The 72,089-nt window shown below is 31.9% G+C and overlaps 4 protein-coding genes across 4 annotated transcripts; 3 read left to right on the top strand and 1 right to left on the bottom strand.

Annotated features, from left to right (window-relative positions):
- Positions 1–26,136: 26,136 nt before the first annotated feature.
- LOC108723443 (probable serine/threonine-protein kinase fhkB) lies at positions 26,137–29,131 on the bottom strand. The gene is made up of 3 exons (XM_018449222.1): positions 29,096–29,131; positions 28,729–28,965; positions 26,137–26,268 (listed from the first exon to the last, which is right to left on the bottom strand). The coding sequence occupies exons 1-3, from the start codon at positions 29,129–29,131 to the stop codon at positions 26,137–26,139; spliced, it is 405 nt and encodes a 134-aa protein (XP_018304724.1).
- Positions 29,132–35,790: 6,659 nt separating this feature from the next.
- LOC108723445 (PI-actitoxin-Afv2a) lies at positions 35,791–36,401 on the top strand. The gene is made up of 2 exons (XM_018449224.1): positions 35,791–35,969; positions 36,187–36,401. The coding sequence occupies exons 1-2, from the start codon at positions 35,870–35,872 to the stop codon at positions 36,351–36,353; spliced, it is 267 nt and encodes an 88-aa protein (XP_018304726.1). The 5' UTR covers positions 35,791–35,869; the 3' UTR covers positions 36,354–36,401.
- Positions 36,402–43,592: 7,191 nt separating this feature from the next.
- Pop2 (CCR4-NOT transcription complex subunit Pop2) lies at positions 43,593–47,494 on the top strand. Its single transcript, XM_018449223.1, has 7 exons — positions 43,593–43,767; positions 44,176–44,261; positions 45,022–45,207; positions 45,309–45,468; positions 45,594–45,870; positions 45,954–46,094; positions 46,343–47,494. Exons 2-7 carry the CDS (start codon positions 44,246–44,248, stop codon positions 46,469–46,471), a joined length of 909 nt encoding a protein of 302 aa, XP_018304725.1. The 5' UTR covers positions 43,593–43,767; positions 44,176–44,245; the 3' UTR covers positions 46,472–47,494.
- On the top strand, positions 47,264–58,822 carry mesh (sushi domain containing 2 mesh). Its single transcript, XM_018449221.1, has 16 exons — positions 47,264–47,284; positions 47,831–48,239; positions 48,775–49,016; positions 49,433–49,620; positions 49,733–50,048; positions 50,338–50,506; positions 50,577–50,834; positions 51,330–51,526; positions 51,598–51,743; positions 51,820–52,101; positions 52,670–53,139; positions 53,650–53,924; positions 54,190–54,616; positions 54,969–55,151; positions 58,324–58,474; positions 58,551–58,822. The coding sequence occupies exons 1-16, from the start codon at positions 47,264–47,266 to the stop codon at positions 58,642–58,644; spliced, it is 3,828 nt and encodes a 1,275-aa protein (XP_018304723.1). The 3' UTR covers positions 58,645–58,822.
- Positions 58,823–72,089: the final 13,267 nt, after the last annotated feature.

Raw genomic sequence — 72,089 nt, 5'->3', positions numbered from 1 at the left:
GATATCCCTTTCGGAGGACGAAGTTGAATTAACCGCGATACACACCGGATGCTCGCTCGGGCGCGGTCTTCCCGTCTGTCGGTATTTAAGAGAGTCGTATTCGCGCACTGAACATTAATTCTCCGATATGGAGCTGAAAGAATGCCGTCGCACCTGAACTGAGGCAGAGTAGTTCGCTAACGGCGAAAGATAATGAAAAAAATGGAATGACTTCTTGTAGGAGAAAACGATGCCCTGCAGGATTCCGTTGCCTTTCACGACAAAGCAGTAAAGCGTCGACAATTCACAGACCTCTTGGTAAGAATGCACAAGGGATATCTTTCGTAATTACAGAAGAATAGATGAGAAGAAAAAGTTTAATAACAAAATTAAAAAGTTGTTTTCAAGTGTTCTAAAAATTCTAATGAAAGTGATGTTAGTAATTAAATCATTAATGACTAACTCGTCCTTCATCTTCCAGTTATTGATCAATAATGAGTGCACTCTTGTTTAGAGAGGTATCTATAATTGAAATCATCATACTACGAGTAAGTTGTTGAATTTAATCCTAAAATGCGGTCCATATTGACAGCATTGATACATAAATTTTATGTCCGAAGAAATAGGATATTCTTGATAAACACAAGATTTTTATACATGTTATACTCATTTAATGATAAAATATTTATAATCTAGACCATTATAAATACAAATAATTTAATTATTTGATAATTTAATAGGAAGAAAAGAATAAAAACACTATCAAATTCAATATTTAAGTAAGTACACAATAAAAAAATTTGTGTATTTGTGTTGGAAACGGTCCACATAATATAATTATGTTATTTAAAGATTTTTTGTGAAATTGATATTCAATGTTTCTTAGTGTCAAAATGACACAATTTATGAGTAAGTGAACGAGTAACATAATGTCTTTTAAAACGTAAATTCTAAGACAAATGAATAAAATACGTGTTAATTTAACATTTCATAAATGTTAATTTTCTGAAAAAAATATACTTTCACAGTTTTTTTATAAACTGTGTCGATATTATCCTTCTTTGTATTTATTCTCTTACATAATATTTGTGTTACCTTCTAACATATTGTGTAAAATTAACTCAAAAATTTGAGTGGACCGTTTGGGACATGCGATTTATGTTAAATTCAACACATTTTTTCCAACTGTGTATCAAAATAAAATAATAGGACCCTTAATATTAAACAGTAATAAGTATAGAGTTGATAAGAGCATATATTATAAAAGTCAAGCGTCAAAATTAATACGCAAATCTAAATACAAAATTTAATGCTATTAACTTTGTAATTTGGAAATTTTTTAATTGTATGTAGTGCAAATTTTATAACATTAAATTTCGTACTTATATTTGTGTATCAATTTTAGCGCTCAACTTTTATATATCCTTATCAATTCTACTTGTTATTGTGAAATGAGTGTATGGTTCAATGACACAAAATTGCTTAACAATTGAAATCACGTATCACGCTCTGTTATAATACCACCATGAAGTCCAAATTGACATATAACGAAATAAAGTTTTAAAAGTTTGTTTCTGCTTCGATATTAGATACTAGAGTGGTACTCAAATAGATTTTAGCATATATTAAATCCCTGCTGATCACTAAAAACACAACTCAGCACTCAATGACTTTACTCACTTGCACGTCAATCTTATGATAGCGTTCTAGGGTTAAGATTGATAAAGTTTTCCAGCTTAACCGGTTAAGTGGTATTGTAGCATATATGCACAAAAAGAATCCGTGCCAAAAGTGGTATTGTAGCATATATGCACATCTTGAATAACTTCTATATTATTCAACGAATTTGCTTGAAATTTGGTATACTATTGTTTTTTGGGCTTCTGAACTCGATTTTGGCGTCAAATTTGTAAAATTTGATGGCGAACACAACATGGTGACTAATACGTTGAATGAAAATGCCGATTTTTGTATATATAATCAGTCCGGCTCTTTATATACGAAATGAAATCAGCGACCCAAAAAATCCCCAGGGCCAAATTTTGGTATATTTTAGTTCACAATTGACGCCTACCACTTTTGGCACGGAATGTTTTAAAAAGCCTACCACTTAACCGGTTAAAGAATTTACGATTTTTCAGTGTTTATTCTTCACTTTTTGCCGTAGTTTATATATTTTCTGAGTTTTTAATTATGAATAAAATTCTGTATATTTTATACTGATTTATATAAAAAATAACCGGCTACAAGATTGTTTTTACATCAAAAACTCCATCTATTGAATAATTAATGTCTTAATTGCCCCATCAATAATTGATCAATTAAGATATAGGAAATGAATATATGTCAATCTTCTTAATTTTTTAGGAAATTTAAATAATCTTGTTTTAAAGCCGTTATACGTACGAAACTGTTTCCGGGTATTTGCGGCGTGTAAAGGGCATAGCGAAGCTAATTGTCAAAGAACTACGACGCGATTAGTGCTCGTCATTATAATTACCGCAAAACCATAACCGCGTCGTGAGTAACGCGTCGTAACGAAGATTTAGATTGCGTATAAGGGATGTGGAAGACGTTAATATATGTATATATGTTATGTTACAACGTCAGTGCAATAACATGCGCGGTAAACCCCGGGCTCGTGATATTACACGAATAGCGTTTATTCCGCATCCTCGCGAGAATGTGTTGTCTTTTGCACCACTTGTTACCCTGCGGTCGTTCATTATTTCTTCTCGGTGAACCCGCATTTGCAGTCCCGAAGTCGTACGTGAACATTCTTATTTTTCCTCGAACGCGCGAAGATGGGACGAGGTGAGAAAGATAAACATTGAAAGATATACTACTGTATGATTCTATTTCATCTATATTCACGTTTCACACGAAACGCAAAAGGCATCATGGCGAAATTGATTGTCGTTAGACAACATCTTTTAAAAATTCAAGATCTTGACTTCTTTTTAAATTATTTTAATTTTTTTATATAGCCTACATGAAATAGACAAATATTCACCTTTCAATCTTTTCTTTTAACTGTCGGTTAGTGTCTAAAAAATCATGCGAAATATTTTGTAGATCCGATTGATCCTCGACTGGCTTGTAATGTATGTTGCGGCTTATATGCTTCTTTACTGTGGAAATTATTTTTTACTGCTCATTATTAAATATTCACGTGTCCACGGTATGTATTAATACAAAATGTTGGAGAGTTTATACCATTACACAACAACACCTTGGCATTTGCGCACGCCTGCCGAAAAAACTGACATTATTACGTAATACACTTTCAAACGATATGATTACACGCGAGGAATCACTGAACGCGTGTAAAACACGATTGTTATCTTTATGTAAAATCTTTATCAAAAGTACAATTAAATTTCCTTAATCCCATCTCTTTATCCTAGTGTATTTAATTTAATTTATTTGTGTATTCAAAGAATTACCTACATTTAAGGTACGCAAAAATGAATAAATGCACAAATAGTAAAGCTGCTGATACTAAGCTATCAGAACGGTTGAAATCATAGCCTGATTGGCAAAGTATGACAGAAAAATATATAAAGCTAAAAAATGACTAAAACTTATTTATTGAATGTTAAAGGATATGGAATAAGACGATATAATACGCATAATTTATAAGATTACAAAAAATATTTGATGCAATTAACAATGGTTTGATAATACAGAATCCGTCGCATGGCGAAAGAAAAATAAGGAGTACCAAATATTTGTTTGTTAAAGAGAATTCTCATTAAATGGCCAAGAAAGCTCTTTTATGTATTTTGTGAATGGAATGAAACTTGTTTCACAGATTTGAGCACCAAAAGTCGATTACTTAGTGTCGTGACCTAATGGTAATAGTTTCCCCGATTGAAATGTTGTTGGCTTTGTAGTGTGAATCTACCGCGAATCGGCAAACAAGTCCAATTCACGATTAACGCCAACATTCCGCGGCAGACAGTAGGAAATTGCTCTAGATTCACGAAGTTGTACGCATATTTCGCTATTACAGAGATCCGCGCTATTACTTCTCCATGCTCCATTTCACCCTTATATTGCGTGTGAGCTTTCTTTGAGGGCTGTGGAAATTATTCGCACGGTAGATCAACGGAGAGGGAATATGGTACCACTCACGAAAGAAACAGACATGAAATCTGACTCGCAGCCGTGCTCCAAAACTTTCGCGTAATTTGTGCTAGTTCGACGCAAACGGCACCTATTCGCGCGAAACTTAAGGGAAAACTATGCGGCGGATGAAATGAAAAGGAGGAATACTGTCGAAGCGGGGCTAACAAGGAAAAGCGCGTGAGTAGAGAGACGACGAAAGCGTTAAAGAAGGTCGGCGTTTAGGAAGACGCGAGAAGGCTATGCGTATATAATGCGATAAATTATCTTAAGCTGGAGGGAGAAACGGAGATCACCTACACTTTCCATTTCTTACTATTAAAAGCAATTTTAACAAACTTTATATACGAAGTAAATCAAGGTCAGCACAAATAAACATATGTTTAACCTGAGAATGACATTAAAATTAATTATAAAATGTGTAAAAAATAATATGTTTTTAGAATATGACATTCCTAAAATTCTTTAGTAAAGCAAAGAACTTTTAAATGTCTAAGTTGCACTTAAAGTAATAAAACCTGAAACAATAAAATTATTTTTTGGAAGGGAAAACACAGGGAAATTTTAAGATAGAGCGAAGGAAGAAAGAAAAACTTTAGACGAGGAAAAGAGAAATTTGCAAGGAAGAGTATAAACCATTTGAGTGTAAACACTGATCTTAAATAAAGTAAGATTTCATTAACCAATCAGAAAGACACATTAGCGTCTTAAGGTATTATTTTCCACCTGTACATCTCTAGACAAAGATTTTTTTTATTCGAAATAAAAAAATTTATTTGATTTAAAGAAATTATGTTCAAATCAAAGAAATGACGTTCAAATCAAAGAAATTTTTTCTTTAACCATATAGCAAAAAAACATTTCTTTGAATTGAAGAAACTTTTTTCTGGGTGTAGAGTCACTTTCAGTTGATAAGTTCATTTAAAAAATTCTTTTTTTATTTCTCGAAGTTGGAACCACGAGCACTTTATGTTCCTCACACGAAAAATAACTTATGTGTAAAATAGGTTGACCGGGAGCAGAGGTCATTCGAAAGTACACACAATTATTTAAAAAATAGTTTATATAAAAGAGAGAGAGAGAGAGAGAGAGAGATTAATAAATAAAAATATTAAGAGGAGCGGCAAAATCCTTTTTGAATAAAAGCGCTTTATTATATGATTCGCGGCAACGTTGTGTTATGGTATAGTACTAATATAATACTATTAATGTAAGTGAGATTCAATTAAAACCAAAATTATGCAACTATAGATGCGTTCCATTTGGCGCTAGCACTTACGAGCATCATTTGTCCTTTTTTAACAATTGATGAATAACAAGGATGAAATAATACTTTAAAGATTTTCACGGGCATTTACATCAGAGATGCCAAAGAGTTTGCGGGTTATTGGCGTGATCCATTGCTAATGCCAGGACGAGAAGTACATTGATAAGGTATTAATACATACTATATACACACCATACTGCGCTTCTCGCCCTGATGAAGTGAACGGCAAAGTTCACGAAACGTTGACATAAGCAATGGATCACGACATGACGATAATCCCTAACCTTTTGGCACCTCTGAAGTCTGAAATTATTCCAAGGGCACTGTGAGTAGCAAATGGAACAGCTTATATAAAGAAAAACAAGAAGGCAATTTTTAATTAATTTATTTCCTATTAATATAAATAGAGCTAAGAGTAAAAGTAGAGCTGCATGATCTGGGAGTTAAGCAAATTTAAACTGTAGGGGAAAGTGTGGGGTAATTATGCGCACTTAAGGGGAATTCATTTGCTGTAATGTAATTTTTGAAGTTGAAATCAATATAAACACGGAAATACAAAGTATAAACATTTTTCTAATGATATGCATTCTTATATTGAACAATTTTTTATTTGATAATGTATTTGGCAAAAAGTAAAAAAAGCAAAAGCGAAAAAATTTTTCGTGCATGGGGTAATTGTGAGCACGGGTTGAATAATTGTGCGCGCAAAGCAAAAACAAGAAATTAATACAAAATTAATAAAATAAATATTCGATAATTCATGGAAAATATTTCATGGAATGTTGATAAGAAAATGAAAAAATTTATTATTATACCAATGTTAATACAAATCATAACAAATTAATTTTTTTAAAAAAGGGTAAAAAAAGGCGCCAAGTGTGCGTTCTCCTTTCAGAAAAAATCATTACATAAATTATTATACGCATTTGTATGTGCGTTCCTCGAAGAAAAAAAATGACTTCCTATTCGGTACCTATTTTCCAAACTATGAAAATGTATAATAATAATAATTTTTTTCAAAAAATATGTGAAATCTTTAAATTGCGCCAATTATAAACAGAAAATACATTTCATTGAAACACTAATGTTATATCACTACTTTTAAACAAAAATAAGAGCATCTAATAGAAATTAAAAAATTGTAATATAAAAAAACTTGGCGCTCTGCTAGACCAAGCCAAGTTTGCTAGTGGCGCCAAGTTCTTTTATATTAAAATTTTTTTATTTCTAGTTTTCTCTGCTGGACGCAGCCAATGTATATACACGGAAAAATCATTTTTACTAAAGAAATCTAAAAATATAGTTAAACAGATCTAAAAGTAATTAGCATTACGATATCTCCGTTCGTAGGTCACATAGAGGTAAAATGAACATTTATTATATACCTCAGATCCAAGCTGTCGATTGAGTCATATTCAGAAGTCGATCGGTCCAGCCTTTATTAAAATCGATAATCTCGGATGCTCGCAACTCGCTGATTCGCATAAAGACACGGGACAGTCTCGCGCTGCACGTCCACTTGGCGGGAGACACTACCGTGTCTTTTGATTAATGTAAACTTTGAAAAAATAATACAAAAATTGGAAAAATTAATTATTTAAACAAAAATCGCATACATAATTCTCAGAGTTATCAGCTCCATTCATTCTTCAGCATTGCATTCTTCATGGACCCAATCAGAACACAGGCAGCATTGAAATCGTCCAGTCGCCACAAACTAAAAGTAACATAATGTTAAATTTCGCACTTTAAAATGTAACTCCCAAGAAACACACAAAAGTCGATGAAAAATCAAAATGACATCAAAATGACTATTTTGATGCTTAAAGTCAATAAATAGTCAAATTTTGTATCAAAAAATCATCATTTTAACGTCAAAGTATGTCATTTTGATTTTCTCTTGGCTTGGTGTGTTCCTTGAGCTGTTATATAACACCATGTGTTATATTACATTTATATTGTGGAATACGAAATTACAACATTAATATCATGTTATTTTTAGTTTGTCGACTGGACAGAGTTCCATATCTTTCGAATTCTTCGTAAATAGTACACTTTTCATTGAGAGGAAACTTTGAATTGTCCATGCGCACAATTTCCTGCCGCGAATTGATTTAATAAGAAAAACGATTCAAAGACTTTTTAAATTTAATGAATAATAGCTTAAAAGATGCATAACGTACTTTAGTAAAGTATGCACGATTAAATAAACAAAATAAGTATACGGACTTACCATCATATTTTCTGGATGTCAAAATTTTTAATTTCACCTTTTCTCACTTTTACCGTTAACTATATTTTCAAATTATATAACTCATGGTTATATCCGAAAAAAATTGCGTCTAGCCTAGAAATGTCGCCGCGGTAGTGGCTCCATTTATCAAAAAAATGTTAAACCAAAATGCGCACAATTATCCTACTTTCTCCTACATATATCAATATTTATATTTTGTCAAAGAAACGTATCTCTGTTTTGACCTTCTGTAAGCAGTTTCTGCAAATGCTTCCGAATATCGTTTCTAAATCTTTAGTGATTAGTCGCTAATGTTCCGTACTAGAAAACAGTAATAATGGCAGAATATAAAATAGCACTCACTTTAGACTTGCCATTTTGTCAATGGATACGTAAACATTACACAAAAACAGTAGATCTTTATTGTGCAGAATGCAAGCATTGCATGCAATTTGTATTCTTGGAGTCGGTATATTATCACTTAATACTAGTACATCCAGACAAATTAACAAAAGAAGAAAAGCAAAAAATTAAATTTATACATTGGATATGGGATTATTTTAGCCCAAAAGATGATAATTTCGCCACCTGCAATGCATGTAAAGGTACTTATAAGTACATTGCAGATGAAAACTTCGTACGAATAAAAAAGCATTTAAAAAGAGATCACGGGTAAGTATATTCCTAATGTATTTAAAAATTAATTAAAGTACTAGAGAATGTGAAATAGAAAGTTTCTTACAATATAATCAACATCTAAAAAAAATGTAACTGATACAAGTATCTAATAATTCGCACAAAATATGTGTCAATACTATATGTTTGGTATTAAAAAGATAGAAATTAGTATAGCATCGATTTTGTCCATTTTAACTTTGTACAAGAATCAGAGCTATATAATATTTGAATTCACTTAACCGTTACACTAGGTCGCATCTATAAAAATCTAAATAATAAATAATAATTTAAACATAATAGTTTTAGGTTCCATAGAGGAGTAATATATATAATTGAAATTAATTTTTGTATCTCAGACTGTACTTTTTTTTAATCACATTATATTTGAATGTAGGATAAGCTGTCCAACTTTAGAGACAAGTTATTACAATATGACTGATGTGAGCAGCTGTGCCAGCATGAATACGTTTACAAGAAGAGATCAAGTACAATTAGCAGCTTCATTTAACTATGTGTAAGTTAAAAAAAACAGAAGAAATAGATGTTCTTAAAAAGTAATTATTTGGTTTACATTTATTACATTTATGACAATGTAAATGGATTATAATGTAAATGGATTTATTTTGCATATAGTATAATATATTATCTCTAAAAATAAATTGAAAGAAATTACAACAATACGTACAATGCCATAAATATTAATATTTAATTTAAGAATTAATATAAAAGATTTTTATTAATTACTATTTTAACCCGGGAAAAGATGTTTCACATATTGTATATAATTATATAAAATTATGTATAAAATATGTCCATACATATAACATTTTTTCCGGGCATTCATTAATAAGTTTTCCTATAATACACCAAGTAATATAACTACAACATTGTATGTTAATTATATTATCAATTTTTAAAATAACGTTATATACGTAAATACAGATTGACACCGAGCACTTCAAGATCAACGGACCATATTACGGATATGATTTTTCCTTATAGAGATGTGACAGAACAACCACTACTTAATTTTGATGCCTTTTCATCTAAATCTCATGAATTATACTTGTATGTAGTGTTCTTTATTTCTTTGCTTGTATCATTTAAAAAACGTATTTTTACATGTACGTATTTTTTGATTGAATCTAAACGTAGATTTATGTGATTTATTTTGCATAATGTAGTGTTTCAACAATATCTTTTAGAAAAATTATTTATTCATATAGAAAGCATAAATAAGTCACAAATATGAATATTTAATTTAAGTATTGATTTCATTTAATTCTTAATATATATAATTACAATAAATGTTAATTATTTTATCAGCATCTCAGTATCTAATCACATTATATATAAATACAGATCTGCACTGAACGCTTTAAAATCAACAGACCATGTGAATTATCTTCTTTATAGATCTGTGACGGAACAACAATTATTACTCAATTTTTCTGATATCACTCCATCTAGATCTCGTGAATTATACTTGTATGTAACGTTCTTTACTTTATATTTATAATGTTAAAAAAATTTGTTTTTACACACACACATTTATATATTTTACGATTTAATCTAAATCCAGTTTTACGTAATTTATTTTGCATCATATAATATTTCATCTTCCAACGATATTTTTTAGAAAAATTATTTATTCGTACACAAAGCATAAATAAACCACAAATATAAATAGTTGATTTATGTATTGATTTTAATTTATTATCAAGTAATATATGCCGTTATATAATTAGGTACTAATTATATTATTATATATATAGATTCTCATTTTTAAAATCATATTGTACATAAATACAGATCTGCACTGAGCACTTTAAAATCAATGGACCGTAATATGGATTATTCTCCTCATAGATGTGTGACAGAACAATAACCAGTTTTTGTGATCTATTCACTTAAATCTTATGAACCATGCTTGTATGTAGCGTTTTTTTACTCTTTTATTTGTAATGTTTACAGAATATCTTTTTATATTTATAATTTAGTCAAAGTTCCCTAGTTTTATGTGACTTATTTAGCCAATATAATATCTCATTTTCCAACAATGTCTTTTAAATTATTTATTCGTATACAAAGCATAAAATAAGTCAGAAGTATATGGTAAATATTCAATTTAAATATTGGCTGCATTTGATTATCATCTATATATTAATCATATAACTACATATAAGAAAGGCCCCTATTATGAGATACCGAGTTCATTTTGTTTAAATGCTAGAAGTCTATGGGCAGAATTTAAAAAAAAATAATAGGTCATTTTGAAAGGAATTTAATAAGCTTTAAAATAATGTTATATAAAATTTAATTCAAATTCTATTTTTTTTTAAATTGAAGAAATGTAAAAAGTGAGCAAATCGCAAAGTCAAAAAATTGTGCTCCTAATATGTGAAGCCACAAGAAATCGATAATAAAATGCAAAATACATCAATATTGCAATTAAAAAACTTTATGTAATGTTTCTAAAGTACAAACAGACAGCCAGTGTGCGCGCAAAATGAGTATGCGATGCATTATAGCCAGAACTCGTCTTCAGGTAGTTGGAACAAAGAATCGCAGAAACAGGCACTCGATGTTCATTGCGGTTATCCTTTTTTATTATTGTATAATAACATTTATACTTTAGCAATGATTTTCACTATGACATAGTAGCATAAGTTATTTCATATTAATACCCTAGGTATCTCATATTACGATTTCCACGCCTTATGATTTTTACGATCATCATTAAGTATCAGAATTAAACAATTCAACATATCCCGTATTTTTCTATTAGTACTTACTTTATCACTACATAAAGAATTTATTGTTAAACATTTACTTATTAAATAATAAACAAGGCTCATCTTAATGAAACTTGAAGACATCCAAATTCTAAAATCTTTCTTTACGATGATTACAGGCATGATCTAACAATGAATTTTCCACTAAATAATTTTCAATCCAAGAGCAATAAATTCATGGTGGAACCAATAGATAGCGTTTATTAGTTTAGCAGAAACGCCGCTATCTCATATTAGGCACCTATCTTATAGTAGGGAGCTTTTCTCTATATGTAGTTATATAATTAAATGCTAATTATTAAACTAGCTGTCTATTTTAAAAATCGTGATATATATAAATATAAATTCGTACCGAACAATTCAAGATCGATGGATCATGTTACGAATTCTGCTTCTCATAGATTTGTGACGGAACAACAATTATCTAATCATCGTAATGTCTACTTATTTAAGTCTTATAGATCATGCTTGCACGCGTAGTGTCCTTTTTTATATATAACGTAAAAAATATGTTTCTAGATTTACGTATTTTATGATTTAATCAAGATCTTCGTTATATGGTATATTCGACATAGTATATTTCATCTTCCAACAAAATCTTTTAGAAAAATTATTTAGTCATATACAAAGCATAAACAAGCAAATATAAATTTTCCACAAATATAAATTTTTAATTTTTTATTGATTTTATTTGAGCTTTATCAAGCAGTATATAGGGTAAGACCACTAGTTGTGGATCACTAAAAAAAAATTCATATTTTTATCCAAAATGGTACCGAAAAATTAATAAAATATTTAACCCTAAACTACATGAATGAGTCATTTAGACCCGGGTGAAAATTTTAGTCTGCCGCTATTTTTATATAGTTAATATTGCAAAGTTGAAGTGAGGGGGTAAAAAAACTTGGAAACCCTTTCTCTGTCGATCATCGTGATAATTGTTTCGTTGTTGTCTCGATGCTAATTTTGACACAATAAAAATTTAGCTTGGATGACTTGGACCCATCAAATGTAAATTCGACAGACTTTTGCCGAAAGCAATTCGTTTTTAGTAAATGTCTGTTTATTAGTACTGTATTCAAGTATGTGTTGTGTTCTTATAATTAAAACATACAGAGTTTGAGGAACTAACTGTTACTAACGTAAGATATAAAATAAGAAAAAACGTAAGATTGCGTAGAAATACGTAGGATTGTTCTCCTCACAGAGATATGGTAAAACAGCAACCGTTACCTAAAAGTTTGTTGTCTAGATTTTCATCTAAATCTTGCGAAATAGTTCTATACACAACATTTTTTTCCTTTTTATTTGTAATATATAATAAAAAAATGTGTGTTTTACATTTAAGTATTTTATGATTATATCAGAACATAATATTTATTTTGCACAGTAAAATGAGGAGCAGACAAAATGTGTTTTGTCCAAAATTTACAATTTTCAGAAAATGAAAAAGAAAGCACACAAGGAAACTACGCTTTACAGAAGATAATAATATGTCGAATCAATAGGATGTGAAAGGTTAAATAAAATTGCTAAACAGTTGTTAAAAATGTTAAACAAATAAATTTTGTTTGTCTCTAGTTAAAAGACATTCCGAATATCTCATAGTATAGCTTATAATATGAGCCTTTTTCAACACTAAACACTACACCGTCTCTAATTCAGAAAATGAAATTTTAAAAATCTGCTTCTAAAATATTCATTAATATTCAGCAAAAATAATTTTGATAGAGATTATTTATACAAAGCATAAAACCCAAAAATATAAATGTCCAATTTAAATATCGATTATATTTTAGTATTAAATAATGGGTGCCTTGCATTTAGTGACGCAAATTGATACAAGTATCGTTCTGTCTTTGTTACTCGTGGAATGCAAAGGAAAATAGAATGACATTTGTGTCAATTTATTTGTGTCATTTATGTCACTAAATGGAAGGTATCCAATGTAATTATATCATTGAATGTCACTGTCCTATTCTCTAATTGATTCTATATGTTAATACAGATTTGCGCTGAACACTTCAAAATCAAAAGATCATTTTATGGATTGCTCTTCCTATGGAGACGTCGCAGAATTTCAATCATTATGTGGCCTATCATTACCTATTAATCGTGATTTCTTTATTTCTGAATCTTGCGAGTAACTTTTGACTTTCTTATACATATATTACAAAATATATTACGATATTAATATAAAATATATTAATTATATTAATATAATTATTTTAAAATATATTAATTATATATATCGATAACATTACATATATTAAGAAATATTAATTAATATATTAATATATGACGTATGTATTATTTTTGTGTTATATTCCATTAATTATTGCATTGTCAATGTATGAACGAGCGATATTTCAAAAGGTTTAAACTTTCAGATTTGTAAATCTAATTTATGTGATTCGTGTAATGTTATACAAGATATTATCACAATTCGTTTTGGTGTGATTTTGCAAATATTTTCTGTGAATGAATTTTTTAAATTAGATGTTATGTTGGCATTTTCGAAAATTGATATGCGATAAGTAGATATTGACGTAAATATAACTTATGTACGAAAACGTTTACGGGTGTGCATCAAATATATTTAATGCTTTTTAATAAAAATACATTAAGACGTAGATATGATATTAAAATAGACAAAAAATCATATCAAAGAAAACAAATATATTAAATGAGCAATCGCAAAATTATATCGGCATCAATTATTAATGGAAATGACAATAAAGAATTGATAATAAAGTTATTTGATGATGTTTATATTAAACCTTATTATAATAAGCATTTAAACTGAATATCTTTCTCTCTGATTTTGTTGTATAGTGGGACACAGAAAGATTGCAACACTTTTTTTCGATGAATTTCGGAATGCTGTCGGAGCGATTGAATCCAGTTATGTTCAACCGTTTTACGAGCGAGGCTGAGTTTTGAAGCCCATTGAAAAAAAAAGTGTCGCAATGTTTTTGTGTCCTACTATACAACAAAATCAGAAAGAAAGATATTCAATTTAAATGTTTATTACAAGGTTTAACATAAAGATCAATCAGATACTTAACATATGTATAACAATTTTAATAAGTATTTACGTTATATAGTCCCATTTAATAAAACTTATCCGACGATTTAAATATTTTATGATTACCTGCATGTTCGAAAATAAAAAAGTAACATTCGTCCGTTATAACTTTTCTTCAAATTGTCTGTTAATAATTATGGTCTTATACTGGCATTATTATATGATACTGATAGTTTGTATTTAGTTTTGGATAACTAATATGAACTATAACTAATATACTATTAGAACTGTCATACAAGAAACCATAATTTTTAACACCTGCGAAACAATTTGAAGAAATCATCAATATAATGGCGCAATATTCGGACAATTTATTATTTGATATGTGTATGTATAATCTACAATATACTATAATTTTTATAACAAATTCTCCGTAAATAGATTTATTGCTCAAATTATTTTCAGTTTATAAATTCCTACAGACATTTTGCCAATTTTTTTTCTAAATATATTTTGCTAAAATATGTTGCAATCAAATTTCCAACAAGATGAGTCCACATTTGATGCAATATTGCAAGCCAAAAAACACACAAAGTATGGCAATTTTATAGCAACTTTGTGGCAACAGATGCAATAAAAAAGTATGATTATGACAATATTTCAGTAAAATTGGGACAATTGTTGCTCATTATCAGAAATACACATATTTCTGATTTCTGATAACATGCAAGAAAAAATTTAATTCAACAATATTTCTGCCATCACCAAAATGGCGGTAACAATTGCTAGCAAATAGATTTCACTATATAGTTTGCTTTTGCACGAAATATTACCTGGATTACAATTCAATTTATATAAAAATTTTTCATTTAACATTAATAGCATGCATGCAGCTCGACCAAAAAGAATTCGTACAAAAAATATTTGATCTTGTCAAACAAGTGGAAAATCTCATAGTTTGCCCATGGTTGGTACTGCCAAGTAGGAAATGCGAAACTATTGCGTTCCACCTACGAGTAACTGGATCTCTTGTTTCCGCCGAGTGGAGGAAGGCAGCGTTGGTCTGGCATAGGGAACGCAGGAATGTGCCCCCTACGCCAGGTCGTCATAAAACGCTTCTCAACACGCGCAAGCCCTTTATCGTGGTAGCAATACGTGGACAAAGCACAGTGATACCTTTACAGTCTCTCGAGCACGTACCACATATTGGAACTGTGAACGCCCGATATTTTCTTAATGCATATGCGTGTGCGTAAAGCAACTTCAGCTCTGTGAAGCAACTTACGTCCTTACGCGTAAGTATCGTCTCGTGATCAATCGGCATGCACACAACTCGCATACCGATTGCACCAAGACCTTTGCACTTAATGTGCCTTGTGTTACAATGTTATCCGCCATGATAATATCGTGGCACGATAATATCGAAGCGACGCTTTTTATCGTGAAGGTAATCTTCGATACTATGAAGCAATTCGTGCGCGAAGTACGATTATTTTCAATGACTATCGAGGCATTGACAACATCGGAAAATGAAACCGTTAGTACACACGATTGGATTATTTGTGTCCTGTGCATTTCTTTTCTTTGAAATACTATCGGATCACCTCTCTTTAGGTCCGTTGCACCAACGTTACTTTGATTTTAAGCAAAGCTTAAAACTCTAACTTTCTCTCTTTAAAGCTGAAAAAGAGGGAAAAATAAAGAGAGTTTTAAATCTCGTCTAAAGTCAAAGTAATGTTGATGCAACCGGGTCTTAGAGAAATTTAATACTCTATGTGCACCCTAAAAAATATAGGTATATGTTTAATACTATGCGGTGTTAATATAATTCTCATTATAGTGTTAGTGTGAACATTAACACACACATTCCAGCCAGAAATGATTGATCGATTAACATCGAATCGATGTAATTATTTCTGGCTGGAACAATGTGGATTTAAAATTTTTTGTTTTTATAGTTTTTATACCATGTTTTTATAATTTTTATACCATGCTTTGCCTATGCCTAGCAGACATGTGGGATTAAGATAACTATGATACTAGACTCGGATTTTCTAAGGCCGGAATAGATAAGACAGTTGCGGGTTGATCATTCAGAAGAGAAGATTGAACTTCTTCTCTTCTGAAGAAGGGCGGGACTCAATTAATCCGCAGCTGAGCATCGAAGAAATACATTGGATCGTGTTTAAATGTCGTTGGTGAATTTCCATTTGGAGACCAGTTCCCCCCAAGCTTATTATTACTATTATTATTATTATTATTATTATTATTACATCAACATCATCATAATATAAATTTAATATCTATGGTATTAAATCTACATCATGTTTGTATTTATATCAACATCAACACAGTGAAAATTATATAAATACTGCACGTGGTGTTAAATCCATATTCTTATTTTTTAAAATGGTTAAAATGGTATTTGTTAAAATGGTTCATGATTAATTACTTATTTTGAATATTAAAAGTATTAACAACAATGCTTGTAATATTCAAAATAAATAATTAATCACTAAACAATTTAATACTTACAGTATTAAATTTTTTTTTAAATTGGCTAATAACTAATGATCTCTATCCTTTTCCTTAAAAAAATTTGGCATCTCTACAGTGGACTAGTTTGATGCATTGCTAGTCTCTGTTCTTGCACATCCTTTGACGAAAGCAGCCGAAATTTATTTTAACTCATAAATGACGATCCATCGTATGCGCCCAGTATATTGATCGGAATATCATCGTGTGTATTAAGGGTTAATATCACGATTACCACCTTTCCGGTTTTCAGTTAGAGACTTCGGCTTTTATATTATAAATCACCGATTATCCGCTTAAAATTTTTTTTAATGCACGCGCGATTTTTCTTCGCGCGATTCTTAGAAATACATCTTCGATTAGGGGAAGGACCAAATCTAACGGTTTTTTAGAGGACGCACTACAAAACAGTAATTTTCAGTAGTATCAATCTTTGACGAGAGAATCCTACATTTCCAGTGGAATACTTGTCGAAAGGTGGCAACAGAGTGTCTACCAAACGTTCGTATTTCCCACCGAGCTAATCGCCGTAGTGTAACTTTAATAAGTTTGCGTATAATTTGACTGTAAGATGCCTCACACGATGCCGAAAATGTAAGTACGCTGCGGCGCCTAGATCGCTGCAACGTGTCGCCCTGGCGCTATCTCCATCCCTTAACAAAGAAAGGCTAATATTATGGAGATGAAACTGTATGTATGTGCATAAATTTGTCATAAATTCTCCGGGTGCGTCCTAAGATCTCTTGTCGAGATACAAAGCCCCGCGCGCGCACGCGAGCCGCGCCGCGCCGCACAGCGTAACGTTCGCCGATTATAAAGGATTATGAGAACTATGACTTGTTCGGTCACTGTGTCACCAGATACCAATGCGGAAATTTCCGCTCGAGAAATCGGTTCCATCTATTTTGCCACGTCGTCCTTACGTTCCGCACGACTCTTTCCACAAATGTTTTCAGCAGTACGCGACGAGAACTCGCAATCAGTAAATGGAAACGTTGTCGCTTCGACAGCGACACGACGCAACGTGATCAAAGTGAATGGCCGGAATCAATCGGAATTTGGCAGAGTGACAAATGTAGTCACGGCGATCGACGTCCGATCGAAACGTTCACCGATCTTCTACATATATACGTTTGCACCTGCTCGAAAACGAAGTTATCACTGCCGTCGTAACAATTCGTTCTAGTTTATGTAACGAGAAATACGAAAGCTCCCTCTTTCTCCTATTCTGTTATATGCATTCGTCATTCATTTACAACTTATAATTAGCAATTAAAATAATATACGTGTTAACGAGTGTGCATAGAAAATTCTTTAGATAAGACTCATTCTCTGCTTTGAAGGACTTAACTCGAGAGGTTGTTCATTAAAGTAAAAGCGATACGTTATATATGGATATATATGTGCGATAATACATTGATGTTAAAATTACAATGCACATACAGTAGACAGAAAAAATTAATATAAGCACTGAAAAAAGTCTGCTTGTATTAATTGGAAATCTGATAGATTCAACTAATATGGTAGTAGATTTCATAGCCATGGTTTTTTATTAAGTAAAATTTAATACACGGTCGGTATCGCAATTATTTCTTCGTATAAAATATTTTCTATATGTAATTTAAATATATCGATGTGTGATATATATATTTTCTAGAACAGATATTTTCTATCAGATAGCATACCTGCGAATTCACTGCAAAATTCAATATATCAAATGTGACGCTTTAACGATTACGATATTGCGCCGGACTAACGGCACAAATCATGCTTTCTGAAATAAAGATCGACATATATTCCGTTTTATAAATCATATACATTCGCAGAATATTATTGAATACTCGCACATTCGTTGCACCTGTATCTGTATCCGACCAGTTTTTTTTCTATTCGCGATGTATCTGGTAATCTTCGAACTTTTATAAGTTTCCTATTTTCTAGATAATAAAAAAATAGGATTTTCGGCGCAGTCATCTCGAGGCGTTGTCGTCCGTATTAATTTTGCACGGGTAATGCAAAAAAGAAGCAATGAATAAATTTGAATGAGCAAAACTTCGCTGCGTGAGAATATTAGAACGCACGCAGTACTTCTTTTGCATAATCATCTTTAACTACGGGGACCGTAACACAGAGCAGCGCGGCAGCTACACCGGCGTATTCCCGCAAATAGTGTTAATGTATAAAGTTGCCGCTTGAAAAAAGGGGTGAAGAAAAAAAAGCGCGTAATGCTTCACAAGCTGTGACATGGTCAAAAAGTTACGTTTAACTTGAGTTTCTAGCGAGACTCGTAAACACTGTTTGAAAAAAAAGAGCTTGCTCGCTCATTGCCGGCAGTTATACATTGCTCGGAAACTTTTTCTTGCATTCGATGATAATTCATGAGAAAGTTTAATCCTTTCGCTCGCAGCGTCCTCCAGTTGCGAGCGTACTTTTCCGTTGTCTGTAATATGCAAATTTCGGACTCGGTTATCGCATCACTTTACTCACATATTTCCAGATATAAATTACTTAGCGTCGATGATTTTTTGGTAGAAAAAGGAGAAACAAGGTAGGCAATGGTGACATTTTTTGCGATGACGGAACTAATTACACTTATTAATATTTCTCTTCGGTTGACTATAAAGCTCGATATAGCTTTGCGCTCTTCATTTGAAAGTAACGAACATAAGCCGGTATTCATAATCAGTTCTTATATTCAAAATCGTCTTAAGTTCAGCTTTGAGGCAATCGTCATGAACCAATCAGAGGGCCACATTAGCGTTTTAAGACTTTACTTAAGACGATCTTGAAATAAAAACCGACTACGAGAGAATACCGGCCACACTTTAAGAGACGCAGTCTTTCAAAATAACTTTCTTACGATTATTTGAGGCCGAGGAGAACGTGATATGCGAACGATTGTAATTTAAGCAACGTAAAACTGCTTAAGTGAGGCGCAGAAAGTGTTTGAGCCTCTCGAAACGAGAGACGACACATCTTTAGCGATGCGCTTTTATCGTGCAATATTTTGTTCTATCATGTTGTATGATGTCCCAATTAGCTCGGACCAGATTCGAACTTCGATTAACTCGCGCGGTAATTTATCAAAAAATCAAAATTATTCACACACGCATTACACGATAACGTTTAACGTGCTATGTCATTTAGTTAAACGCAAAATACTGGATATTTCTTATTGTAGAACAGTCTATGCATTTAATATATGATCAATGTTTTTTTGACAGGCTACTCCCGGAAAGCTTTTGGTTGCGAAAATGTACATTTTCCTGAATTCAAACGCTATATACTTGAATTTAATTTAATAATCGAATTACATATTTAATTATCCACTAAAATAAGAAAACTAATTGTAGTCTCTGGAAAAGATTCTTGCGGAATTCCAGAATTTTGCATAGTTTAAGAATCGTTCGTCCAGGATAATGAAAAGCTATAAGTAACCTGATGTAGTAATGTATTATTAAAATAGTTTCATGTCAAATATGCTTGATGACGGATAATACACTATTCATTAATATATGGATTAAATGAGTTTTGTGATAATTGCACTTTATATGCTCCAATTCCTTATCGCTAAGTTATATCCGTAGTATGTGAAGTATTTTAATTCTTGAGAATATAAAATGAGGATTATTATATGTGTATATTAATAATCATATCCACTTAATGGAAAGGAAAGGGAAGGAGAACGTAATCTTCTCCGAGATAGTTAATGTAATGTATCGATCGATGTACTCTCAGAATTAATTAATTATCAGAGAACTTTATAATTTGCGGCATTGTTAAAAAAGATATCTACTGGTAATAATTATCTATACATAAGGATTGCTGATCCATTAATAATTATTAAATATATAAAATTCTAATTTTTATATTTTTTATATGTATCTTCAGGAATATACATATAAGAAATAATAAATGAATTGAATGAAAACAATGAAATATTAATTTTATTTGATTAAATTTAAACATAATCTGAAAGTTATAAAAAGAAGAAAAACTGATTCCAAGATGATCTGAAGGATGATATAGCGATGAATGTTATCACCATTCGTCAGAGATCGTGGAAATAATGCTTTATTTAATCGAGATAAGCGCCGATATTTTCGTGTGCAAACCCGGTGTGTCACTCATCTACATAGTAATCATGTTATCGCATGTGTTCCAGGTGACTAACTCGCGCTATCTTGCAAAATAGCATGTGTCTAGCAAAATAAACGGCGGGCGTATAACGTGGGCAACGTTTTGTTAGTTGGTTGTTGCATTAAAGCGAGTAAAACGTGTATACTTTTAGAATTGAAGTTCAAGTGAATCTTTATTCAGGCTCGTATGAAACTGCGTTTTTATCTGCAAACAAGATTAGACGAGATAAAGTTGTGTGTCTCAGTCGTTCGTTCACCAACGAAAGTCTACCTGCACGATGTAATTGAAGGGTTTTTCACAAAAATCAAATAAGTTTAAAAAAATTAAATTTTTAAGAAACAAAAAGAACTTTTCATCTTCAAACCGTAGTTTTGTGTAATGTATAAATATAGTTATTTTTATCCGGATGTAATAGGTATAAGAACAAAGTTGTAGGCTATGATATTTTGAGAATCTATTTAAAAAATAAAAATAAATCAAATGCGAAGAATAAAAATAAATTTAAGAATAAAGATAAATAAATCCTCTGGACTTGTTTGACCTTGCAAAAATTTTATATTTACTACATATTTGTCCCATATTTTAAATCGATCTTTTTTTTATAACATTAATAGTAAAAAAATGAAGAAGGAAATATTATTTAAAATACAAGAAATATTTTTATTTTTTAAAAAATGTTACAAATTGCTCTTCCTTCTACAAAACCTCCTACACTTCCTTTGCAAATGTTAAACTCTTAAACTTTCATTTTTTGTTTGATTCTTGCCGGAAAAATTGGTCACGATGTAACATGTAAGTAATAGAGAACAATTTGACGTCATAATTTAGAATTTATTTTAAAAAAATAAACTTGTTTGGTTTTTATGGAAAATTCTTAAATATCAATCAGCCTTGACATTGGGCGATTATGCTTGTTATCAATCATAGCGTTCACGCACCGGATATTCTCGCGTCGCGATCAGAGCCCAGCATTCGAGGGTCTCCAAGGGACGGTGGCAATAATAGTAGCTGGGGCGATCTGGGCAATGACTCCGCATTGTTCTACGGCAGCAATAAATGTCAGCTGATCACGTTCGTCCGGACGCAACGGTTACGCTCTTCTTTCTTCTGCCCGCGTACCTTTTGCCGCCTCATTCGTCGGCTCAATCGTGACCGAGCACCATACAGTACGAGCTTTCGAACTTTAATGCGATCGATTTGTCGGACGGCTTGTGTCCAAAGGAGAAAGAGGAGCAGGAGGAGGAGAAGCAACTTGCGCCTCTCTCACCCACGTTGTAAAATATACAGTTTCTTTCCCCGTGAGAGTTAATTCGTGGACTGCGGAGAATCTGCGGAGTAACGTTTTTAAAGGCGATATTTTTTATTTGCCATCGACAATTCACTGTTGTTAAAAATAAACAGAGAAAGCTTCTGCATCATAAATCAGCAAACGCAACTACCTCGATCGCCGCCGACTTTTTCTCAGGACAAATGGAAATAAAAAAATCCGTAACCGAGAGAAAAAGTAACAGTTCCGTAATACCTTCCACGAAGTACGTATCGTGAAAGATCGTGTAATGACGAGAATTCACAGTACCAACGGATTTTAACTGAGTATCAAGATTCTCAGCGAATCAAGAGTCATTCGCAGAATCATCTGCACCAGAGAGTGATCACACGATAGCGGAGGAATATCTTTCGGCGATAACTATCCGTTCGCACGACGGTCTCACCAATCTCCTCACCCACTGACCTGATAATATTAATTAATCGTAAATCGATAGCACGTTCTCATGAGAAGTCCGGTTTTTAGGAGGCATGACGTGTCGCGGGCAATGAAGAGATTATAAGAAAAGCCGATGGTAACTGCAATAAGTAGGAACTGAAGAAGAGTAGACGATGACGAGGAGATAGAAAAGGAGAAGGCGGGGGATAGAATGAGTAAAGGAGGTTACTACGACGAGACATCCGAGATAGATCGCGGGAGTCACTACTCGGCCTTATTACATCGTAAATTCTCGCTTAGTGATGGATAACATTAACCCATCGGCAACGACAAATTACTTAACTCCGCCGGGGTCGGGCGGCGCAGCTTCGCCGCCGTTCACCCGGAACTGGTTCTTCTTCCGCGCCGCGATTCCCGCAACCTCGATCGATGCCGTGTTGTCGAGAGTGTTGTGTCTTTGAACGCCCGATATTTCCGATAACGCGGTAAAGGTTCGCGATAAAATTTCGGTACAATCGCGCAGTGTCACGAACATTTTTTATTCTGCCCGCATCTAATAGCGCAAGGAGAAAAAGAAATAACAATACAAGTCGGTAGGATTGTCTTGACTGCCTCGAGCAAGATGTATCCAACATGTATCCGGAACAAATGGCTCAAAAAAAGCGTAAAAGGCATCCGGTGAATTTGATTGATTAATGCGACTTTAAGATATCTTTAGTAGAGCTTTTCTTTCTAAACTTTTTCATTTAACAAATTATATACGATTCATGATATTAATATCAAGAAAGAAAGCCGCAAATATCTTAAGTGGTACAGCATGGTAATTAATGCACAAATGAAATAATAAATGATTAATTAATTAAATATAAATATAATTATTTAATCATGACATATTTCGACTCTTCTTGGAGTCTCTTCTTGGTCATCCTTAGTTTATAATTAATGATTGAAATTATAAGATGCTATTAACATCCTGTCAATGTAAACTCAGAAGTGGAAGATTCTTGTTAGAGAAATGTCGTCAAAAACGTATTATGGCTTCACATTTTTAATAATTATAAGAAAGTACATAGGATAATTATATGTAATTATAAGAAACTTAAAAATAACAAAATGTTATTTAACTTAAAACATTTAGTTATCATACTCCTTTGATATCTAATAGTGCAAGGCCTAAAATAATGTTAATGGACATATGTATGTTCCACTCCAGATCAATTTAAAGCAAAATTTCAGTCCGTAATATAAAATAATATGACTAGTCACGATAAACATAAATTAGTGAATAAATAATTAGTGAAGACTGAGCGATATATAAACAACTTTCTCGCATCACTTAAATAAAAAAAAGTTTCTTTCTCGTATTTATAGATAACACATCCAATTTAAAGCAATGTTGCTGATTCTTTTCTGTTTCATCTTCATGGCATCAGTACGTTAATGAAATATTATGTAATAATCAAGTATTGCCGTTTTAGAACATTGCGTTGTTCGGCGCACGGTAGTTATCGGTTTGTAACTAGAAGAGGCGCAATTCGCTTCACTGAAACTGCAGTACTTCGTGTTTACGTACGCGATGCGGTTCACGTAGAAGAGCACCGTAGCGTACGTAGGAGTACGTTACATCGATTTCCTCGGAGAGCCGCGACCCGCTGTAACCGGATAATTCATTAGCGATACAACCCGAGACGCCGTGAATTCACGCAACTATTAAACATTCCACGGATTTCCCAGAAGGAGAAGAGTTCCTGAATCATTTTCCCCTGCTGTCGTTGCGGCTGCATTGCCATTATTTGTTATACGCTAAAGCTTCCGGTTTCATTGGACATGATACGGTTTATTAAAACAGCATGGAAACATTTCATCATCACCAACAAAATAATTATCTCGAATCCCCAGATTAAGCGCGATAAAAATAAACGAGCGGAAATTCTTTTAACTTTAACCATCTTTCCGTACGTTACGTGACTTGAAAATAAAACAGAGTAAAACAACTTCAAACGACTCGAAAAAAAGAAACTTTAAATTTAGAAAATTATTTAGATCAATAAGCACTAAGAAAAGAAGAAGGAAGATATTCAAATGTTTGATATTCCTATAAAGAGAAAAATTCTTGACGTGTATATCGATGATTTAATAATATGTAGCGTCGACACGATAAAGAACGGGTATAGCTACCTGCACATATACGTATATAAGCGAGAAAATCACCTGCAAATCTAAGCGTTGAGCGTGCCATTTATCATAAACGTGATAGATCAGAAACATGTACAACCGGATATTACAAGCAAGTCCGATAAATAATATAAGAGTAAAAATTTATTGCTGAAAGAAAGTTGTAAACTGCGAACGAGTGGGAAGTAACATAAATAAATAGGGCTGCTATTAGCGATTTCTACGATAAGCCGACAAACGATGTAGATAATAAACCCACGAAATGCAAAAATTATTATTTTCTAAACCTGCGAAATAGTCAATTCTTAAATCACGAACACGTCTTTTAAATCGACTCTGATCCGGGCTTAGCTTACCGTCATTAAAATATTAAAGAAATTTCAAACCAGAGGTAACGTAAGATAGAAAACTTTTGAAAAATTTTACAACATTTATGGAGTTTCATATTAACGTTACATCAGTTTGTTTCAGAGAGTTAAAATTATGGCACATAGTTACGAAAACTTTATTAATTTAGAAAAGTGAGATAGGTATACATTATATATAGTAGGTCCGTTTTATATTAATTCCGTTGTAATGCAGCCAATATTCCATAAGCTCTCGATGGTTTGTACGTATGTACATATAAACAAGATTCGCATTAAATGAATGTCCTTTTTCCGGTTTCCGATAATTTGAAACAGCAATAGCAGTATAAGTAATATCAATTATCATGGAAATGGAATGGCAGAAGCGTGTTTACGGTTGATTTAATGTACAGATGAAAATGCTGAAATTACGGGATTATCGAGATCCCGAATCAACAAAACTTCACGTACCGTCATGTACAACATGATAAAATTTTTCTTTAATTTTTACCAAATGATAACTAATTACTCATCGATAACTTCATCGTGCGATCGACATTTCGCTCAGCGAGATGATAAAGTGGCAGAATTTATTACGGCAGAATAATCGATCATATTTGGAATAAACTTTTTAAACAGCTGCATTTAAATTTCTATTGCATCGATTTTAAGGAGTATTTTGTATCGATTTTAAGAAGTATGGAAGGAACGTTAATTTATTTATCTTGTTTGTTCCTTTAGGAAATCTATGTCAGAGCGACTTTCCTCTAGTAAAATCGTCAAGTTGTATCAATCACATATAATATTCTATCTCAAAAGTTAAGTAATTCCTGAGATTTCTAATTATTGTCTTTCCGAATGATCGAAATCAGTCTCGGACGGAAGTAGAAGTTAGCATACCTATGTACGGCGTATCTACGTACGTTCCTTAGATACCAGAAGAGGGAGTACTGTCGATAGACTCCTCGATCTCGTTAGGAGTGAATCTCCGAACGTAAATGGCTATTCGTTCATTTGCTCGAACAGATCGCCTCTGATAAGCGCACCAACTCACAGTCGTCGTCATATCTTGCAAGGCTTTGATAAGGATCTTTCGCCACAGCGTGCAGTTCAGTACAATGCAAACTTAATTAAATGGAACCTTGCTGTCGTCATCGTCTTCGTCGTCGTCGTCGACGTTGTCGTGGTCGTCGTCGTTGTCGTCGTCGTCGTCGTCGTCGCTGTCGTAATCGTAGCCCTCCTCATCGTCATTGTCAGCCTTGTTTCAGGTAACGGTAAGCTGGTAGACTTCGACAGAAAAGCACAGAGCGATACGATACCCAAGAACAGAGCGAACAATGGCAGGAATACCCGATCTAGATGTGTTTCCCCGTCATTGATATCGAGCGTCGCTGTGAAAGAGGTTTCACCTGAATTTATATCTGAAACGGATGCTGATTGTCTAGACTCTAGATGTTAGAAACGGCGACGCTTCTCGGGCGTGCAAAGTGCATTGAACGCGACAGCGTCGAATTCGAGATCCAGTTTCCCAAAGCTGCGCGATCCTGCCCACATGTAACGCGCCCCGTTTCCGTCGACGTTCAACGACGTCGTCGAAACTCGTAAGTCATTAAGAGATCGCATACGGATTCTCCGATTTCACGAACTTAATCGAGTCAGTTGTTCGCGACGCTGATGATCCGCGCATTCTGTTCGACGAAGCTCCATCAGCAGATATGTCTGTTAAATCCCTCGGTGACGTTAATAAGCATATTTCTATAAACGCATGATTGTAAAAAGATCGCGTTTATAAATGCGAATGTGTACGAGCCGATTATAAAGAATTCAATTACAAAATCTATAATATAATTATTATCAAACGAATGACGATCAATTATCGAGTTTTTGAACATTTAGCACTTCTTTAACGATCTAAGAATATGAGAAAAAAAAAGAAATGGATCTCACGTACCATGTCCACAAGAAAAATTTTACTGAAGTATCTAAAATGTTTAGGTATACGTAGATCTAAAAATAATTTTATTGGACAAGCTTCAAAAATATCAAAATAATTATATAAGAAACTCGAATATGATGAGCAATACTGTAAAAAGTTTTGGTATTTTAGCAATCAGGTTGAGCGTCTTACATAATTACGAAGATCGTTTGATAAGTTTGATAAATTTTTATGAGATAGTGACACAATCTGTTTGATAACGTGACGCCTGGAAAGTTTCACTCTTCAAACTCTTCCAGGCCAAATGCCAGTCATCAGAAATGATGCATTGTTCACGTTTGGTACTCGTTTGAAGCGAGCGGTTTAGCGGTTGTTATGGAAAAAATAAATGCAATTTACACAAATTGGGCTCAAATTTGGGAACAGGAAGAAGTCGCACGTTCTCCAAATCCGGAGAATAGGGTGGATGAGGAATCAATTCGAAGCCCAATTTGTGTAAACGTATAGAATTCGTTTTTTTTTATTTTTGTGACAACTGCTAAATCGTTCGCTTCAAGGTATTACCAAATGTGAACAATGCGTTGTTTCTGGCTAAAATTTGGCCTGAAGGAATTTGAAGAGCGGAAATTTTTAGCAGTCACCGTCGAATGGATTATAACACTATCTCATAGAAATTTACCAAACGACCCTCGTATTTTGATGGTCCAACAAAACGATTTTCAGATCTATATTTATACATATATAAGTTAAATTTTGATATTTGAGTAAAATTATTCTTTCTGTACTTTTACATGCATTATCATATATATTGACTCTTAGGTCGTTATCGAGATTGCGTTAAATAATCAACATTTGTCATGTATATTCGCGATTGAATGTGTGACAGGGTATATCGGAAGTAATGCAGTTCTCTACATTTGTCGTGAGATATTGTTTCGGACGTAATATTATCGATATGTTATTTGTGTAATATAGAGTAAGCATACTAATGATGCTGCACAAATTGGACGATATGTAGCGCTGGGGCACGTTTGATGAGCAACAAATTATGAAAATGCGCCATTCGTTTGCCATGCATTAAATTAATTAAGAGCTTTAATTAATTTTGATTTTCGCCATCGACAAGCTATACATTTTGCGGTCGAGAAAATGTATTTATTCAGTATTTGATGAAATTCTGCTGCAAACTATTGCATTTCCACAAAGCTACATGCTTTGTCGCAAACGCTCCGTCGTTGTGTCGTTCGCACGTAGCTTCACGCAACTGTAAATCTCACAAATGAGCTTTATTCGTTTGTAAAATTAAATTAAAATTTAACAGCCACTTCTCGAAAATGTAACGAGTACTTTTATTTATACAACCTTTTAATTAATATCTCAATTTTCTATATTGCAGTGTCGTCATAATTAAATCTCAGATTAAATTTTAAATCTTTCACTTGAAACTCCTCTACTGATTATGCTCATTGAATTTTACAATGAAATTTTCAATTACGTTAAATATCATATATATATATATAGAATATATTACACATACATATACACATATATATATACATAATTGAATTATGCTCCACCTCCGTATCGCACAAATCTTTGGAACAGCGCGTACATGGTAATTCCCTACGAGCGCCGTCGCACCTGGTCTCTCATCGAAGCAACCTCACTCGACTGGCATCGTTTGCCACCACGATTCGAGAGACACGAGTTGTACGGGATCCGTTAATTGCCGTTGACCAAACGTCACAAGCGACACACCGATCGAACGAACGGCTTACCTACCTGCCAAATTATGTCCGTTCCTCCCACGGGTTGTGAGCTTGCATGCAAATCACTCGTACGTCGTCTTGCCAGCATGAGCTCAGCACAATTCACCGTGCTCTGAATTGCTGCTGGTACTGCCGACGCTATCTGCTGCTGCTGCTGCTGTTGCTGCTGGTGCACCGTCCATGCAGGAGGAAGCTGTAAATCAGGTGCAAGCAACTTCGAAGACTTTGCAGCCGTGTGAAGCTCGATTATCTGCGAACAAGTTAAACGAGTAATTTTATACACATATATGCAATTAATTAAGAAAAATAATAAGACGATACTCTGCAACATGATAAAAAAGATACGAAAATGTATCATATTTTGTTATTCAAATCATTACAAAACTGTTGGTCTCGATTTTCGACGATATCTCCATGTAATGCGAAAAATTGTATTGTATACTATATACGGAAATTTAAAATAAGAGGTTCGCAAAAAGAGAGCTTAACAGAAAGGATTACAGTCAAGTTAAATGAATAGTTGTACCTCAGGAGAAATATTATCTTGGTAATCGACATTCAATTTCCTTTCCTTCCTGTGAAATAATCAGGTACGAAATGTCTCGAGTTACTTGCTTGAAGGGAAATTATATAGAATCCTAGATTTAAAGTGAAATATGAGAAATATATCTGAAATAATACCTTCAGTATTATTTCAGATATATTTCTCATATTTCACTTTAGCGCAATTAAATTTAGCTATCGATATCATGTTGCTATCATAGAATAACTATTCCGTAAGACATATTCAGTTCTCACAGCAGAGATTATATCGTATATGTTTCACAGGCACAGACTATCCAGACAGAGTCCGACTGAAAATTCGATTTCGGTTTCGGTTACGGCCAGTTTCGGCTAAAAATTGAAGTTTCGGTTAGATTTTGATTTTGGCCAATAAAATTGAAAGGGAGTTTCAGCGACGTAGCCAAAATTAAGTTGTAAGAAGCATTTATTACTTAAAAATTATTTCATGCGAATATTTATTTTCTACAGATCTTCTAAAGACTTGTTTAAATTTTTATTTAATTATTACTATTATAATGTTAGTAATAATAACCATAATATTTCTTTCAAATATAAAAATATCATACTATAAATTATGATTTCAAATATAATATTAACATAGTAAAATATCAAGATATAAATAAAGTAAATAAACTAAATATTTTTATTCGGTAAATGCAATCGCAATTATAGTGAATATAATTATTTTTTTAAATTTACTCACTGTTTATGTGGTAATTAATAATAAAATATTAAGAAAAAACTAAAGGTTTTTAAGCAGTGAGTGTAACTATTATTAATAGCACAGTTGACTGTATTTGGATGATTAAAACAACTATAAATATACATATAGTTGTCTTAAAAGTAACAATAAATTATATTTACATTAGGTAATTGCAACCACTTTTTTCCTATCAGTATACAGATTGTGATAATATTAGAAGTTGTAATATTAGGATTGTGACGATATATGTATAATTATTGTTTCAATGAAATGGTGATATTTATGGAGAAGAAGTATATGGTATATACACATACTCGTACATATGCGCGCCTTATACATATGGCCTTTTTAAGATTCCCATGGATTATTTCGATCGGACTCTATCAAATATATTGAATTATTTAGTTTCAATTTCCAGTCAACGAAAACCAGAAAATTATTTTCGGTTTGAATAATTTCTTTCCATTTTTAAAACAGATGGATAGTAATATTTTTAACTCTCGTGTGTAGTAAAATTGTAATAATATTCTCCATTTCTAAGATTACTTAGATGAAACTGACCCAGTTAATGAGATAATGGTCAACCTTATAAAGCCGAAGCTAAGAACGAATATATTTTTCAAGAGCTCTTCGAGTAGGGATCGTATTGAAACAGGTGGCGACCGGCTTGCCTTGAACGCCAGACGAAAAATTGCACCTGTTCTCCTGAGTTTCGTGATATTTTTATTCTTGCCGAAATCACGAACGGGATGAATTTAGCCTTAAGAGTTACTTTTAAGAGCATTTGGACATAATAATTTTTAGCCTTATCATATTCCTGCACCTGCGACTTTTTAAGCGACTTTAAAAGCAAATGAAAATTACATCGCGCCGCTAATTACGCATTGTCATAATTATGAATAATGAGAAAGCGATAATAATTATGATATTGCGATAAGCAATAGCAATTATGATTCCATTATGTAGAAAACCTACTACGAGAAGAGCAAAAAGTTAGTATCCGCATCGGCGTGCTCGTATGCTTCTTATTGAAGCTACGCTTCTATAATTACCATGATATCGCATCTTACCTAACGAGAGCTTTCCTCCGGAAAGCTCCAAAGATAATCTTCTTACTTGCCAAGGGGAGCCAGTATGGAGCCAGATAAGAGAATCCTGTATAGGTACCGTTGGATTAGATCGCCGCAGAAGCAATAAATCTTATTATTGTAGCAACCTGAGAGTATGTGACTTTCGTGCACACATGCTTGACTCTCAGATCAAGAATTAAGCTGACCGAGTATCGTTAATTCAATAAAAATATAGAGTCGACAGTTATCATCCATTTTCTTTCTTTATAAATATTTATAAATAAATATTCATGAATAATTAATAAATAAATAATCGAAGTAAAATATCAGTGATGTATAACACAATTGACGGCAGTATTTCTATGCGCTCTTCTCAGTAAGCGGATATGTCGTCGATATTAAGGGAGTTCTCGTATTTCCACTATTATGGAAACTGTTCGAAACTGTTCGAAAGTACGCGAAGTTAAAAATACATTTCCGAAATCGGATGATTCGTGTCCGAAGTTACGGTCCATTGTACGCAACCGGATATTTTCTCGGAGCTAACCGCGAGGCAATTCGCAATTAATATCTACCCGAACGACGTGCATTGTTTAGACAAGAGTAATGCTCGTCGCAATAGCCAGGTAAGGAAGTCTAGTTCCACCGATTCAGACAATGGCGCAGCGTGGGACCGCAACGGTACGAACTGTATAATATTATCGTAAAACACCCGTTACCGGTATACCACCGACATTCATTAAATCATGAAGGTATCGATTGCGAGGCACGAAGCGGTATTATCGCTATCATTCTATTTGTATTCGTTTCGTCGCCGAAGTTACGCGCATCGCGCTGTACATACAATTCGCGTGATTTTACGATGCAGGTTACACATTTTAACGATGATAATGCTCTCAACTTTGAGTCGTTTTATAACATTGCTATACATAAACATATATGTAATATCACACATGCTAATAGAGAATCAAGAATGGCTCCGTGTATTTTCGAGAACAAAACGTCACCAATATTGCTCCTTCATTTCACTAATCTCTGAGAAACTACAGTGTATAGCGAAAAGATACGTTATCATCTGCTAGATTGCAAAGTTGTGATTACTTCGTATTTTTAACACTAGGATGTTATCGATATTCAGTGATATAGTGTTGCTACTGATACTTAAATTTTAAGTTTGAGGAAATAGGACACTCATAATTAATAAGATTTCTATACATTTACAATGTCCCACTTAGATAACTCTAAATTATTTAGATAAAAATAAGGTAAATTATACATAAACGATAAACGTATCTTAAATAAGAGACATACTTTAAAATTGACTTTATTGGAGAAAGTTTTTAAAAGATAAGGAAAAATTTTGTTATAATGTACTTGATTCGCATAAATTTTAAAAAATTTGTTGTCTCTTTTTCATAAACGCTTTGATGTTTCCATAAGCGAAAAATATTACCTCAGTCGGGAGTCGAACCCGGATCTCTAACATTCCGTATAATATTTTTTGCAATAAGAATTAATCATTTATAGATTTTAATGTGTCATTCAGCATTAAGATCATTTTAATTGTAAGATGCTTAAGTGCATCGAATTGTTAAATTGCTAGTCAATTTAACTCGTGATATTATTTACTGCGGTAATTTAGTAGAGTTTGCGTTTCAAGACCGAAAAATCATTTCAATGCGCAGTTTAAAGGATTTATATACTACATACGTAGTATATAAATTCACACAGAATTATATAAGAGCACTTAAGATCCAGCTAGACCGTTGAAGGCATTTATTTCCTATTGTATGTTAGAACGATGCGAACAAATCTTTAGTTTTCAAATTATAAGAAGAAATAGTTAGAATATCACGGGCTGCGTACAAAAGATGGACAGAAGCTGCGCATCCTTAATACATATATAAATAAAAGGAGAATTGCCTATGTATCGCCCATACATCGAGCGTGAAGCCAATATCTGTGTGAGAGAGAAAGCTAGAAAATCCCAAATGTTCGCAATGCGAATGCACAGACCGTCGTCTGTGTGAGCTGTACAGTTGTTTTAAGATTTCTTACATATTGACAACAAAGTAGAACGAAGTGGTACAGAAGAAAATGAGCTAAGTGGCATATGCGCATTACAGTTAATTGGGACTTAATAGCTTTCTCTCTTTCACATACGTTGACTTCAGAACTCAATTCCTCTTCCGTTTATATATGTTCCAAGGACGCATCTTATTATCACGTTCGGACATTTATATGGGGGACACATACTGATCAGACGCGTTTGCAGCTGGATCAACAACTCTGAATTAATTTTTACATGATTAAAGTATAACTAACAGCGATTTTGTAACGAATGTTAAAATAAGGATTTTATTCTTTATTTCAATGTACCAATTTTTCCTTGAGTATGAAGTCATTATTATAATTTTCGGTTTTTTTTCCATAAAAAAAATATATATACGTTATATATTATAAATGTAGAAATAAAACGATTCCTGAACGGTCACAAAAAAGTAAAAGTTTCTTCTAGTGCGAAAAATTAACAAAAACCAAAGCGTAGTACAAAACTTTACGAGCGATCGCGAGAGCGATTCAACTCAGAACTGTAGTTCTATACTTTCGTAGTGTTTCTGCTTTATTAGGTAAGACACGCGCCATGTAACAACAAGTCGTGACTCAAGAAACTATATGTGATGGTTAATGCATCGAGAATGACGCTTTCGCGCACGATAGGATAATGTACGCGATAGTATCGCTCGTAAAAGCGGGATGAAGGGAGAAACTGCTACGTATTCGAAGCGGCGGAAGTTACCGTCAGCTACCTGACACCCGCCTCGGAGTTTGCAGCAAACTAATTTCGTAAACCTCCTGATAACCGACGCATTTAATCGATGCCGCCCCCGAAATGAACCTGTCGCACGGATTTTATGATGTAACATTTAAAACTATGTCGATATTACCTTTTTTGTATCTATTCCCTTACATAATATTTGTGTAACCTTTTAACATATTCATCTTGTGTTAAATTAACCCAAAAATTTGATTGGACCGTTTGTAACATGAGGATTGTTATTATAAATTTGACACATTTTGACATTTTTTCCAACAGTGTAATTAACTTATTGATATTCGTTAGTCCGAGAAGAAAAAAAATAACTAACTAACCGTTACTAGTTATTGATTCTCAAAAGTAATTCGTTATAATTACCATTACTTAAAAAAGTAACGGCTCGTTACAATTCAGTTACTTTTGTAATGCTGAAACAAAATTAGTATCTGATGCAAATTAAAATATTTAAAATCTAAAAATAATATTTAGAATATTTAAACTCACTCTTATATTTTTAGTTCGGACTACGTTTGAGTAATGTGCAATTTTCTTAACTGATATGGAATAAAAAAACTTGTAATATCTATGCGCAACAATATTCTTGATTATTAAATGAGAAATAAAACTCAAATCATATCTGAAAGCAAATATCATTTGAATTTTTCACTTGAATAGATTATAAATGTGACTATGTCAGAAATATCAAGTTGTATTTATACGTTGAATTAAGTATATCATGTTTTAAAATTGGTTTCAAGTTCTTCGCAACTATAAATGTGAGACCTTAGATAAATACTAGAAGACACGATTTCTCTTGTTATGATGCAAAGTGTAAAAGTCATTGGTATATGCATACATATCTATAGTTATGATATACAAATTAGGTTAGGCAATTGGTTTGCGTTTGACCGTGACGGAAATGAGCCGTAAGCGTCTTGTTGTTGTCAGATGAATAAGATCGGTTATACGTGTAATTAAAAATTCTGCCATTAATACTTTTTTCCATGTGGTTATTGTTGCGATAACTTATTCATGAAAAACATATTTAAACAGAACAAAAAATCATCATGATGTTAAAATGGCTCCAAAATGTTTAATAAAAATCATTTTTTGATTAATCAAGATTCAGTTTAATGTCATCAGTTTTGATGTTATCGTAAATTGTTCGACTTTAATTGCGAAAAATTTTTGTATATGAATGACTTGTTCTGCTTTAATTTCGAAAAACTTTTGTACATGAATAATGATATTGTGTAGAAACTACAGGTGTAAGTGACTTTTTATTTTTCTAATAGTGATTATGTATATGTGCTTATACATATATAATGTAATTAATTAATCAAAATGATTGGCGATATAATTACCATTTTTGAGAAATACTTTAAGTTTATTTCAATAAGTTTATAATCTGTAAACAAATTAAAACTCTTAATAAATTTTAAGTACTTCAAAAATGATATTTAAATATTATTTAAGTATCAATCAAGTATATATTTAAATATCATTTTTGAAGTACTAAAAATAGCTGAAAACTTTTTGATAATATTTCAAAAAGATTGCAGATTCTTTCTGTAACATTTCATCAATCTTTCAACAAGGTTTTATGTGCAAAAATCACGGACATTTTGCTGTTCCACTTTTTATGAAATATTTCACTTTTCAGTTGAATCATTTCTGAGATATTTCTGAAAATCTTCGGTGCTGTATGGGTCAATGCACAGAAAATGATAAACCCTGCTGATTGTATGAAATAAAAATGCCGTTAATTTTGCATAAATGACAATATCTACATATTTAAGAAACTCACGTAAATAAGATTAGGTTTTTATATAACCTACTTACGTATAAAGATAATCCCCTCTTTCGCTAAAGCACGATTTATATAGAAGCAATTTCCAGATATACGACCTTTCATATTAGTGCAAGCTAATCGTCAGTAACGAGATTTTCGAAAAAGTATTCATACGCAAGTGTTGTGGAAGTATATAAATATTGTATAATGCACGCGAAAATGAATCTTAAACTACGTTTATTATTTGTGTTTATTATCGTCTTTATATTAACGCACGAGATCACATCTGAGCAATTATATCCATCAAGTAAACACTCTTTTTTTAAACATGACATTTTTTTATTACATTACTTATTGCAATATCCTAATTATAACTCGAATTTTATTAAAATGTATATTCCGCGTAGACTTGAGCTAAGTGCAAAAGAATTAAAGTTATTAAATTCGAATTCGTATATCATAATGAGAACTTTGACAAAGAGATTTGTGCATAAAATTTAACACATTATTCATGTTTATTTTAGTATGCCTGTTGCCTGTGAAACCGGGTTTTTGTAGAGCGGCTATACCGAGATACGCGTACAATTCAGCTTCCGGACAATGCGAACAATTCATATATACTGGCTGTCATGCAAACGCAAACAATTTCGAAAGTATGACTGGGTGCGAATTGACATGTAAAACTATATAACGATGGATAAAAATGTCAAGAAAGTACAGATTTAATAAGAAATTTATTTTACACTTTATTTCAACTCTAGCTATACACACACTCCTTTTTTACCCTTACACACCCTGGGACCCTATCCATATTTGTTACCATAACTTCCGTAAAAATGGACATATTTCAATTCATTTTTTTTTTCAATCGATGGAGAATTGATTAAGGAATAAGTCCATGATAAGTAAAGGTCGATAGAATTAAGGAGTTTCGTATAAATTCAAAGAAAAAAAAGTTCAGAAACACGAAAAAATCTCAATTTAGCAAATTGCACTGGGGTTTTTAGGACCCTAGTGTGTATAGTTAGGGTTAATAATACACTGTTGGAAAAAATGTATCAAATTTAACATAAATCACATGTCGCAAATGGACCACTCAAAACATATTCATCTTGTATTAAATTAACCCAAAAGTTTGCTTTCGGGTTAATTTAACACAAGATGAATATGTTAGAAGGTTACACAAATATTATGTAAGAGAATAAATACAAAAAAAAAGTAATATCGACATAGTTTATAAACAAACTGTAGAATCATTTCTTTTCAGAAAATTAACATTTATAATATGTTAAATTAATACGTATTTTATTCATTTTCTTAGAATTAATGTTTTAAAACACATTATTTTTATGTTACTTGCTCACTTATTCATAAATTATGTCATTTTGACGCTAAGAAATGTTAAATATCAATTTCACAGAAAATTTTTTAATGATATAATCACATTATGTTAAATTAATATTCGAATATGTTAAAAAATTCAACACAAGCTGTTAACACAGAACGTGAGTGGACCGTTTCCAACACAAATACACAATTTTTTTTACTGTGTAATAGAAATTATAATTCTAGTAACGTAATATAATTAAATGTACATGATAAGAATACAAAAAGAGCCCTTGTTTCCGCATTATTGTGTGTTCACAATAATGTGAACACACAACAATGTGTCTAATATAATCCCCAGTAGCACATGTCGGTTTATATACGATTCCTACGATTCCTGTATTTATTCTACAAGTTTTTAATGTAGAATATTAGATAGGAATATTTAGGAATTGTATGTAAAACGTATATGAACGAATAAGTGCTTGGGATACTTTAACACAAATAAAGACTAATGCTTGTAATTTCTCATCTCTTCTTTTTTCTCTTTTTTTTCTGTCTTTCCTATAATATTAAAGATACGAATATGAAGAATATGTATTTCACAGTTTCAAAAATTCCAATCCTTTACTGTACACGATGAATTATTTGTGTCTAGGTTAATTTTTATGAGAGTATATAATAATTTTTATGAGAGTATATAATAATTTTTTATGAGAGTATATTATAATAATCACTTTTATGAGAGTATATAATAATTATACTGAGAGAGAGAGAGAGAGAGAGAAATTCTCATATACTTTAATATCCTTAGAAAATATATTTGTAAGGTTATATTTATAAATTATATATAAATGTATAACTATAATTATTTTTGATGTGCTCCTATAATCTAAAAAAAAATGCGCAGAACGCATATATGATCTAATTATTTACCCAAGCAGCAAAATAGGGCGAAATTACGTGTATTCGACCTTCTAATAGGTTGAAAAGTCTGTTTGACCAATCCCAATTTACGTCGAATCGACGTCGAAAGAAGGTAAGTGGGGAATAAAGTTGAAGTAATTTTACGGTCGAAATTAAGTAATGGTAGGCATTTCGTCTTATAAGTCATAGTCCGATTTGGTCAAATAAACCTAATAAAAGGTCGAATATCGGTAATATTTTGGTAATTTTGACCTAATTCTGACCAATTTGTGCCCTCCCTTCTTTCGACGACTCAGTGTTTGTCGCCGAGAGGGCAACACTGTACATTTCCATAATAATTCTACCAAGACGGAGAATCACACTACAGCTATAACATGTGCTTGATATGGTTCCGACCAGCCATGGAAGTTCGAAATAAAATAGTAACAGAGTCCTTCTTTACGTCGGTTCTGAAACCGAATATCGCATGATACGTGACAGAAATATAAGTGCGAAAGAAAATTTTCTATACAGATTTTTAGTTTACTTCGTTAAAATCAACGCGCCTGCGAAAATATATAATTTAAACAATTATTAATTAATCGTTAATTATTTAACAACAATATATTTTTGCACTTAGTATAATAAAAATGTTTTAATCTCGCACCTACGCTAACAGTAGCATAAAATAGATATTTTTTTCAATCCTTAACATTCCGAGAGATATAATATAATTTATTTTTTATTAATGCTCAATTTTAGAAAGCGTTTTAGTATATCATGGCGGACAGAACAATCTTACAATAATGGCTGATTTAATGTTTTCGTCCAAATACTGACCTATAGGTCGAATTTCCTTACTGCTAAGGCTAAATGTCTAACTTTGAGAGTAAATTTCCTTAATCAGGGCATTTTTACTTCAAAATCGTTGACTTTGATGTCATCTTGTCGACCATTAAGGCATTCTGACTAACAAGTCAAATTTCCCTATTTATAAGTTAGATTGACTCAAAGTCGAAATCGCTGGATCGATACATATCGAAAAATGTCTGCTACATCGCGATCGTAAGTATGTATCACGGAATTAACTTAACCTAACTTATAATTATATACGGTCAAAGCCGCGATCACGCTTTTAAAAATTTTAACCTTTCATGACAACACTCAGCACAGAGAAAAAAACGTGTCTTGCTTGAACAAGCGATTTTTTACTCCTTCATAATCAACATAGAGAAAATAACTGATGCGATTGTACAGCAAACAGGATGGCGACTTTTAATAAGGTCCAAGACCAATAATTAACTTTCAGGGTAAATTTTGCAGGGCATTTTGACCTAACCTTAGATCAATTTTCCTTATAAGTCATTTTCCGTGGTAATCTCAACTTTGTAGTTAATTTCCAGCGACCACAAGGTTTATTTCGTGCCTTAGATATTCCCTATATTAGTCAAGAACACAAACGATTTATATATAGTAAAAAATTAGGTAATCCTAACCAATTAAGTCATATCGCTTATGAGGTTGAAATTAGGTGATACAATCAGGTCACACTTCCTTCAAACAGAGCTTTAATTTTGACTTATAAGTTAAATCGACTTTGAAGGCATAGCTTTGGTCAAAATTTAGTCATTTATAAGCTAATGTATAACTTTGAAGTCATTAAATTTTGAAGGCATTTTTATAGGTTTAAATTTCGTAATTTTCGACCTGTACAGAAGACTTCAAACAATATTTAACTGCTAAGACGTTTTTTATGTCAAAAATTAGTAATTTTTCACTTAATTAGGGTGACCTGACTTTGATTTGGTCAAGATGCCCTGCTTTGCTGCTTGGGTATGTATTAAATGTTAAATATATTATATTTTCACTACATTATTATTATCAAATCAGTAAATAGACTGTGACTTGTGCTTTGTTCTGTATCTGTGTATTTAGTACATATCCTGATACTTTGTTCCATTAAGAAATTATTACATTATATGAGAACGTATTTAAAATGTATTTGAAGTAAAATACAGAAAGTATAATCCCAAATCGAAAGCGGACGTTAAATATTATTACATTCTATTTTGATGCCGCAAAATCACGTTGTCACAATTTATGGCCATCATTACATTTTTGATAGAAAAATATTAGCTTCCGTCAGTGTACACCTGATCGCTTCCGGCCCTTTCAATTTACAGCGGCAAAGACGATCACTTTGTGATCTGCATAACTTAGAATAACTTCCTGCATGAATGAGATAGACTATAGTCCTCTATAGAGGAAGTTGCTTTAAGTTATGTAGTAGACACAACATATATCGCGAAGCAATTTTATTGCGAAGAAATCATCCAGCGTAATGTATGAGGAATAATGAAGAATAAAACGGAAAAATTTATATATTATTTGGAGTTTGAACCCCGGTCCAGGTAATATTTTTCACAATAAAATTATTTACCGATCTTTGTGTTTATAATAAATAAATATCAAATCATGCTAATATCAATAAAAATAATAATATTTTTACAGGTATTTCCCTGTTATTATCCGTCTTCTCTGGCTTGTGGTTTCTCACAGTAATGCAATATTTGTCGAGAGGGCATTAGTACACAGACATGGTTCGGATTCGCACTGTACGTATTACATTATACGTTATACAGTATAGTGCATATTAATCCGCAGATACTCATTTCGAATAAATGTTATTGTAAATAGTAAATACTATTTTTTATATTTACTACGCAAAATACTTATATTTCAAATAGTAATTCGATAGACGCATTCTTTAAATAAATATTTTTATTAAATTTATTAAATTTTCAACTATTTCCCTCCACTGCGTGAAAAAAATATATTTATTTATTTCTATTTCTATTTTCCCCAGTAGGGTCATAGTAGTAATCTGATTTATCGATTCCATTTAACTTACATTGAGCCGATAAATCAGATTATTACTATGACCCAGCGGTACACTGTTTAAATTTCCAAATTTCAAAGAACACGTATATGTCTGATGTATGTACGTCCAAAAAACGTCTTGAAATGAACTTAATGACGTTTATTTCAAGACGTTTTTTGTTATCTGAAGATCGACGTCTAAAAATTATTCAAGTTTTGAAGCATGTATAGCTATATTATCGACTGTAAATTTTATTTACCTAGAAAACATTAAGACACATAAAGATATAATGTTTTAAAATTCATGGGACTTCTTTGGAATTATCAGAAAAATATCTATAAAGAAATATATATTTTTCAGTGCAAAGGGAAACAATTGAAATAGATTCAATAGAAATATTTATTTAAAGGATACGTCTATACAGGGTGTTAATTAAGTATGTTGCCATACTAACACCCTGTATAACATTACTATTTAAAATATAAATATTTTGCGTATAAGTATAAAAAAGGCAAATTGTATTTACTATTTATATTATAATATTTACTTGAAATAAGATACTTATAATTTAAGAAAATTATAATTTAAGAAATGAAATATAAAATTACAAATATCTATACCGAATCTATTAAGTATGCGAATTAAATGTTGCAATAATCGACAAATACAAATTTAATAGGTTTCAATTACCATTTGATCACGATGCCACTATAGCCTCGGAGCTGGTTCGTTCCATTGTTCACCACGATCTGCAAATGAAGAGTGAATGTAATTATTAAGATGGCGAGAAGAGTTTTCATTTTTAATGCGCGGTTAATTTTGCGCGCCAGGAGTGACGCGATGGCAACATGGCATAGGCTGCGTTCCGTTTCGCATGATGCGCATAATGTATCATTTATCCTTGTTTAATATTTGGTGAGTAACAAGAATAAATGATGCATCATGCGCATCATGCGAGAAACGGAACGCAGCCATAGTAACGCTGATGCGTGTCTAATTTTTAACGTCCGAAAAAATTTCCGTATTTCGAGATAATATACGCACGGCTATGATGGTTGTTATTTCGTATTATAATGCAAGTAAATGTAAAAAGTATGAATATGTAGATTGATATCCGAGAATCTAATTGTTAATTATTTACGCGATACACTTTCGACTGAATAAGTTTTGCGTTCGATCCAGTGAGAAATGACAAATGAAATCGATGTCGATTCCATTATCATTTCTCACTGGGGAACGGATTATCAGTATACGAATACCGAATCTATAGTTACGCAGTAGTTAAATATAAAAAAAGAATTAAATATGGACAATATTAAATATTAAATTTAGGTTTCAATTACCATATTTGATCGCATTGTCACTCGTTAGAGCCGGTCCGTCTCGCCATGTCCCCTACTTTTTCCCCTACTTTTTGCGTTTCGCAGCGCGAACGAAACGTAAATGCGATCAAAATAGTGAAGCGGCTTAATTCGTCTCCAGTACGCGGTTAACTTCACGCTTCAAACGCGGCAGCACGACAGCGCTACCCGTCATATGATTTTCGACCGAACTAATATTGCGAAAAATGCGTTCGAACTCCGGTAAAAAATTTTTTATACATTAATATGTATAAACATACATAAACACGTATAAATATTCATAATCATAAATAATTATACATGAAATATGTCCATACATCTTTCTTTCTTTTGTAAAATTACTTTTTAGTGTACTAAAAATAATAATAATATTGAGAAAACATCAAAAACAGTTAATGGGGTTATTTTCGCATTGTTTGTTTTAGAAAAAATCAAGTTTGGAAAAATGTAAAAATATTTGCTCATACATAACTATGTATAATTTTACATACAACTGTATATTATGAGCAATTCTTTTACATTTTTCCAAACTTGATTTTTTCTAAAACAAACAACGTGAAAATTTTCCTTTTAATTATTTTTGATGTTTTCTCATTATTATTATTATTTTTAGTACACTAAAAAGTAATTTTACAAACTAAAGGAGAATGTATAAACATGTATGGACATATCTCATACATAATTACATAAATTTATGAATATTTATGTATGTTATGTATGTTTATACATATTTATATATATTCATGCATGAAAAATTTTTTACCGGGGATCGTAAACAATGTACGAAAGAAAGATCGAACTTATATACGCTAACAATCTTTTAAAAAATACACAGCAAAGTTTTAAGTTAATAATGAAAAATTAAATGCTTACATTGCAGGTTTACCGAAAAAACTTGTTTACCCCTACAGCACAAAGTTGCACATAAGTTGCAGCAACACATTGCATGTTGCAGCAGTATTGCAGAGATTTTGCAGCGATATTGCTATAAATTCTATGCTGTATGGGTACACATTTGTATTTCAATTCAAATTTTAGAAAGAAAAAAAAAGAAAAAAATAATTTTAAGTATAAATTTTGAATCATTTAAACTATTTTAAACACACTGCGCAAATATAAAAATATACGTATTATCACTTTTTTCAAATCAAAATATTATAGCATTACAACTTCATTGAATTCTATTTATTATTATAGATATTAAATTTTGATAATATAATCATTATGCTCATTTGTGTATAAAATATAAATGAAATGGAAAACGAGACGTTCAGTTTTTTTTTATATATTATACGCGACGTCGGAATAAAATGGACTTTAGCACTGTGCGATTTATCACGAACTCGCACTATACATATTTATTGATACATAGCTACGTAGTTCCTAAATCATAGATGTACTGGCGCTAGTGTATGAGTGATTTTTACGGTTCTGCATAAAACGTTGAGATGGCCTCTCTCAAGTTTCTTTCTGATACCAGCGATCAAAGCGCCCGTCGCGCGTACTGAGTTCGTGAGGTAAAGAAGTCGTTTGAACCGTTCATGATTTGACACGGCAAGATTGTGGGTGCAGCCTCGATTAAATCGTTTTGCGCTCAGACATTGCTGACCAGGAATATATCATATTGCAAGGTACGGATTGCCGCGCGGTGCCGTCCGTGCACCTCGTGGATGACGTTCTCTGCTTACTCCGGGGGCACATAACCCCCCTCGGTTCCCCAGTAAACTTATTTAACAAATAACGAGTTGTGCTGTCCCGCGTTGTTCTCCCACGGTTTTCTCGCGTGTTCACCCGTGTTCTCGCGTTGGCCCGCGTTTCACCCTTGCGCAACGTCCACTGTGATGAACTGTTGTTGTTTACCCGCGATCCATAACCTGTCTTGCCTGCAACAGTGACTGAGGGTCCAGTGCTAGCTGTTGTTACTGATGATACGTAGTATCCCCATACGATGCAGATGACATTTCAAGTTTCTCTTGGTCACTAACAGTTTGCAGGCGTTACTTAAGAGGTTGTTTCATCGATTATTCACAAATTTCCAGTGATATGAAGAAGGAAAGACCGTGACAGAAGGAATTTGAAGACAAGTGTAGCCCCGGTGAATGCAGGAATATGCCTTCAGCTACCGGTGTGTACGATGAACATTTCATCTCTATTTGCAACGTACAGAAAAGTAGTAATTGTATATATGATCTTTGCGGTGATACTGGGTAACACTTTATAGATTAAGAGTTATGTATACTGGATCAGGAACATTGAAAGTGAAATCTTCATATATCCAGTTGATAATCGAAAGACATACGCATTACAGGAATATGGAAGCAAAGTAGATAAAGAACGAGTTCCAAGTGGATGAAAATATAGATGCAATAAAGGACAGAAGTCTCGCGTGACATTGCGTTAGTATATGTGAAACTATTGAAAAACATGCATTCGTACTGTCAGTACCAGAGAAGATGTGTCTTTTTGCAAAATTTGTGAAGAATACATATCTGTTTGAAGCTACAGTTCATACAACCGATTTAGCGTTTAAAAAATTTACCATTGATTGAGAATTAAATATGTAATTATATTACAAATAAAGAAGCCATTTTTGGAGGATGTGCATTTATAATTCTGTATAAATATGAATATTGTATGAATATTTAATTCTATGAACTTTCATTAAAGAGACTTTTATTATAAAAATTTCACTTTCATGTTCCTGGTACTCAAGTCTTATGATAGCAGTCTGTAAAACTGAATGGGTACATTCTATATATTTTGTCAGATATTATACTAACAATTAGTTAATTAAGGAATAAAAAAAGAAGCATTGAATACTTTTATTATTTCTATATACAATATTTAATATTTAATGATATTATTTTATTGTGAAAAACTTTTAGGTGGGACCAACCAAATAGGGCAGCAAAAGGGAGGAGGGAATATGCCCAGTAATGAAGAATGTGGAATCAGAGATGTATGGGGACATAATCTAGAAGAGGAGTTTCGTACAATTCGTCAAGTCGTACAACAATATCAGTATATCGCAATGGATACAGAATTTCCAGGTGTTGTAGCTAGGCCTATTGGTAAGAATGCATATTTTTTTAAATAGAAGTTCCATGGAATATTCAACGGAAATGTAATTTCCGGAAACATGTGCAAATTACAAGTTTTTTATTTGGAACAGGAGAATTCAGAACCAATGCCGACTATCAATACCAGCTCTTACGTTGCAATGTAGATCTTCTACGAATAATTCAACTTGGTCTCACATTCCTTGACGAATCGGGGAATACGCCGGGCGGTAGCTATACAACATGGCAATTTAATTTTAAATTCAACTTACAGTAAGTGTATGTTACTAACATTAATATCTCTAATTCTTAAGTTTAAGATAATTATATTCAAAGTTTTTTTTAACTTTTTTTAAAATAATTCCGATGATAAGATGTGTACATTTTCTTGTTATTAGTGAAGACATGTATGCACAGGATAGTATAGATATGCTACAAAATAGTGGTATACAGTTCAAAAAACATGAAGAGGAGGGCATCGATCCTTTAGAATTTGCTGAGCTATTAATGACATCAGGAATTGTTCTTGTTGATGACATAAAATGGCTATCCTTTCATTCTGGCTACGATTTTGGTTACTTACTGAAACTCCTGACGGATCAAAAATTGCCACAGGAAGAAAGTGAATTTTTCGAACTTCTTAGGATATACTTTCCGACGATATATGATGTAAAAGTGAGTTGTTTTGTTTAAAAAGAAATAAAATTTAATTAAGAATAAACGAAATATAAAAAACGTCTTATTTTTATATTACATAGTACTTAATGAAATCGTGCAAGAACTTGAAAGGCGGTTTACAAGAAGTAGCAGAACAGCTGGAAATTCAAAGAGTAGGTCCTCAGCATCAAGCCGGCTCCGATTCCCTTCTTACTGGAATGGTCTTTTTTAAGATGCGAGAAGTAAGTAAAATTAAATTGCTAATGCAGTATAAACTTTAATAAAAACGGCTAAATTAAATTACCAAATTTAATTTAATAATATACAATTTATCAAATAAAATTATAAAAATAATATATATATTACTTTTTTTAGACAGCATGCGAGTCAAAATCTGGATATAAGATGTTTAAAAACGTTTTATGTCTCAATTTTGATCATGTCTAGGTTTATACGTGAAGTTCTAATTTGCTTTCGACTTTTATTTTAGATGTTTTTCGAAGATAATATTGATGATGCAAAGTATTGTGGACATCTATATGGTTTGGGAACGTCATTTGTCATGAACGGATCTGGCGGATATATGGACAGTAATGGAGATAATGCCTCGACGTCGTAATGTTAAAGAAAGAATCAACCGTAACAGAGAGATTATTTCATTACAAATAAAATGTTATAAAAAAGTCTTTTCACTTAATGATGAAGTGTATGGTTCATATCCGCAATATTATATTGACATCATTGCTGTAGGTTCCATTCGCGAAAAACAATTTAGACGTGTCTCTTTAAGATCTCTCTCCTTTTTTTAATTCTTTTGAATTCTTTCTGTGACTTTTATAGATTTCTTCTGTGATACGTACCATCAATTGAAAAGATTTACAACATTGAACAGCATAAAAAATGTAATATAATTTTTTGTAAACATTTGGACAATATTGATATAAGATACCGTCGCAGTACAAAAATTCCATAATTTCCCCTACTTTTAAGATCCTTACATACATAACTACTCGAATGATGCATAAAGAAAACGAGAAAATTGCTTAACACACATACCCAAACCAAACATAATTTACAGCTAAATGTATTAGTAATGTTCGATGTGTTCGACATTTACAGGAATATTTCGTGAATAACCGATTTTTTTGCAACTTGTTACAAACATTAAGCAGATATACATCTCATTATCGTATATGAATAATACGATTAATAATGAAAAGATGTGTTTCTCTCTCTTGTTGTAAAAAAATATTGAATCGTTGAATATGAACTCGTCGAACATTATTAATGCACCCTATACTATGCAGACGTATCTATTACTGTTAATATGTATATTTATTCTATGATGCATTTGTAGCGCGATACACATTTTAAACGCGAAAAATTCGTATATACATTTTAAAAAACTGCAATGGAGGGAAGTACACCGTTTGTAGGCTGTCCGCGATTTTAAGTTGAATATATAAAATATATTAATATAAGAGCATCATACATTTTTATTATGCATATAACGGATACCGTAAGTGATGCGTTAATGTAAAAAAAGTAATACGACTTTAAAGATGAAGTAGCCTTCATATATAATATTTGCTTATATACTGCACGTGTTTTATTGTAAAACCTGTCGTCCTCAAGAATGCAAGAAAGAATAAAAAGATTTTAGTACATTTTCGAACTAATCGTACTAAAAATATCTGCTTTGTAAATATGACAGTTGCAAAAATTGAATAAATAATTTGCCTTTAAAATGATGAATTTCAATCTATTTACGACAACAAGTTGTAAACAATTTAACTTCATTCTATCGGCGAAACATTTTTTCGTAAGTGGCAACGCCCTTCTTGTAAGTAGAACGTACCGGTCCTTATTTTCCCGTTCGTTCTACGCACCCATCTGTAGTAAAGAGATAATGTTATCATATTAGAACCGATGATATCAGTAACTGTTATCGCGACCTGTTACTCGAATCCGAGTTCAGTCTCGTTGTGCGTATGATTGCATTTTCGCATTATTAAAATGGATCTTTCTTCTCGTCTGTCTTCTCTCATTAACACCACGTAGTATTATCGCGCAAAATGAAAGTGAGACGTTCGAAAGTGCATTTGGATTGAATTTACCTGAGTCGAATGAAAATCTTATTACGAAGGAGAACGTCGATTTACCATCGCAAACGAAGGAGGTTCCTCTGGAGGCCGAAGATCTGGCTGTGGAGGAGAAAGATTTAGCTCCCGTTGAAAAGAAAGACGACGTAGAAAGTTCGGTGCAAGTTTTGACGGAAGTTGAAAATGCTTTTGCAGCAAAAGGCGAATCCGGGGTGGATTTGCCCACCGTTCAAATAACTTCCGGTAGAACAGCGAACGAAAAGAATGGAAGATATGTAAGATACGGTAAGTAATCCGTTATCAGTGGGTGTGACCATCGTTTCGCAATCAGTATAGTATTAAGCAACAATAGTTGCGGAATCAATTTTCTATCAATTTCTGTTTTGAAACGACTTTTCGCATTTTTCCTGAATTGCTCTATTTCTGAAACGGTCATTTAAAATAATCTGACGCGAGTCTAACGTATTCTCAAGTTCCTATGTACTTTTTACCTCGCGCACTATAAAAGAAAATCCATATCATTGCTTATCATACGGTGTGTTTATCAGTTACTCACTTTAATGTGAATCGGGAATGATTCATTGGATCAAATGAGCCATTTTGATAAGTCATAAACTCGTATGAATTAATGATTTAATTAAAGATTGATTGTTAATCAAACGCATTGGTTATATTTATTCTTAACATTATAATGATATAAGAAATTGCATAATGATGTTCTTAATTGTTTGAATAAAAACATTTACAATAATTGTTCAATAAATATTATTTAATATTGTGCAATAAGTGACGGATCCCTTTTTTCGGTCCATACTTACAGATTCGGATTCACCTGACGCTAATAGATACGCGCCTCGTCCGGATGACAATCCACCGTATTATGAATTACCAAGAGATAGATTGGAAAAAATTCGATCTGAATTCATGTATTGGTACTTCGATAAAGGTGGTACCGATGATAAGGGCGATTACCAATCAGCTCTACAGGCAACAAATCTGCAGATTCATAAAAACTTGAATTTCCACTTGCCTTTCTTCGGTTTTAGATTCAACTATACAAGAGTACGACCACTTTTATAATTATTTATATAATTTCTAATAACATAAATACTTAATATCTGCATACGTTAATCTAAAAAATTCATCAAACGAATATTCCAACGTCGGTATCCATTGGCAAAAATAAAATTGAAACGTAAGTCGAGTTAGAGGACAGTGATAGAAGCATAATCGAAGTTTCTATAGAAGCTGAAAATTGAGACAATGAAAAAAAAACATTTCTTTCACGTTTCATTGTCTCAATTTTTGTTTCCTAAAAGCTTCGTTTATGCTTCTCTAAAAACTCTCTCCTTATATTATTTACGTTTCGGTCTTTATTTCTGCCGGATGTTTGTCATCCGTATACAGAGTTATTGAAAAAGAGATAAATAAAAATTTGTTCTCTGCTAAATATAATTAAATGACGTGTAACGTTTTAGTTAACTGTTAATGGATACTTGGAGTTTAGCGATCCACCGGAGCACCTTACATACCCTCTTGTTTTCCCCATTAAAGATTGGCCTAAAAAGAATGACCCTGCTTTCATCGGCATTTTCTTCAGTAAATGTCGTATAGGAATGTTAAGAGAAAACGATATCGATCGTAGGAAACCGGGAGTGTATTTTAGGTATGGATATAAAGTTTAAAAATTACCGCATCATTCTGAAAATTTTTATTACTTCATACGTGGATTTCTGAAAAAGTCGAAAAGATTTATGAAAAATAATTGTGTTCCTTAGGCTCGAGAGGGATTTGCAATCGAGGACCGATCAGTTCGGTGTAGAGATACGAGAGCGTGTCATGTGGGACATTCGTGAGGGTGTTGTCGGTGCCGATTCATTCGTGCCCAAACACGCTTTTATTGCAACGTGGAAAAATATGTCCTTCACGGGTGGTATCGACCTGTCTCTTCATACAACTAACACATTTCAACTGGTTTTGGCTACCGATGAAGTCTTCACTTATGTTATCTTTAATTACCTTAACATTAAATGGACGAGTCATACCGAAGCGGGCGGTGATACAACACAAGGAGAAAATGGAGTCGCTGCATTTGTAAGCAATCGCGGAATAAGGATAAGTTTTACATGATATTATATTTTACTTCAATTTTACGCGACCCAAGTTAATTATCAAGTCAGTAAAGATATCATAAAACATCATACGTTTGAGACATATACATATTTATTAAAAAAATATCTGAAAGACATTATAAAAACGTTTTCTAGACTTGTGTGTTGTTTGGGAAAGTAATATTCTAGCAGTGCGAAATAAGAATTATTTCGAAAGAGTAAAGATCCATCTGATAAAACATAAATTTACTTGCAAAACTCATTCATCATAGGTGGGATTTAATGCTGGAAACGGTACTCAAAGCTACGAGTATAAGCCTTATTCTCAGGCGACCACGATCCGTGATTTAACAAGCCGTGGCTGGGCCAATGGTTTTCCAGGACGCCACATTTTTAGGATAGATGAGAAAATAATGCTGGGCACCTGTAATAAAGATATTGGTAAAAGAGCAATTGTTTTTAATAATTATTAATTAAAGAATGACGATTTTCACTGCGCGATGATGTACAGCTGGAGCTCATCTGCCGCTGGTTTTCGCCCCGGAATCCGGAAACATGTTAGGAGGTACCGTCGTCAACATCACCGGTCCGTGTTTCAACGAGAGTCAAAAGATCAAGTGCCGTTTCGAGAACGAAGTAGTGATGGGCACGGTAGTAGACAGGAATCGCGCGATTTGCGTACAACCGTTCTTGAAGTACGAAGGCTACATACGTTTTTATATCTCCATCGATAGTGGCACTTACGATTGGAAAGGAAAATATTTCGTCGGTAAGATCTCTCTCTCTCTCTCTCTTTCTTACATCACAATCATTTCTATGCATTCTAAAAAATACGTATGTAAATTTCACATTATGCGATATTCATACAATTCTCACCATATAAACACCAACATGATGTACATTTAATGACATTAAATACCATATCATTTATGTTGGTGTTATATATAAAAATATAGATATGAATTTTTAAATCATGATTATACTTTAAATATATGTATAATTTACCGTGTTGATATAAACACTAATATGATGTGAATTTAACATTATGGTGGTTTAAGTCCATGATGTTAAATTCATACCATGTTAGTGTTTATATCAACGGTGAGAATAAATATATTTAAGATTTATGATGTTAAATACATACCCCATATTTTTTAAAGTGTGTATACATGTTTCTTCGACTACATTAATTATGTGCGATAAAGAAGTAATATAAAGCGTTTCTATTATCCGCAATAAAATAGCGTAAAACTTTCGTTCATAGAAACCCCAGCAACGGCAACGGAGAGGATTTTCTTTACTGATAAGGAAGCTGTTCATTTGAAGAAACCAGAGGAAATAAAAATCACTTGGAACGCGTATAATTTAACCACCAACTTAGGAGCAGGAATACAGATATCCTTATGGGGATACAGAGAGACCAAGACCACACCCGAGTTTGAGTACATAACGGTTTTGGAGGTTTGTACGAGACAATTCAAAATGGTGAAAGAGTAAAATAGTGGTAAATTAAGTTGTTATATACATTTTAGAGATCGCAGACCAATATTGGTAATTATGTCATCAAACCAGCCAAATACAACAACGAGTACAATCCATATCATACGGACATGGTGTTTGGCTTTATTCAAATCAATTTAACCGAACCGCAATTGTACTCCGGACTATCGATAACACCGTAGGTTCATCAAGATAAAATATTTATATTCTGATGGTTCGTTTGAGATCGCGTCTAAAGATTTAATCTTATATAGGAGCTTATGGAGCAGGCCGATTCCGCTCGGTTGGTATTTCGCGCCTCAATGGGAACAGCAATATGGGTCACGATGGGCTGCGAAAATCTGTGACAAATGGATTATGCATGATCGATATCTCAAAAACTTCGCCGCCGAAGTGGCGCTTTGCCCTTGCATCCTAGATCACGCTTTGTACGACAAAGGTCGCTTCCTTCCAGATTACAATTGTGACAAAGACTCAAATATAGATTGCTATTATAATCAACGTGCGACTCACTGTGTGAGGACAGGTGCGCCCAAGTAAGTAATCTTTCGTTTGGCAGAGACAGTATCTCTTTCTTACTCACGCATAATTCACACACATATCGCTGCGATAAAAGCATGATAAAAGTGACACATCTTAAGCAACTTGTCAATAGAGCATTTTTAACATTCTGGTTTAGAACGTTTTAATTATGGTAGAGTAAATATGCAATTTTTATAATTTTACTTTCCTCTCATGTTATACTTTCAATTATAGTGTTATATTCCTTAAATCTATGTTATGAGTTCTTAAAATTCGAGCACTGCAATTTTAACATAGCGCAAATTTCATCCCTTATCAGAGTTGTGACGCTTTTTCATATAAGTGAATAAGAAGTTACGTAAGTATTGTTTTTCCACAAAAATATATTAGTCTTAATAGATCGATTTCTTTTAATTATCTTAAAAACGTTAATTTTTTATTTGTGTCATTTTTATTAACGATATGGCAATTAATATCGATTTCTCGAATGAACCATTTATTTATAAATCACAATAAAACACTATCTTATACAACAGCTTAAAATATAAACTCTTGATACATTGCTTACTCCTGCTATTTTAGTTTGGACGGTTCGGAGCAACAATGTTGTTACGATAAAAACGGTTTTCTCATGCTGTCTTATGATCAGCAATGGGGATCGCGACCGCATCGATCTCACAATTTGGGCTTCTTCCCGTGGAATGAGGCTAACAAGGTCCCGACTCTCTCGCAATGGTGGCACGATGTAGTGCCTATGTATGCGTGTTGTCTCTGGCAAGAAGAACAGGCTGTCGGTTGCGAGACATTCCGATTTGAAAGAAGACCGTCGCAGGATTGCATTGCTTATCAATCGCCGGGGGTGTCAGTGGTATTCGGTGATCCTCACTTCGTCACGTTCGACGGCGTGGAATACACCTTCAATGGTAAAGGCGAGTTTGTTCTGTTACGAGTGAATGATATCAGAGATAAACTCGACGTACAAGGTAGATTTGAACAAATGCCGAAGAATATCCATGGTGACGTAATGGCAACACATCTTACCTCGGTAGTAGGTGAGTTTCTGCTGTTCTTCTACATGAAAATTTTCTGACGTTCTGTTAGCAACTTAATTGATTTCCAGGTTTAAATTGCTTTCTTAACCCTTTGAAGCTGACAGTGGATTTATAATTTGACTTCATTCAATCATATTTTTTGTATTGTATCTGCAAATTTAAATTATTGCTATTAAAATAAACTGCAATGTTCTAAAAACGTAAACTATATTATATTAAAATAAATTTAGTATTCACACACACGCACGCATTTTTTACACTAGTTACGTTATTTTATATATATAGTTTCTTAAAATTAATTAATACTGTTTAATTAACATAATATAATTAATTAACTGGATCTCATAGACCCATTGCAGCGTTAGTAAGTGATGTGTTACAGATTTTGACATCAGGATCTTTGGAGGGTTAAAGTGATCTTTCGGCCTTCATTTAATATCGCTAATATTAGTCGTCTAATATTATATTAATAATAATGCGATAATAATTAATGCTTTATATGTCTTGCAGTGAGGGGTAATAATTCCGCTACCATCGAAGTTCGTTTGAGACCCAAGTATGCGCAATGGCGATATCGGCTTGATGTCTTCGCAGATGGTCAAAGAATATACTTCGATAGACCAGCCTTAAGATTTCAACATTTCTCCGGGGTCGTCGTTTATACTCCTACGTATATTTTAAATCAGAGCGAGGTTATTATTATGCTCGACACTGGTGCTGGTGTAGAAGTCGTTGAGAACGAAGGATTCTTATGCGCTCGAACGTATTTACCGTGGACATATGTGGTAAGAAGACAATGATTTTTTTTATTACATAGTACAAGGATTGAAACTAACATACATATAAATATACAGTAAAATTTACATAAAATATAAGTATCAAAAAACTTGTTTTTTAGCTGAACTTCTTATATTATATTAATTTTTTTCTTTTTTTCTCTAACGTGGAGAGAAAAAGAAGAAAGATAAACTGTGCAAGAACTTCAGCTAAAAAAAATAGGCTATTAATTACTATAAATCTATGTTTATTAAATATTATTTTTCATTATAGAATAAAACCAGGGGACTTTTTGGTATTTGGAATTTCGATCCCCTAGACGATTTGACAAGTCCGCAGGGATATCAAGTTCCAATCAACAGTGTAAATCATTCAGAGAGTATTCATACAGATTTTGCAATAAATTGGATGTTAGAAGGCGAAGAGAACAAACTGTTAGGAGCGGCTTTATTTCACAGGGAGTTTGGTAGAACGGCAAGCTATTATGCTAATCGCACATTCAAGCCGGAATTTCGAAAATATCCATCAGAAATACTCCTAGCGAATAGGTCGTACGATATAAACCGTGCGATTGATCTGTGCGGCGATTCATATCAGTGTCAGTATGATTACGTTATGACGTTGAATCGAGATTTAGCGCATTTTACCCGAAATTATTACGATACCTATACTCAAATCCGAGCGTTAAACAATAAAGAAAGTAAGTAAACCCGAAACAATTACTATTTCTAAACTTGAATTAAATATTTAAACATATTAAAAACATTGTTTGTTATACCCTTGCATTATAAACGTACACGGAGAGAATTTTGTTTTAAAATTTACCCCGAAAATATGGTAGTTGTGGTACAATACAATATTTTAAAGATTTTTATCATGTACTTTAGTAAAATTAATCAAACTTATTTTATACTTTATTGTAGTTTTATTAATGAATGAGAAAGATTTATACTAAAAAGAATTCTTGAAAATATATTGTTGTCCCATGACTTTATTTTCAGGGTAAACTCTAAGAAAAAATTCTCTCTGTGTATATATTTTTTATTTTCAAGTTGTATCCTGCGGTATACTGGAAACACCACGATTCGGACGTAAGAGCAATTTCCTATTTGTCCCGGGAACGAAAGTGAGTTTCGAATGCAACCAAGATTTCATACTAATTGGTGATCAACGTCGAGTGTGCACACCGGAAGGACGATGGAACATTCCGGAATACGGATACACGGAATGCCTTCGTAAGTATGCTTGCGTCATTATTTAAAGTATCAGTTTCTCACCGCAATCTCACTGTACTTGCTAAATGATCATAAACAAGGTATAAGAATAAGGAATGCAATAAGGTATATTGTAAAGAAAATATTTAACGGTAGCGCATTTATCAGACCGATTAATTCGAGACAAAATTCAAATTCTATCAATTTGTTAAATTGTAAAAGTTAATTTGAGTTTGATCTTACAGTAATTAATCAATCAGAACTTGTTTTTGCCGAAGTTAAATTCATAGAATTGCTAACAAACAATCCTGTTGAACGATTTTCGTAGCTCTCCTCTTCTCCTTTATTTCTCTGATATCTCTCAATGTGATCTCTTTTCCAGTCAGGATTGATAAAAAAACATGTTTTAAACGTGTTTTAAACAATTTAAAACATTCATAGTTGATGTTTTTAATATGTTTTAAATATATTTTTTTATAGTACTGTTTAAAACATATTTGGAGCATTAAAAACATATTTAAGAAGAAACATAGTATGTTTTATTCTAAAAAAAACATTTGTTTTTTACCAACCCTGCTTTTCCTATTTCCTCCGACGTGATTTTCAAATTAATATATTTCCTCCATTCTCGTGCTACAATTGATACGCTTGTTATAATATAAATATAGGTCAAATCGAGTACGTTCAGCGTACAGCGTGGACCGTAATGGGCATTATTTCCGCCGTGTTAATACCCGTGGTGGCCTGCATCGTCGGTGGCTTTATTTATATGAGAAGGAATCAATCGCGGGGAGGTTCGATGAAATCTTGGCGTTATTCCGAGCGCGATTCTGCTATCGACAATGAATCCACGTTGAAACAGAACACGCCGTTAAAGTCGTACGACGATAGGGCCATTACTCCAATTAGCGACACTAGCACAATTGAGACTAATAGCGGCAATAGAAAGCGCCGTAGTTACGACAGAGTGTACCGCACCCATGAACCCTTACCCAATAGACCGGACATTGACTTCGAGGATAAAGAATGGGATCTGAAGGACCCTATCTCACCCACAGGGTCAGATTCGGGCACGGACTCGATTAGAAAAACAGGAAGCCCTTCAAAAGAGAGCGACGTTTAAATGATATTTATCTCTTATATCGTAGAAATATGCAATATACTGAAAAAAAACTTTTCATTTCTATCAATATATAGATTAACTTTAGTCTCTAGTTTAATTTATTCTTTAATTCTAATTCTTGGAATTAGAAAAAGATGAAAAGTAAGTTAAACCAAGATTAAAGTGTAAATCTACACTTTAATCTTGGTTTGTAGTGGTTGGTGGTAGAAAGTATTAGTAGTACATAAATATAGTTGCAGTAAAAATGATATATTCTATTCAGAAAAATTGCTTTATTTCCACGCATCATTTTGTATCAATATATGTGTGTGTATCAGACCATGACAATACATTGTATTATATCTTGATTCCAATTTCAAATAACATACATCTTGCACGCACACATGTAAGAATGTCTGTTGTACGCACATGAAAAAGTAATACATATATCTGTAAAAGTTAAAAGGCCAAAGTTAAATCGAATAATAATATATGTCAAATCAGTAAAACATGTGTATTTAACGAAATTAAGTGGAACGTTTCGGCTTAATAAAGCCCTCTTTAGACGTTACAAACATCTCAACCAATCGACTATAATTAAAACAGACAAAAATTTTTTTCAGCTATATGTTGTATATTTCTACAACATCATGTTTTACATGAAAACTTTTTTTATTCTATTTTTATTATATTCGACTGGTTGAATGTTTATTGCGGCTGAAGAGGGCTTTGTTAAGCCGAAACGTTCGAGTTCATTAAATACACAAGTTTTATTAATTTGACATCTATTTTTATTCGTTTAATTTTAACCTTTTTAATTTTATATATATAATACGAGCCACTTTCGCTCTTTATATTAATCTGTGACAACATATCTATATATCGATCGAAAACTAATTTGACGCGCGACTGATAAAAATCTAGTATAAAAACAACTATTGATAATTTCTTTCTCTTTAGAAGATTTAGATGATATTTTCCAAACATATCATTTCCGTTATCGTTCGATGCCATTTACTGTGTAGTTTTGTAAATAATAGAAATACTATATATCTGTACTGTTCTTGCTGTGGAATAGAAATACAGTATTAACTGTATTCAAAATATACTTATTAAATCACCTATATATATATATATATATATATATGTGTGTGTATAGCGATAATTAGCTAATACAAGAGATTAGATTACGTGGTTCTAAGCAATGGTTGAATGCAATAGTAACTATTTAATTGTATCATCAGTTTATACAATTGCAACGATAGTATTTACTATTTATGTATTTTATTACAATTTAATCACACATACCTGTGTTCACGTATTGTAAAAGAATCTTAATAAAATTTTATACATCATTAAACAAAATGACGAGAAATTTCTATTCCACATGCATGCACAGAATGAGTTACCTAAAAAAGCATGATTTACATTATATAACACAGCATTAGAACAGCATTCGAATGGAATGGAAATTTCTACCAGAGAGTTATGATTTTTTTTCTTGTCACAATATATTTCTTTGCCCTCTCCTACTTTTATTTAAATATTTTATTTAATGTATTATCACGAAAAATTCATTTAATAACAATAGGTAATGCTACTTAGAATTGATTACAATTAGAAACTTATAAATTTTAGTATTTTGTAGCGCGAAATATTTCATGAAGTTTTACGGTAACTGGCTTAAGTAATCTTAGATATGTTATATTTTGAGATAATCTCTTTCTTTTCTCTTTTTCTAATAGAAAGAAATTATTTAAGTTAAACATACGAAAATAATAGCATGTTGATTTATCATTTTCATGTATTCCATTTAAAAGTAAAATTTTTCTTCTATTAAGTATATATTATCAGTTATCACATACATCTACATACAAAATTTCTTTGATTGTATTATATCAGAAAAATAGTACGTTATTCTGTCCTATGGCTTATCATAAAATTCTACCATTATTTGTGTCCTTTTGATGGCGAGCACAAAACGTAAATTGTTTCCATTTAAATTCAAAAATTTTCGCGATTATTTGATTATCTTTTTCTTATACGTTCATGTATTGTAATGTATTATGTACTTCATTATGCACACCGCAGGTAAGCAGGAATATAGCTCTCGTCAAGCGGGCATTACTAGCGGCATAGTGCTGGCTTGCCTGATCCCCATTCTGTTGATAATCATTTGCGTCGGATATCGAGCTCTCAAGAGCCGCAAGGAACAACGGGAAAATGAGGAGATCTTAGCAAGGTATCGAAGACTTCGCTGTCAATTCCGAGGTGAATCTTGTATATGATAGCGACTAAAACACTATGATATATTTCAGGACGCGGCAAGCAGAACTGCAACGGTTGCGGAAAATCGACGAGGACGAGGAGTCTATTCCTTACAGTCCAAGCAAATCCACGGAAATCAATTAGAGGAAATTTTATATGCTAAATTTTTAGGAATGTAGAACTTTAGGAATGTAGAACTTTTGTACGTTATTCATATATCATTTCGCATTATTTACTTGTAATTCACCAATTCCTACTCAGTGGATAGTATGTCATACCTTTTATTTAAGTATATATATTTACGAAAAACTACATTTAAGACGACAACAAATTCGTAGCTTTTCTTTTTTTTCTTAATTTTTTTTATAAACTTACTGTTGCTTGCATTTAATACTTATTATAAGTCTATACAACGATAAGAGAAAACAACACTTTCTCCTTCTTTTAAATTAAACATACCTTCAAACTAATCAATTTTTAAAGATACATTAATAAGTTAGAATAAGAAGAACCTTTTTTTTCAAATTGTCCAAGTTACGAATGATGTTCCGTCATATATATTGCACTGTTTATTCTGCAGGCAGGATTTATGAATTTATCCGCGAAGAGAAATGGAATCACAGATACCTATATAAAGTGTAACAAAAATGTTGAATAAAATTTCAGTAATTTTTGTTTCTCAAAATATACATTTAAAGAAAAATTTATTATATATGTAGTCAATATGAGTCCAAAAGAAATACTTATAGCTTCTGTTATATTCAAATTCATCAGAAATCGACTTCAGTGCGGGGTCTTTAGAGTTTATTTGTTTAAAAACAGCGTTTGTTCATTAACATTTGGATACTATTGATGGTTTTTTATTAGGATTTTATATACTTTTACATGTGCTTTCGAAGCAGATATGTATATAGAGTTTATTGCAAAACAATTATTTGGATAATCCGTCATTGCAGTGATAGTAAACCTTTATTTTAAAGGATCCTTTATTTCAGCTAGTTTATTTGGATTTATAATTTTAATATATATATTTTTTAAATATCCAATTTTGTTTTTTATATTAATAATATTTAAATTCCTTTCTAATTAGCATATGAATACCTAATGTACTGATGTGCGAATTCGTTCGAATTCAAATCGAATTACAATGGATTTCATTCGATTTTTTTCGAATCTGAGAAATTCGAAACCCAATTAATTCGAAATATCGAATCATTGGTGGTTCTAATCACTCGCCTATTTTATTTGCTTCATTTATACGCAACTATTCCCTGTATGACCTGTTACATACAAGATGCATCAACGCGTTACGTGTGGCAAGAAACGACGCGATAGACAAATTAGATTTCGATCTGGAAAAATCTAATTGACTTTTTTTAGCTGATGACAGTGTGTCAAAATTTGATTCAAATTCGATTCGTTTTCGAATCAAAAGGATTAGATTTAACTCGATTCGGCGTAAAGATTTTAGATTCGATTTGATTGGTTTCCGAATACATTGTAATTGATTCCATTCGATTCGATTTCACTTTACAAATGCTTGATTCCCATACCTCTACCTATAATATGCTATCGAGCGATTTTTTACGGAACTATCGACAAATTCAATTTTATGCAATAGCAATATTAAAAATAAAGCGACAAATTGATAATGACATCAAAATAACATTGAAGTGAATTTTAATAATCAAATTTGTAGATATTTTGACATCATTTTTACTATTATGATGACTTGTGCTTTACTTGGAAATTATCTCAAATATATCGCGCGAAAAGATTTCGGAAATTAATGCTTAGACTTCTGACAGTAACAAACTAGTTTGAACATATTTAGTAATAAAGTGCTACAATTTTCAGGTTTGTCTTCCATTTTCTCTAAGAAAATATGGTCACCATATTCATTATTATTATTTCAACAGAAGCGTGCCTAGTGAATATGCAACAAGTAAGTGAATGGCACGCAAACGACTAGAGACGGCCAGAACCGAAATCCATTGAAATATATTCAGATGTACAAAGGCAACGAAATCGCAGTGTCCTAAACGATGACAAGATCTTTACTAAAATTGCCTATACCTTCTTCTATATTTATCAATTTTCTCTATATCTGTTAATATATACGATAATCTTTGTATATAATTCCTATCTCATCTCCTTTTTTTAGTCGAGGATTCTTGTAGATACAAATAACAATATAAATAACAATGCAGATTTCTGGAGCGGATAACTTATTTTTACACGTAGGCGATCAACTACTTGCACGGTTGTGCTGATACTCGTTGAGCATGTAATGAAGGCGGAACAGTTAACAGTCTCGAACGTTTGATAAATACGCCCGTTATTTTACAAATCTTTATACTCTCTAAATTCTTTCATTCAGAATGGGATGTCACTTTAAAGAGTGAAAATTGAGTCTTTAATAAGATATAGTCTATTAAACAAATAATTAGATTCAATAGATATAAGAATGTATTAAGTCTTGTAAGATTTATTATAAACTTTGCTTTTCTTGCTACTCCAATCGATTCATTTATAAATATACGTATGATTTCGAATTTTTATGTGAACGACAACTGTAACGGGTACGTCTGTATCTTTATGTGCACATATAAAAAAAAATTGTTCTCATGTTCAAATATGACTGGCCAATTTCTTACGGCTTAAGACTTAAAACTTAAGTAACGGCTTACTGCAAAGTGTATAATGAAATTAGTTATGCAGTCGTTAGGTCGTTACGTGTTCATAACTACAGTTACGCAGCTTTTTTACTATATAAAATGTTGGCGCAACTGTCGTTATAAACACATACCGACTGCATATAAACGAATTATAGAATATAGGAGCTGATCGTTTACCCCTTACGAATAGCGCGTCTATTTTATGGTGGGACCACGTATGAGATAGACGCTTAATTTTAATAAAATAATTTAAAAATATGCATAACTTGTTTCAATAAAACGGTACGATAAAACAAAAACTTAATTTTTATTTAAAGAAATTCTGATTCTCGATTTGAAAATATTATTGTTTTCTATATGATATTTTCTCTCTCTTGAATTATAACAATTATTATTGAATAACGAGAATATATTCTTCTTGATTCAATTAAAATTTCTTCATGTAAGCAAGTTATGTTGCTTTAACGTTATATAATCTTATTTCAAGATTTATATTTTAAAAATAACGATATTCCCAAAATAAGAATATTCTTTCTTTCTCTGTGTTTTAACAATTTAAAATTTTAGAATTTTATTAAACATTAGAATTGTATTAAATATGTAACAAGATGTAGAGTTATACAATTTGTCGGTCAAACGATATATTTAATACACACATACTAAAGATATCAATATTTACATTTTCTGACAAGGAGATGTGTATCTTTTTTCGACCTATTAGCTTCGATTATTTTTGAAATAGCGACCGTTTCTCTGAGTAATAGGCAGTCAGTCGTAAGCAATCCGTGATAGAGAACACTATTAACGAAAATGGCTCCAAAGCCACTCAAATGGATAATGCAGTTTTGCACAGAATGTGGAATTGGCAACGATGGTAATCCGTTATACAAATGTGAATGCTGTACAGAAGAGTCAAGAGACGTTTTTAGGAACGGTTGTGATGAAATGACGTATCATTTATACGACAAGCATAAAAAATCAGAAATAACCACATATCCGAAATTTGCGTCCATAGCAAAAAAGTTTTACATTAATCGCAATGAGGATACTGAAGTTGGAAAATGTTTTGCTCCAGATTGTGGCATGAAAGTTACAAGTGAATTTGGTAGAGCGTTCCCTTTTGGAAACCATTTTATAATGCATCATACAGAAAAAAAAGGTTTTTTTGCAAAAGCAGTAGGAATTGTTTCTGGAAATGAAATATTGAAAAATTATGAAATAGAAGACATTGAAAATGCGAAATGTTCTCATTGTCGGACACTGTTACCCTTGGAAGGTTTGGACTCGCACCCTGCTGAAGTACTCGACAGATTAAACAAGCATTGGATCGAACATAATAAGTATGAAAGAAAGTATTCTTCATATTTGCCCAAAAGCATAGGAAGATGATTATACACATTCTGTTTGTTTTGATTTAACAATTCCGTTAATAATTCGAAAAACAGAAAAGATATTACAAATGGAATCGTAATTGAACATATGTTATCATGAAGTTATAATTTAATATTATATAAATGATATATACCATATATATTTTTCTTACATATGAAAATTAGTATTCAGTACAGTTCTTGTAATCTATTATTTTGTCATACGTACATACGAATGTACGTTGAAGTATATTTTACAATGTAACATTTAAGACGTTTTGTAATAATTTTTTTATGAATTGGAACATGAAAAGTATTAGAAATCAACAATTGTATGAACATGGATAAGTTTCAATAAAATATAATTTTTGCGAGCGCGTGTCAAATGATTATACTCGTACGTGTATAGAACTGGTAATAAGGATAGAATCTCCTTTGTGCAAATATATTGAAATAAACTTAATAGAAAAATGTAGTATTTTATGTTTTCACCATAAATAGTAAATTGATTTTTGGTAATGAACATTGTAATCATATGATTTATAATAATAAGATTGAAAGACCGCTAATGTTAAACATAATAATTTTAAATTAAGAAGCGCCATAACGGTCAGGACGTTAATATGTTGAACTATTGTAAATTCATTTAAATTAATTAATTTCATATGATTTATGTTTATTAATACATAATTCCGTGCCAATGCACTGAAATCTACAAGTCGTTGAACGGATGTTGACACGGAGAAACTGTGCAGCGATAATTACTGTGTCGAGAAAAAATTTTCACCGCATAGTAACAGTTTACTTTGCGGTGAAAATTTGTTCTCGTCACAGTAATTGCCGCTGCGCGATTCAATAATTATCGCTGCGCAATTTTCTCCGTGCAGACAAGTAATCTAAAATTGGCACGTGTTAAGCGTGAAGTTAACTGATCTAAAACGAAATTAAACCATTGTATCAAATAATCTTATGGATTCCACAGAGATGTTCCAGAAATACTATTAGACAAAGCGTCCATACAAAGAGAGTTAAAAGATATGGAAGAAAAATGTCTAGAAGCAAACAAAAAAAAGGAAAGTATTCATGAAGAAGTTGAAATGGAAAGTGCTCTAAAACGTATAGAAACGGAAGTTGATTCAGAAGAACTTGATACGCTACTGCAACGATATCATATGAGACTTACAAAAGATTCTGATGTAAAATGTATAAGCAAATGTCACTTTCACTTTAAGTTAAATAAAGGTAAATTATATCAAATACGAAACCATTGGGAAATATTTCACGGGCCGAAAAATAATATATATAAAGAGTTATGGAAATACAAAGTAATAAGAACTCTATTAAGTGAGTACATAATAACGGATGGAACCCTAGCAACCTGTCCCAATAGTGAATATTCAACAAATTTGGAAGAAAACACTCATGACAAATTGATAGAATTGCTGCAACGCTTGCACAACGAAAGGTATGAAACGAAGTATTTTTTAGATATGTCAAAACGGCAGAAGATAATTTCGTTTGCTTGTTTTATTTCTATAACCTCATAATAATCCGAAGATAGAGTCGATCGTTGGTCTGACTTCTGTTTAGTTCTACCAAAATATATCTTAACATAAACATTTCACAAATAGTAACATAATCACAAAGCAACTAAACACGAAGAAGCGCCAATTACGATCAAAGTAAGACGAATGCATGCGTATTTAAATAAAATTATCTCAAAAATGACTACGCGCCAATTACTTTTGGTCTTTCAACAGATAATCAATGTGAAATATTAATAATCCTCCCAAAATTAATTAGACTTTCACTTTGATGCTTCTAGCATCTTAAAACTTGTAAAGAACATCGTGGGAAAAATGTTACTTTTTATTAAACAATAATAAGATTGAAAGACCGCTAATGTTAAACATAATACTTTAAATTAAGATGCGCCATAACGGTCAGAACGTTAAGATGTTGAACTATTGTAAATTCATTTAAATGAATTAATTTCAGAAATGATAATTGCGTGCCGATATGGTTGTCGGACTTTCAACGCAATCAAATCTGAAAATATTAATAATCCCCCCAAATTTCCAAACTTAAAAATTTTCGCAAGTTTATTACAGTTTTTAAGTTGGGAAATTTGGGGGGATTATTAATATTTTCAGATTTGATTGCGTTGAAAGTCCGACAACCATATCGGCACGCAATTATCATTTCTGAAATTAATTCATTTAAATGAATTTACAATAGTTCAACATCTTAACGTTCTGACCGTTATGGCGCTTCTTAAGTTAAAGTATTATTTTTTATTACTTCTAAGATCAATTTATTTAAAATACATACATGTATATGTGAATATGTGAGGCAATCGTTTTGTAGGCAATCGGGACCATCTCTTTATATGAATTAATTTAACGTTTAATTTTGATCAGAGTGGTTCCTTCGTTATTTAAATATTCGATTTATTCAAATAAATAGTCTCATTTCTAATCTTAATATTAATGACCAAACATTTTTTTAATAATAGTCCAATGACGAAGCAAAACAAAATTAAACAAAAAAATTTATTACTAACCGCATTGCAAGCTATAGGCAGAATGAATAGGCCAGAAGCTACAACACAGTCAGTGCAGATATCGGATGTAGCAGGGAGGCAAATAGATGAAACTCAAGAAGGACATATTCTTGAGTAATTATCCACTTTTCTTATTTTAAATAATATAAACGGGTATAAAAATTATAAATATTGAGGATAAGTACGACAGTGTAAATGCTATACATAAATATAAAGAATGTCAATAATCGGTCAAAGTTAGATCTTATGAATATAATACATATTCTTAGTTTTTAAATTTAATTACCTCCAATGGGACTGTGCGCTGAAACGTTCGGACATTAACCACAATCGATTTGATATGTTAATAATATAAATATGATCGATTGTAGTTAATATCCTAACGTTTCGGCGCACAACCCCATCTGAGGTAATTAAATTTAAAAATTAAAAATATGTGTGTGTTATATTCATAACATCTAACTTTGATTACTGGCGTTCTTTATATTTATATAAATATTAACTTCCAATAAAAGTATAATTTATATTATTAAGTCATTAACTTCTCTTTAATTAGAAATTTATGGAGATTGCAAAATGGTAAAGAATTAACTTCTCTTTCAATTTACATTGCTTTAAGTACCGTACTTTATATTTGTAATGAGACACTCTTTATATATCTGTCAACGTTTGCTCATTACATTATGTGATTTGGTTTCTACAGCGTTATATTTCAACATTCAATTTTAATGACATTAATTTTATACAAATGTAAAGCATAAGTAAATTACAAATATCAATATTAATGAATTGAGAATATCAATTCTGAAAAATGCAAATTTTGATTTGATAACTCCATATGATGTACACTTTGAATTTAAAATATTATGTATTTTACAGCATTTTTCTGTTCTTTTTTTAATAATACGTAACGGTTTCTATCTGTTTAATGATATGTGAATACAGGCCTGGACAAAGCAGTTCGAGTGATGGTAGGGATGTACCAGAGTCTAGCGAAATAGAAAGTACTACGACGCAAAGTTCTTCGGCTGTGGAATACAATCCTCGACCAAGCACTTCGAGAGGTGATGAGAATGTACCATCGTCCAGTGGAATGCAAAGCACTACGACGCAGAGTTCTCCAGATAGGCAACCACCATCACGAAGAAGGAAATTAGATTCTGGTAATTACTTACTTCGTTTATGTCATGTATAGATAAATTTTGCAAATTTGTACAGTTTGTAATAAATCTAACTTCTCCTGATCACGTTAAACTGGTTAACTTGTTAACGAACAAAAAATTGAACGGAAAATCTTTTATTGTATTTCAATTTTCGTAATAACTACGATAAAACGCTATATAAATAATAAATATTTTCAAAAATAAGACTTCATCTTATAGACCGTATTGAATCCGAAAAGAATTAAGAGCCCTCTCTAATACAAAGCATCTTTGTACAAAGGATATATTTTGCCATCTCTTTCAATATTCTACTTTACTAATTTTTGAAATTGGATATTTATTAAAATAATCTTTCTGAATGACTTTCGGAAGAGTGCAATTGTTCATTTTATCAAAAGTATCGGTTATGTAACTTTTTGCCGTAGGCCAGAAATGTAACAAGTAAAAACATTTTTCATTAAATTATAATTTTTTCAACAATGCTTTAAATTAAGAAGCGCCATAACGGTCAGAACGTTAAGATGTTGAACAATTGTAAATTCATTTAAATGAATTAATTTCAGAAATTATAATTGCGTGCCGATATGGTTGTCGGACTTTCAACGCAATCAAATCTGAAAATATTAATAATCGCCCCAAATTTCCCAACTTAAAAACTGTAATAAACTTATTGCGATAAATAATGCCTATAGGCCGGGAGTCGAACCCGGATCTCTTGCATTCCGTGCGAGCGTCCTAAGCCTTTAGACCACTTTAATTTAAAGCATTGTAGTGTTTAACATTAGCGGTCTTTCAATCTTATTATAATTTTTTCAGTTTTCAGTTTTCAGTCATAGAGAAAAAGTTAAATAATGATAAAGGATTTTTAATTAATTTAACCCGTATTATGTAACTAGGAGAAGTGTAACTCTGTTGAAATTGTTGAATATGGTACTGTACCTATTGAAAAATTCTAGTAGTGCCGGGAGATGAACAATCTAATCAATGATTTCAATTTTTTTAATACGATTTCTCTAAGATATACGCTTCATATACGTCTCCAAAAAAAATTAAACCAGAAATAGACATAATTGATGCTATAAGAAACATTATATTGATATCCAAAATTTAATTTGATACCTCTATTAGCGTCTTTGTGTCGCAGATCTGCTTGCGACAGTCCTGAAAAAAAATGCAGTTACTGACCGAATAAAATGTTTCATTAAAACTTTTTACAAAACTAATTGTGCTACTCATTTTACATATTTACCATTTTTATAGGTCCAGATGTAGTTGAATAAATATTATTGTGGCGAATTCCCATTGACTATAGAAGCATTACACAGACAAGTAGTATCCATATTTGGCGGGAAAGTCAAAAAGAAAAACATGCAATTCTGATAAGTGACTATCGTAATAGAATACAAATTAAATATTAATTTTCTTATAAATATAACCCATATTATTTTACATAAAATGCATTTTATTAATAACTTTTTCGAACTTAAAAAATTCTTTAATTTGCAAAAATATGATTTATATAATATTATTACACTTTTATCGTATTTAAAAGACTGCGTAAATAATGTATGTACAGTGAAAAGTATATTGGAATAGGATGCTACGCTTTTTTCTAGAAAAATAGACATGCGATGTATACACGATAACTAAAAAAAATTTGACATGTAGATATAAACGCGCCAAGTGTATTATTATATCTAACAAAATTAATAATTGAAATATAAATTAAAGATGCACCGGAAAGTATTCGATATTCGATATTATCCGGCACTTTTTTAGATAATGGGATATCATTAGTATACGGGAATATATCCGGAATTTGATATCATTAGATTGTTGATTTCTTCCTATACAAATGTTCTAAAAATAAGTATGAATATTCTTGATGCTATAATATCTTATATATTGTTGCAAAATTACAATTGTTTTCTCTAAAGTCATTTTCCCGGAATCAGGTTGGATATCCGAAATGTGTCGGATATCTGACTCGAAGAAATTGCCTTCTCGGATAACCGGATATTCGATGTTGCATTTTGTCCGGATATCCGAAATACGGTATTCAGTAATATTCTGATTCCCAGTATAAATATAATGTTGTCATTAAACGATAAATAGAATTAAATTAAAAAACAACGTTTATTGAGGAATAATTATGTCGCCAGTAATTAATATTATCGTATTTCACTAATAACAAAACTGATACAATCAGAAACGTATAATTTATTTCGAATATTCGAATAAGGCCGTTTACTTATACATTATAAGACATAATGTTATGAATACATATGCTTAATTAAAATATTAAATATTAACTTTGAATTTATTTAGATATAATATTTATAATATTAAAGCTTACAATTTAAAATATTATACATTAATATAATACTAATATATTAATATAAAGCCATATGTTAATATAATGTTATGTTAATATAATATTATATAAATATATACAATAATATTATAAATATATATAATAATATTATACATTGTATAAATATATTTAACATACAGATATTAATATGTAACTATATAATATATATTAGTATTTCGTAAAAATGAAATAACAATGTATCAGAAATTACGTAATTATTCTTTACATTATATACGAGTTTTTTTTATTAATGTTTTATTCTTGTTTAATTGGCACTCTTTTATATTCGTGTATCAATTATTATTTCTGTTCTTCAGAATTTTATAAATAGCTTGGCGCGTTTTCTTTTTTACAACAATTGGGCTTATTAAATGTATTATATATTAGTATTTTACAATAAAAAATACTGTCGTGACATCGTTCAGACTACAAAATTTTATTTCTCATATCTCAACACACACACACAACACAATAAATTAATAAAAGACTATTTCCATTTACATATACGAATCATAAATAAATAGGGAATGTATAAGTTAAATTCCTATAGAACTTTTTTTATATATTATTTAATTTTATAATGTGTTTATTTATACTTTGAATATAATGACTCAGAATACTAAAATTTATTAAGATAAAATAAAATGAAATCATATCATGTTTATAAATTTGTACGTTGAGAAAAAGTATTTCTTTGGTGTGAGAATTGACTGTAACGTATGTCGATATTGACTTAACAAACATAAGATGCATGATAAATCAAACAAAAATTTTATAAATTTATCTTTGATTAATACTTATTACTCGGAATTAATGTACTATTCTGTTGTTAGATATCTTAATCAATAACAATAATTAGAAAACGCGGGATATGTCGGTGTTATTGATAAGAATAAATAATTTGTCGAAATTGCGCTAATCCAAATTCTCTACCAAAAGCAAAGCTTTTCAAACTTACAGATGCATTGATTCAGTACCTTTTATTCTTCTCTATTAGGTTACTGTTAAGGTTAAGCACGGAATAAATACATACGACTATTATTGATATAATAGTAATATTTAATGCACATGTAATAACTTTTTGTTACATGAAATTCGTGCAATGTTTGCAGAATTTTAACAAAAGATTAACGCATTGTGACTTTTTGTTACCTTTGAATTGTTTAATTCTGTCATTTACGTATTATGCCGCATTCTTAATCTGGGAAAAGAAAGAGAGAGAGCAATAGGTAAATTATATATAAAATATATATTTTTGATAAAGAATATGAAACAATCATTTAGAATTTATTACTTCTTAATTATATTTCAAATAAGTTTTCAAAACTTATTTTATATTTTTCATTTTAAGTAAGTAGTATCAGTCCAGGATCAGTGATATTAAAAAACAATTTTATTTAGAATATGTATTTAAAATTAAAAAAATAAAGCAGTTACTTAGTATTCATTATCTTATAAAACTTTTTCTGATTTATTTCTTATTTAATATTTTAAGTAAGTTTTTGAAACCTATAGTACGACGTTCTACATTATCCAGCATTTATCGCAAACATGTTTCAAAGAAAAATATGAAGAAGAGCTGCATGCTGATACTAACCTCGGTAGTGAAGTAATTACGCGGTGACTGCGTGTAACTTTGACACGCCGTCTGCACGTCCTCCGCGACAAAACAAACCCCGAATTACAATGGATTTGTATCGATTTTTTTCGAAACTGGGAAATTCGAAACCGAATTAATTCGAAATTTCGAATCATTGGTGGTTCTAATCACTCGCCTATTTTATTTGCTTCATTTATGCGTAACTCTTCCCTGTATGACCTGTTGCATACAGGATGCATCAACGCGTTACGTGTGGCAAGAAACGACGCAATAGCCAAATTAGATTCCGATCTGGAAAAGTCTAATTGACTTTTCTTTAGTTGATGTCAGTGTGTCAAAATTTGATTCAAATTCGATTCGTTTTCGAAACAAAAGAATTAGATTTAATTCGATTCGGCGTAAAGATTTCAGATTCGATTTGATTGGTTTCCGAACATATTGTCACTGATTCTATTCGATTCGCTTTGACTTTATGAATGCTTCATTCTCACACCTCTACCTACAATATACGAACGTGCGAATTTTTACGGAAACTATGGACAAATTTAGTATTATGCAATAACAACATTACTTCAAATAAAGCAACAAAGTGACAATGACATCAAAATGGCATTGAAGTGAATTGTGATTGGTTGAGAAGTGAATTTTAATAATCAAATTTACAGCTATATGGACAACATTTTTACTGTTATTATGACCTGTGCTTTACTTGGAAATTATCTCAAATATATGGCACAAAAAGATTTCAGAAATTAATGTTCAGACTTCTCACAGTCACAAACTAGTTTGAACATATTTAGTAATAAAGTGCTACAATTTTCAGGTTTGTCTCCCATTTTCTCTAAGAAAATATGGTCACCATATTCATCATTATTATTTCGACAGAAGTGTGCCCAGTGAACATGCAACAAGTAAGTGAATGGCACGCAAACGACTAGAGACGGCCAGAACCGAAATCCATTGAAATATATTCAGATGTACAAAGGCAACGAAATCGCAGTGTCCTAAACGATGACAAGATCTTTACTAAAATTGCCTATACCTTCTTCTATATTTATCAATTTTCTCTATATCTGTTAATATATACGATATACTTTTGTATATAATTTTTATCTCGTCTCCTTTTTTTAATCGAGGATTCTTATAGATACTGATAACTACGAAAATAATAATGTAGATTTCAGGAGCGGATAACATATTTTTACACGTAGGCGATCAACTACTTGCACGGTTGTGCTGATACTCGTTGAGCATGTAATGAAGGCGGAACAGTTAACAGTCTCGAACGTTTGATAAATACGCCCGTTATTTTACAAATCTTTATACTCTCTAAATTCTTTCATTCAGAATGGGATGTCACTTTAAAGAGTGAAAATTGAGTCTTTAATAAGATATAGTCTATTAAACAAATAATTAGATTCAATAGATATAAGAATGTATTAAGTCTTGTAAGATTTGTTATAAACTTTGCTTTTCTTGCTACTCCAATCGATTCATTTATTAATATATGTATGATTCCGAATTTTTATGTGAACGACAACTGTAACGGTACGTCTGTATCTTTGTGTGCATATATTGTATAAAAAAAATTGTTCTCATGTTCAACTATGACTGGCCAATTTCTTACGGCTTATGGCTTAAAACTTATGTAACGGCTTATTGCAGAATGTATAATATAATTCGTTAATATAATTATGCAGTGGTTACGTGTTCATAACGACAGTTGCGCAGTTTTTTTATTATATAAAATATCGACGCAACTGTCCTTATAAACAGATAGTGACTGCATATAAACGAATTATAGAATATAGGAGCTGAGCGTGTACCTCTTACGATTAGCA

This window comes from Mycetomoellerius zeteki, unplaced genomic scaffold, assembly GCF_001594055.1.
Source record: "Mycetomoellerius zeteki isolate Tzet28-1 unplaced genomic scaffold, Tzet1.0 scaffold238, whole genome shotgun sequence".
Taxonomy (NCBI): Eukaryota; Metazoa; Arthropoda; class Insecta; order Hymenoptera; family Formicidae; genus Mycetomoellerius; species Mycetomoellerius zeteki.
Note: the sequence above shows the minus strand (reverse complement) of the source record. Positions and strands in the feature narration are given on the sequence as shown.

Coding starts and splice junctions, on each gene's coding strand:
- Pop2 (XM_018449223.1), top strand. Junction 45,208..45,308: donor TGTTGTAGCTAGGCCTATTG/GTAAGAATGCAT, acceptor TATTTGGAACAG/GAGAATTCAGAACCAATGCC. Junction 45,871..45,953: donor CGACGATATATGATGTAAAA/GTGAGTTGTTTT, acceptor TATATTACATAG/TACTTAATGAAATCGTGCAA.
- LOC108723443 (XM_018449222.1), bottom strand. CDS start 29,131: ATGGAGATATCGTCGAAAATCGAGACCAACAGTTTT. Junction 28,966..29,095: donor AAATCGAGACCAACAGTTTT/GTAATGATTTGA, acceptor ACTTGTTCGCAG/ATAATCGAGCTTCACACGGC. Junction 26,269..28,728: donor GAACGGACATAATTTGGCAG/GTAGGTAAGCCG, acceptor ACCTGAAACAAG/GCTGACAATGACGATGAGGA.
- LOC108723445 (XM_018449224.1), top strand. CDS start 35,870: ATGCACGCGAAAATGAATCTTAAACTACGTTTATTATTTGTGTTTATT. Junction 35,970..36,186: donor TGAGCAATTATATCCATCAA/GTAAACACTCTT, acceptor TGTTTATTTTAG/TATGCCTGTTGCCTGTGAAA.
- mesh (XM_018449221.1), top strand. CDS start 47,264: ATGGAGGGAAGTACACCGTTT. Junction 51,527..51,597: donor AGTACATAACGGTTTTGGAG/GTTTGTACGAGA, acceptor TATACATTTTAG/AGATCGCAGACCAATATTGG. Junction 53,140..53,649: donor ACATCTTACCTCGGTAGTAG/GTGAGTTTCTGC, acceptor TATGTCTTGCAG/TGAGGGGTAATAATTCCGCT.